Source organism: Anolis carolinensis, chromosome 4 (genome assembly GCF_035594765.1).
Source record: "Anolis carolinensis isolate JA03-04 chromosome 4, rAnoCar3.1.pri, whole genome shotgun sequence".
Classification (NCBI taxonomy): domain Eukaryota; kingdom Metazoa; phylum Chordata; class Lepidosauria; order Squamata; family Dactyloidae; genus Anolis; species Anolis carolinensis.
In genome coordinates this window covers 189,142,576-189,214,664 of record NC_085844.1, presented here as the reverse complement: position 1 = coordinate 189,214,664, position 72,089 = coordinate 189,142,576, and the positions used below count along the sequence as shown (strand labels likewise).

The 72,089-nt window shown below is 40.3% G+C and overlaps 2 protein-coding genes across 2 annotated transcripts in view; one reads left to right on the top strand and one right to left on the bottom strand.

Moving 5' to 3' along the window:
- The window catches only part of psma5 (proteasome 20S subunit alpha 5), a 23,068-nt gene extending 7,904 nt beyond the window's left edge, over positions 1-15,164 (bottom strand). Inside the window, exons 1-8 of the mRNA XM_062978408.1 lie at positions 14,953-15,164; positions 11,310-11,376; positions 7,983-8,109; positions 6,239-6,306; positions 4,522-4,629; positions 4,367-4,425; positions 2,508-2,610; positions 1,617-1,703 (exon numbers count right to left, since the gene is read on the bottom strand). Of these exons, the coding sequence (XP_062834478.1) occupies positions 1,617-1,703; positions 2,508-2,610; positions 4,367-4,425; positions 4,522-4,629; positions 6,239-6,306; positions 7,983-8,109; positions 11,310-11,376; positions 14,953-14,981 (648 nt within the window). The 5' untranslated portion in view covers positions 14,982-15,164. The remainder of the gene's footprint in view (positions 1-1,616; positions 1,704-2,507; positions 2,611-4,366; positions 4,426-4,521; positions 4,630-6,238; positions 6,307-7,982; positions 8,110-11,309; positions 11,377-14,952) is intronic.
- Positions 15,165-42,217: 27,053 nt separating this feature from the next.
- On the top strand, positions 42,218-71,414 carry sypl2 (synaptophysin like 2). The gene is made up of 6 exons (XM_003220227.4): positions 42,218-42,434; positions 42,554-42,625; positions 49,862-49,986; positions 60,521-60,725; positions 61,924-62,115; positions 63,286-71,414. Exons 1-6 carry the CDS (start codon positions 42,360-42,362, stop codon positions 63,412-63,414), a joined length of 798 nt encoding a protein of 265 aa, XP_003220275.1. The 5' UTR covers positions 42,218-42,359; the 3' UTR covers positions 63,415-71,414.
- The last annotated feature ends 675 nt before the right edge of the window (positions 71,415-72,089 follow it).

Here is a 72,089-nt window from a genome sequence, read left to right as displayed (position 1 = left end):
GCCCAATTGGCCGCTGGCCCGTCTAGAAGACTGTAAACCCACGCCACTTTGATGTCTTCTTGGGGAAACTCGGCATCTCGGGCCTCTAGATAAGCTTGACATTGGCGACGGAAAACATGAACCTTAGAAGCTTCTCCAGTAAACTTGGTGGGCAACGCCATGGCCGGGAGGCGGACTCCGCGCTCCCGCAAGCCCTTTATTTCTCCATCCTGGGCGTTGAGTCTGTCGCGGATGCGATCCACCTCTTCCTTGTCGATGGTGTAGGTAATCGGCTGGCCGCTCGGCCCAGGTACGTCTCCGGTGGACATTCTGGCCGAGGTTAATTGGTGCTTAGGGTGGCGGAGTCAAACTGTCACGACCCAGGCTGCAGAGCACCAATAACCATACACAGAGGCCAGAATCTAACTAATATCTTTATTGAAGGAATATATAAAGTTAATAAGAACAAGTGTAGAAAATAGTCCAGAAATAGACCTTTCAGGAAAGGTCAGAAATAGTCCAAAAAAGCAATGTCCAATAGGAAATATTAAGGTCCAAAGTTGTAATCCAATAACCGAAACACTCACTTGCCAAGCAAAGTGAGGGGAGATGACAAGGTCCTTTAGTCCATAAAACTTGAGCGTGGCTAGGAAATAACTTGATACTTGAAACAAGGCTTGAACGTGGAACAAGGTAACTAGGAACAAGAACAAGGTCCGTGGAATAACTTGGTAAAATCCGTGAAACAAGGCAAGGATTGATCCTGGGAAACAAGGCTAGGTCCGCAGATAAACAAAGGCTGGGAAGCAAGGCGAAGGCTGGATAGCTAGGCAAGGCTTGGGCAGGAGCGAGGCTTGAATCGGAGCGCGCTGTCCAGACACAACTCGCTCCGTAGGCTGACGAATTGACTCCGCGAAGTTACTACGCGGGCAAAACACCTATATAGAGTCTAACTTTCTCACCGAAGCCGTTCTCTGGGAAACAGAAACGAAAGCTAAACTCCGAGACCAGATGTTAAACTCCTTAAAGATTCTCACGAGAAACAGTCTTAATTGGCAACATTCTTAGCTGCTATCCTCGCACTCCTGCGCGAAGCTGATTCCAAACTTCTCTGTTGTTTACAAAACTCCCGGCGCAAGAACACGGGAGAAGTAGGCTCTGGGGTTGTTTGACATACTTCTGGGACACAACTTTCTTGCAGGTGCAAGGTTCCCAGATCTGCCTGGGGAAGATCTGGCTGAGAGGAATCCAGTTCAGACTGGGAAGGTAAAAAACCCAAGTTTTCATCTTCAACAGGGATTACAATGTCCTGAGCAGGACTACAAGGCCCATGGGTCATCACACATTCACTGTTTGCATATACCAGGGACTAGAGAACCTTATTTACTTTTAACAAGTTATGTGACTGAAATTGAGGCTGTTGCCATTTGTGTGACATGCCAGAACTTTTACTGCAAAGCTAGGGAACATCAAAGGCAGCAATGGTAAGTATGAAATCTTCAAATATGCCAGCTGCACACAAAGAGGTAAGAAGCATAATGACAAATATAAGCCACTCTGACAAATTATGCCAAAATTTATTTACTTGGGACATTGATAGAAAACACTTCCCTTTACCAGGAGAGTAAGATACATACCTCAATGTTAGTTGCATTTAGTTTTTCTTCCATAACTTGTTTCAGAATGACAAGGGATGACTTGATTGCTTCTTTCAGTGTCATTGACTGTTTAGAGAAATCACAGAAGTAAGGGTGGTATACACTGCCATAGGAAAGCTGCTTCGGTTCTATAGGATTCTTGGATTAAACAATTTCCTCTAGTACTATAAATGCTAGAAAGGATACAAGAAATAGCATATTCTATATGGTGAGCTACCATATAAGAAATAAATTCATAGATTGTTTGCCATGGTAGCTTGGAATGATATGAAGTAATTACATTATAAATCCTTTGCCTGAGAAATATTTTTAGAAATCCTACTGCATATTAGGAAACAACTCTGCCATAACTCCTGTGATTTTAGAAAAACTTATGCACAGCGGTTGGCACTGCAGTCATGAAGTCTGCTACTACTGTATGTTATTGAAGTGTTATGAAAACGGACATTCCCCATAACAAATTATTTCTTTAAAAATCTTGGTTTGGTGAAATATTGAGATCTAATTTAAATAAACCATACTACAGTGAAAGAATGCAAAGTGTTGACAATGAGTAAGTTATTTCACAAGCAGTTTGCAAGCCTAATCTATTGATCAATAATGAAACCTTCTTAACATCCTAGAGATCATTTACTCATATTTTATGGCATGTGTTCTCTAACCAGGTGACACACTTGCTCTTGTGAAGTTTTTAATTAAGATTTTTTTAAATTCCATGTCATAAAACAGTTCATACCATGAACAATACTAAAATAAATGCCACTGTGCTTCCTTTTACCTCCTAGTCTCTTACCAGATATCTGCAGTAAACAGTGTTTTATGAGGTTAACAAGCCAACCAAGATATGCTTTTAAGACTTCAATTTGTTACCTTGTGATAAACTTCTTGCAGGGAGCTTTGTGCACCTTCTGATGCTGATCCAATTGCTCTTGCATCACACTGTACAAACGTTCCAGAAGGGTCCATGTGAAACCTACAAAAGAGATGATGGCAATGAAATGAACAGAAGAATCAACAGAGTATTCAAATTGTGAGGAAATTCCCTAGGAAAGATACTGTACCATGTTGACATTGTTCCCTAGAATGCTGCCTTCAAATAACTACCTTGACATCAGGAAACACTTCAGAAATTTGTATCAATCGCAACCAGGTAAGTGAAATACCTTCTGTTCACTTTGGATCCAAAGTAGTATCTTTGTGGAAAATAATAAGTTAACCCACATTAATTCCATAATGCCAGGTGGGCAAATGTGGACCACATACAGCCTGGGACCCCTTTTTGTAACCACAAGGTTGTTTAAGTTGACTGACATTTGAAATTGAGAAATAATCACCATAAAATACAACAGATCCCCAGATTTTAAAAATGTAAATGTCATTTTTAATTCTTAAGAAAAAAATCATCAAGCTTTTCTGATGAATATTGAGGGGAGGGGGTTATGTCACTCTAAAACCTCACTCATGCCATTTCAAATGATCTGCTCTCCTACGAAACTCAGAAAGGCCTGTTTCTTTAAAGAGTGCCTGGAACCTTGAAGCGAACAGGGCATTTGGTTACCAGTGCTCCTAACCCACCGAAGGAATGCCATAGCAGACGACAGATATTATGTTACCAGTGCCTCTACAGCTCTTTTCAAAAAGACCAAAGAATATTTGTACCATCTTTAGTCTTTCTTTACAGCCACTCTGAAATGGTGCTTGTTCAAACATTCAAATGTATGTCAATGCAACTGTGCTGTATAGGATTGTGTTAACTGAAGAAGCTCTTTTGTATGGTATCTATGAAAAAAACTGTGTTCCTCAAATAACAATAATTTGATCAGTATAATTGCAAAATACTAAGCAGCTCATACCTGCCTAGCTATAGAGGCATCTATTAGTCAAATTCATTACACTATAATACTTATCAATAGCAATTTCCTCTTAGGTTATTGCCTGCATCAAGAGCTTTAGGCTGCATCAGCCTACACTGCTATACAATCCAGTTCAAAGCACATAATCTAGATTTTATATGGCAATGTAGAAGGGGCCTTACTCTAAAACATTCTGGCCTTGTAGATTTTTTTTGTACCACAACTCTTTATACCATTTTGCTCTCAAAATATTTGAAGGGCCAAAGGTTTACCATTCTACCATTCTACTTTATAAAACTTTGCACGTAAGGAGTTTCAACCACTGACTCTAGTGTACTATCTATGTTGGACAACAGCTTTAATATTTCGGTTTTAGTGATAGTTACATATTATGTCGGTCAGAGGTTGAAGGTAGCAATGGATCTCATAAGATCCTGGAAGGTTACACACATAATCAGCTTATCCTGAATCTCCAACAAACATCCAGTATCTCATTAATTATTTTTGCTCTCAAGTGATCAATAGCACCTGCCTGGGCCTCATGGGGATTACAGTGCTACTCTTAATTTTCAACCACCTCCCACTTCAGGCCTACACAGGCTCCTCCCCCCCCCCCCCAAAAAAAAACTTCATTTTTTTGAAGTCCCATGGAGGTCAAAACACTGTGGAGTCACAATTTGCCATTTAGAGGCAAAAATATATGCCATTCACCCAATGTATTTAGGTGGAGGAATATTTGTGGTTAACTTCTTAAAATTTGGCTCGCAGTTAACTTAAAAAAAAAATTCTAGGGAGTTCCACTTTTTTACCAAGCAATAACACATCAGCCAAACACTCTGCACTTGAAAACACACCAAATAGAGTGACCAAACTTACAACTGAGGTCCTTTTTCATCGACTCCTCCAAAGAGCAGTGCCACGCCAAACGGCCTTGACTGAAACAAACAGGCAGAATGAACAGCAGTTTAATGACTGAACAACTGGATACTGACATACATTCAAAATAAAATGGACAGAAAACATCTACTAACCATTGCACCTGGATCAGCATCTTCCTCTCCAAACTGTAATGCTAAGTTGGACACTGCCTGTGTCACACTCTCCACAGTCATGATTTCATTGTACGTAAACCAGTGATTCTAAGAAGAAAAAAATCCAAATCCATATAGGCATTTTCACTCAATGGCTTCTGATTATAGCATGTGCAGACACACATCTCAGCAGCACACATAAGCAAAAATGATGACAAAACAAATTTAAAAAATCTTATCTTATTCTTATGAGAAACAATTTCTGGCTTCTTCAGTTTGGATGCCTAGATTTCATCAGCTGTGACATTACTGGCTTACCATCAAAATGCTCCACAGCTGAAAAACTGTCCTCAGGCCTCTGCACACTGTTTTCTTACTGTGCTCTACCAGAAGTCTCTTGCATAGCACTTCACAAAACAGTTTCTGGCCTAGGTAGCACTTTGCTTCAAATATATGCCTCCTTTCACTTGTCATGAGCACCTCCAAAAAGCAAAATGATACTATCTCTATAGATATGGTGCACCTGCTACATAAGAAGAACCATACAAGAGATCTACATGCCAATTTAAATACTGTGTCAAAAAGGGATGCAGAAGAAATGAGGACAGGTGCTTTAATATCACCTATGGCCCATCCAATACAGGTCTTCCTCTTAAAACAGCTATGTGTCATAACAAAACAAGACAGACGACAGTAGTCTTTACCAACTGTGATCTACTTCTCTTGAGCATTTTAAATGCAAACTCAGTTAGGGTCATTTTACATATCTCGAACCATACAAGTGCTGCATCTTCTGTAGGAAATTCCTACTCAAACACTGGATACCCAGAACCTAAATGCGGAAATCAACATCCTGTAATGAGATCATTGAATGTCATCCTGGCTGTAAAGAAACAACTTAAAGAAAAGTGTAGTAAGGCTCATGTGTAGTAAGGTTGACTTTAAATGTCTTTTCAGTCCTTCCTGAAAATTCCTATGGAAGGCACATATAGTAGAAATATTGTTGGGGCAGACTATGTTAAAATTATCCCATCAGAAACTGAGATCTCAATATTATGATGGTTATTACACATAAGGATTATGCCTGCATCAAAAGATTTATGTTTATTTTTTGTTAAATTGAAGTGTCTTAAGCAGAGTATTTGACAGCGTTAGAGAACAACTTTTCTACACATTTGACATGGTTTCTATTCACCCAAAAGAGTCCTTCAAAATACTATTGTCTGTTTTGTAATGTGTGATATGTCTGATAATGGCATTGAATGCTGTTCTGTTCTGTCCTGTCTGTCCAAAAACAGCATTGAATGTTTGCCATGCATATGTACTGTCAGGCCTGTAGCGAGGGGGGGGGGGGGGGGGGGGTTAGGGGTTCAAACCCCCCCCCCCCGAAATTTTTCAAGTTATAAAAAAAATCTCGTTTACTCATGAATTTTAACTGGTTAACCAAATCCCCATGAGATGCAAAACATTAAGAGTCCCTCCAGGCACTATCTCAAGCAGATATTGACAGGTTTGTAGCGGGGAGGGATATGTGCTAGGGGTTCAACCCCCCCCCCCCCACCGAAATTTTCAAAACCCCTCCCGAAATTTTTTTCTGGCTACGGCCCTGTGTACTGTGATCCGCCCTAAGTCCCCTTGAGGAGATAAGGAGGAATATAAATAAAATGTTGTTGTTGTTGTTATTTCACATTTTGACTAGAGTGGTAGAAAATATTACCTGAGTCTCAACTCTTGCTTTGTCAATTAATGTCTTTGCATCAGCTATTAAACCACTCATTGCACAGCCTGGGAGAAATGAAAATAAGTAAGAATTAGACAACTCTAAACCTTCAGTGATGAAATTTCCCATCAGGCATACAGTTTCTATGTCATCCACATTATGTCCCAACAATTGTAAGACAAAAGAGAACAGAGTACAAGGCACAAATGTCATCACTGTTCCATCTTCAGTCAAGAAGCCCCAACTAATTTAATTTCTGACTTCTGAAATCTTGGCATGGGGCTATAGCCTCTAGGGCCCCTTCTAGACTGCCATATAAACCAGATTATCAATGCAGATAATCCACAATATCTGCTTTGAACTGGATTATGAGTCTACACTGCCATATAATCCAGTTCAAAGCAGGCAATCTGGGTTTTATATGGCAGTGTAGAAGGGGCCTAGATCTGTTGAGTAAAACATGCATATTCCTTTGCATGGAAATTACCTAGATTAGCTGGAAAAATACAGTGAAACTAAGTTGGCATGGGAAGATCTTCCAACTTTCCAAAAATACACCAGTTATGAAAACTCACTAGCATTTCAGGAGCATGAAGAAACCCTAACCTGCTCCATTTACACCATAATAAAAAGCATGTTAGAAGTGTCATGGGCACAACTAGAGATTCCATTTAAGATAATTTGTTTCTCAGTCATCTTTATGTACTAAGGATTATTAAAATATCAGTAATACACGCTTAGATCTTTATTTTAATTTTTTTTACAAAATGTAGATAGCCTCACAAATGTCTTCAGTCTAAGTCTTATGAAAAGTTAATATTGTCCTTGAGTACTGACAAGATCAGAATAATATTCAGTACAGAGAAAGGAAGATGACCAGAAAATAAATTCCTAAAGGAGCAGGTTCCAGGTTTCAAGAAGGGTGTGTGCGTGCCCTGTGCAAGAAAGTGTCTTGAGCACAGAGGACAGGCTAACATTAGTGGTCCAATCAGTGAGCTTCCAGCACAGACGCTGGCCAAGGATCAAGCGTTTACATTGCAATTCCCTACCCTCCAAGTTCTAAATTTGGGGACAAGCTTTCATTAGTGAGGTCAAACAGAAGTGAGTTACAGCTGCTGCTTCCTACTCCTGCAACTATGTCCTGCTGGCCCAGAGCCTGGAAAACCAGTGACCAGCACCATTAAATATTAATTCCCTACCAAATAAAGTCTGCACACAGCTCTGTCAGTTGTACTACAGGATATATGATGAGGAAGATTTTATTCATGCACATTGAGATGAAAAGCATATTTTACAGATTCTAAAATGCAGTTTTTACTCAAAACTGAGACACAAAAAAGTGTGTGTCTTAGAATTCATGGCATCCTCGAATTTTTATTTTAAAAAAAGGAACATGAGTGGCAGCAGCTGAGAGAGCAGGAGGTGAGCCAGTGGGGAGCAAGAGACAGCCATCAAGAATGGAGAAGACAGCGGTGAAGAATTGAGGAGATGAGAAGAAGCTGTGTGGACAGTCACTTTGCAACTGCCATAAAGAAGTAAAGTTGGGATGAGGACAGGAGCGCAGAGGGGAGCCAGAACAACCACCACTTCCTATGTTTCCTTGATCCCTCTCCTTAGCCAGCAGCACATCTTCTAAAAAAATATTCATCACAAATTGAGGCTCAAAATGGGGGGTGCATCTTAGAATTGATGGTGTCTTACCATCAATTAATTATGGTAAATAAGGTTTTTTTACTCTTACCTATGTGAGAATCTATTTCGACAATTTTCTCAATGCTGCTGGGTTCCATAAGTGGGGATGTGATCCTTTTTTCCACAGCCAGGCAAACCCCTTCTGATGTCTGAATTCCAATTGCTGTAGAACCAAGCTTTTTTTTAAAAAAAAAAAAAAAGAAAAGATCATAACTATCAAACTATTTCTGATATTTCACAGAGGTACTTACATCTTAACCTGGATTGCTGATTACTAGTTCCAAAATGCCAACATGCTTTAATCCAGTGATTCCCAAAGTGGGCGCTACCGCCCCCCGGTGGATGCTGCAGCAATTCAGGGGGGCGGTGATTGCACCTATTAGGACACAGGGGCAGGGCCAGGGGAGGGGCATGGCTTCTTCCCAAGAGCCCATGACAGGGCTGAGAATCTATACTTTTCCTGAGGTGCTTATTGGGACACAGAGGGCGGAGCTAGGGAAAGGGGTGGGGCCTCCTTCCAAGAGCCTGAGACAGAGCTGAGCCTCTATACCTCTCCTGAGAGGCCTTTTAAGACTAAAGGGTGGGGCTGGGGGCGGAGCCTCTTCCCAAGAGCCTCTGTATACCTCCCGAGAAGCTTGTTTGAGCACAGGGGCAAGGTATACAGGTTCAGCCCCGTCAGGCACTTGGGAAGAGGCCCCGCCCCCTCCTCTAGGACACCACAGAACAGGGATAGCTCAGCCCTGCCTCAGAGCTCGTAATTCCGCCCATCCCAGTCCTGGCCACCCATTTGTGGCCCCGCCCACCTATCCCTCCCAGCCCTGCATCTTGGACTAGGGGAGAGGCTCAGCCCCGCTCGCTTGAGCAGGAGCCCCGCCCACCCCTCTAAGCCATGCCCCCCCGACTGAGATATGCCTCTATTTGCAGCTCAAGTTGAACTCAGTGGCTATCAGTTCAAGGATGATTTATAAGAGATTAAAAATCAAAACATTGATCTTGGGTCTAGTTAAGATGCTGCTTTCCCCAGTTTTCTTTATGATGATATATGCATTTTAAACTAAACATTTTTAAAGAGACAAGTTTTAGTCTGAGGCAATATTGTATCATTGAGATGAAGTAATAAATATCATGGACATTAAATTCATATAACAGAGGAACTTTGTCATGCCAAAAACTACCCATTATTTCTATAAAATTTTAGGCATGTAATCTACAGAAGAAGTCCAGTTCTCTAATGTTTGTATGTAATATTCTCATATGTATATAAAATTAAATAGCATTTTTTCGTCACATATCCACAATTTGACCTTGGCAGTCAAACTAAAAAACATGTCATTCAACAAGAACTCATCCGCTCACCTTTCCAGCCAGGAGTTCAAGCAGGCAGCATACTATATTGGTTACTAATTTGGAGGAACACGCTGAATATGTCTATAAATTATGCTTTCCTTGACACCTGGAAACAGGTGTATCTCTTAGATAGACTTGTGAGAAGCTCTTAAGTGTTGGTTACTCAGAGGTTAGCTAGGAACAGTCAACTACTTCAGAAGTGTCAGATAATCACAGTCCATCTCTAGAGCTTCACAGCTATAAGGGAAGATGGACACCTGTCACATTTGCCTTACAGTGGTAGCGTGATCACCACAGCAAGCACAGTGACTGAAAATGTCAAAGCTTACACATTAGTTATCTACTCATACAACCAGCACAACAGGTGAGTCAGGATTTCAAAGACACTAGCTGTTCCTGTGTACCAATATCCAGTTCTCACAGCTTCACTTAGCTATTTTCTCATCTAACAAGAAGGGAAATTTTAAGCTTTTTAAGCTTTTGGCAAAATTCTTAAGATTTTGAACAAAGATTTTGGCAAAATGAAAAAAATAGTTCTGAAGAATGCCAATACAAATTCTGTAATCCCACTTTTAAAAATTGATTATTATAACCACAGGAGCAATTGACATATTCAATTCTGTATTTTTTATTGAGATAAGCTGTCCATTGATGCGACAAGTTATGTTTTTTCCCAAATGGAAAACAGTATACTAAGAAACAATCATGAAATACTTCAACACAGTACACAGAGATGACCAAGGAACAGTGCTTGTAGGAAAGCTAAATTGACTAAGGTTTGACTGAGCCACAGTACGCCTCTGTCATAGCCTTAAAGCAAAAGTGGGCAAAATCCAGCCCTCCACATGTTACTTGGTTGTCAGTAGCACTAGTTCGGGCTGTTGGGCATTGCAGTCCAACATAACCTGGAGGGCTGCGCTGTGTCCCTCCTTGCTCTATACATTTAAAATAATTATTTTTAAATCCTTCTTGGTCACATGGGTGTTATGACTTAAGATAAAAAGTGTATGACATAACTAAACATACACAAAACTATGGTGTTCCTATATGTTCTCACGAGACAGTAGTACACAATATGTATTGGCTCCACATCCCAAGCACAAATTTGTAGTCCTCTATAATGAAGACTAGTTGCTATCTTCTATGAAGTTACTATGCTAAGATCATTAAAAGGAATACTAATGAACTGTTAGGGCAAAAATGCTGCAAACCCATTTAAGACAGGTATATTGTAAAGAGGAAACATCAAAACCTAGTGTGAGCTAGGTGTGTAATTCTGATAAGAGGAGGAGAGAATTACATGGGGGGGGGAGAGAAGTGAGATTTATGACTGTATGCAGAAAGGTATAATGGGATGACATTAGATTTTGTTGGAAGTAATATATGAGGCGATATCTGACTTTCCTGATCAGTTCTAGGCCTCCTGTGAGCAATCTTCTTTCCCTCCCCTACTAAAGTTACTCTCAAGTAATTACTCAAATTAATACTCCAGAAATTCCAGATGTATGCAGCTGTATACAGTGTTCCCTCACTTATTGCGGGGGTTAAGTTCCAGGACCACCTGCAATAAATGAAAATCTGCGAAGTAGGGACACTATATTTATTTTAATATTTATACATTAACTTTAGAAATTATACACTATTTTAAGTCTTTATCAACCAATCGTGTGTTGATAAATCGCCTCCTTCTCCTCCCGTTGCCACTTGGGCTCCTTTTCTCTCCCTTCAGCTTCTCCTTCCTCCCTTCCTTAGGCTGTAAATTTTTATGATTTATAATATTCTTTTAGAGTTTATTGAAAAACCACAAAACAGCTAATCTGCGAAAAGTGAACCGCGAAGTAGTGAGGGAACACTGTATAGCAAAAGATCACATGGAAAAATAACATCTCTCAATTCAAAAAGTACACATTTAGGATAACACTGCTGAAATTCTGCAGTTCAATCTTTGAGATTTCCCATTCCTATTCAACCATCCTTGTGGGATGGCTGTGGAAAGATTTAAAGCAATTGTTTCAAATGTCAATTGTACCTTGATAGCTTCAATGGCATATTCCACCTGGAATAATCTTCCCTCTGGAGAAAAAGTGTTCACACCCCTATAATGGAAAGACAAAAGACAAACTTATAACCTAATTCTGTGCATGTTTACTCAGAATTTAATGTTCCTAGGACTTCAACAAATTAAACACATATGCCCGAAGATCACATATTCAATTGAAATAATGGTATTGACTGCACTAAAGCAAATGTATTCATGTATTCGTTTCATTTCTAATCAACAGAACATTCTAATCACAAAACATTAACAAAATAATAAAATTGTTCAGGATAAAACCAAAGTGAAAGAGATCAAAGTGTGATCAGATTATCCTCTCTCTAAGTTCCGAGTGTACTTGGCAATGTTTCTTTATTAAATTAATATGCAATCTTTCTGCAAAAACATGTAGCTTTTAATAATTTTAAAATTAAGTTTAAAATATTTTTAATGAAACTATAAAACAAATTAAATATTGCAAGAATTAAAGCAGTAACATTTAGATCTCCTCTCAAGGGTGAGAGGGCTTCAACATATAAAAAGGGGCCTTTCTCTTAGCAGGACAACACTCTAAGGTCCCTTGTACACTGCTATATAAAATCCAGATCATCTGCTTTGAACTGAATTATATGGCAGTATAGACTCATATAATCCAGATAAAAGCAAATAATGTGGATTATCTGCTTTGATAATCTGAGGACGGTTGACCAATGAGAAGACCCTTCCCTTAGTATTTGTTTATAAAATTAATGTTAGCAGAACTCTACAAATGCATTTGATACTCTATTCATAACTAATTTAATTTTTCTAGTTTTCTCTTTCTTTACAATACAAGTTACATAATACAATTTATTTCCTTAAGTGATATTTAGCTTTATCTCATGCAGAAGGATGAACGATTAATAAGTTTGGCCCAGCTCAGTGTAACTGAAAGCAAAAGCTTCTCACTATGACTAAGGAAATTGGTTGAGGCCTTTCCTACCCAGCAATTGAGACAGTACTTTATTGTTTCACAATGCAGTTAGCTCTGTCTGCTCTGAAAAGGAATATGTTAACTCACTGCCACCTTGGAATCTATGATAAATACATGGTACCCATTATTTATACATTTCTGATTAGCAGACAATTTGAAAAAGGTATATAAACCCCTCCAGCAGCAAATCACTTGTTCTTTTGCCTATTGGTGAGCATATTGGAAATGCAAATAAAAAAGAAGTAGGCTGCTGTGACTAATCTACATAAGATAAATAACATGCAGTTTTTACATGTTCACCTTTAAAAAGAACTCATTCCTCCTCAAACGGTATCTACAATTAGGACAGGAGAAATTACTTCTGTTGTTTAGCCCTCAAAAAACTTTGTATAACTCACTTGCTAGGACTTCAATGAGGTTCACATCAGTTTGATACCACTTTAGATGCTGCAGTTCAAAAATATTGAATCACAGGAGCTGTAGTTTGGTGAGGCATTATCACCCTTGAGCAGAAGAAGTGAATGACCTTATAAAAGTAGAACCCATGATTCCATAGAATTCAGACATGGCAGTTAAAGTGGTGTCAAACCTGCATTAATTCTAAAGTATACATGCACCCTCAGTTATAGCTACTGTTACAATAGATGTCTTTTAAACAGGCTATGTTTATCCCCACTATACCTACACACACATAGATAGGACTGATTTTGAAAGAACTTGTCCCAAAAAGTGTACGATTACACAGAAATCTTGAGAAGTACAGGTTGGGCATCCCTTATTCAAAATGCCTGGGACCAGAAATGTTTTGGCTTTCAGAGTTTAGAATATCTGCATATGTATAATGGACAAGATGCTCTTCATTGTCTCTTCCAATTCTTTGTTTCTATGATTCTGTAGTGAAATAGCTTGGAGGTGGAACTTGAGTTGAACAAGAAATTCATTTCTGGTTCATATACGTATAGCCAGAAGGTAATTTTATTAAACATATTTTAAAATAATTCATGTGCATGAAACAAAGTTTGTGTACACTGAACCATCAGAAAGCAAAGGTGTCACTACCTCAGTCACACTGGTGGACAAGTTTGGAACATTTCAGGTTTCTGGATAAAGGATACTCAACCTGTATAATGAATGACTGGTGTCTTTGTAACAGATATTAAGTACAGATGGCTCTACACCAGGTATAGGCAAATTTAACCCTGCCAGGTGTTTTGGACTCTAACTCTCACAATTCCCAGCAGTCAGTAGGGGTGAGGTTTGCCCATGACTGCTCTACACTGTAGAATTAATGCAGTTTGATACTTTAATGGCTGAGACTCAATACCATGGGAGTTTTGATTTTTGGTCTTGTGGGAGGGTAGTGCTGATGCTCCATCAAACTACAAATCCCATAATTCCATAGCATTAAACCATAGCAGTTGAAGTGTTATCAAACTGCATTAATTTGACAGTACAGATCAGACGTGGCCTTCCTGGTATTTGGGACTTCAACTCCCAGAAATCCTAGCCAGCTTTTCCAATGGTCAGGAATTCTGGGAGCGGAAGTTTACCAGCTTACCTGTCTGAACGCATCTCCCTTTATGAACCACTTAGAGCATTAAGATTGGCCGAAGAGGTCCTGCTCTCAGGCCCACTGCCTTCACAGGTGTAATTGGTGGGGACGAGAGGCAGGGCCTTCTCGGTGGTGGCCCCTCGGCTGTGGAACTCCCGCCCCAGTGAGATTAGATCAGCCTGCTGCCTTCTTACATTCCGGAAACAGCTTAAAACCTGGCTGTGCAAGCAGGCATTCAATGAATGATAGCAATACTCAAACAGCTACAAGAATCATGGGCTCGATGCAATGTTTTAAAAGCCTTAATGTTTAATGTTTATGGTATGTTTGATGATGTATATGGTTTACATGAGTTATTTTATGGTTATATGTGACTGCTTTTAGACTTTCTTTTATATGGATGTGTGGTACTGAATTTTTGACATTTACTATATAGTGAACCGCTTTGAGCGTCCCCCCCTCCACCAGGGATGAGAGAAGTGGTATATAAATGAAATAAATAAGTTCAAAACATTTGGCGGGCCACAGGTTCTGCAGGCCTGACATAGATGGAGCCGATGTTTCAGGCGTGCGTGTGGAGCAAGATGCCTTAGGACAGTGTTTCTCAACCTGATGTTTTGGCCTTCAACTCCCAGAAATCCAAACAGCTGGTGAATTGGCAGCTGGATCCACAGGTTGAGAATGAATGCAGTCTGGCACCACTTTAACTGCCATCGCTCAATGCTATGGAGGAAAAGGGATTGTAGTTTGTGGAGCCACCAACACTCTTTGGCACTGAAGGTTAAAACCTTGTAAAACTACAACTCCCAGTAGAAGTGGTATCAAAGTGCATTAATTCTGCAGTGTAGAAGAACCTTGACTATGCAGGAAGGAAGCTCGGGGGGGGGGGGGGTAAATAAGTGCATCCAGAAGGCCCCTCGTCCCGCAGAAGGCAATAAGCAGTGGGCTAAAGAAAATAGGGGGGGGGAGGGAGGGGGAAAGAAGAGGAAGTAGCCCTCCCCCACTTCCGCTGGCATGTAAACGGCGAGTGAGCGAGCGCACCAGGCCTGCCACAGTGACTCAGCCTCCAGCAGGACCAGGCCGCGCCGCCTCCTCCTCCTGGCCCAACTCACCTGTCGTACTCGGAGCGAGTGAGGAACATGTTGTTGGCGACGGTGGCAGGAGAGCAGAGGAAAAGGATGGGACGGATGGGAGGCCGCAAGTCTGACTGGAAGCCGCTACTTTAAGTCGAGGATGGCTGCGGCCCTGTCAGCGTAGCACCCGGTTTCACTAGCCACTGCGTTCCGCGCATGCGTGGTCCTGCGCGCCGTACGCCTCGCACGCTCCGCCGACCAATCGGACGCCAAAGCGGGATCTTACAAAGCCATCTTCTCATTGGTCCTGGCGGGGGAGCTTGTTTCAAGCGCTGATTGGCTCTCGGGTGCCATTCTCTGTGTTGGGCGGGACGGGCGGCAGGCGGAAGAACTGGATCATAAGGAGCGGCGTCATGGGAGGCAGTGGGTACATCTACACCGGGCATGGGCAAACTTCGGCTCTCCAGGTGTTTTGGACTTCACCTCCCACAATTCCTAAGCCAATGGGCTGCGAGTTTTCCGAGCTTTATGGCCATGTTCCAGAAGCATTCTCTCTGACGTTTCGCCCCATCTATGGCAGGCATCCTTAGAGGTTGTGAGATCTGTTGGAAACTAGGTGAGTGGGGTTTATATATCTGTGGAATGTCCAGGGTGGGAGAAAGAACTCTTGTCTGTTTGAGGTAGGTGTGAACGTTGCAATTGGCCAGCTTGATTAGCATTGAATGACCTGGCAGCTTCAACGCCTGGCTGTTTCCTGCCTCCCTTTGTCGGGAGGTGTTAGCTGGCCCTGATTGTTTTCTGTTCGGAATTCTCCTGTCTTCTATGTGTTGTTCTTCATTTACTGTCCTGATTTTAGAGCTTTTTTAATACTTGTAGCCAGATTTTGTTTATTTTCATGGTTTCTCCCTTTCTGTTGAAATTGTCCACATGCTTAAATAAACAACAACTCTCAGAAGACAGGAGAAATCCAGACAGGAAACAATCAGGACCAGTTAACACCTCCCAACAAAGAATTCCCCCAGGCAGGAAACAGCCAGGCTTTGAAGCTGCCAGGCTATTCAATGCAAATCAAGGTGGCCAATTGCTACATTCACACCTGCCTCAAACAGACAAGAGTTCTTTTTCCCACCCTGGACTTTCCACAGATATATAAATCCCACTTACCTAGTTTCCAACAAACCTTACAACCTCTGAGGATGCCTGTCATAGATGTGGGCGAAACATCAGGAGAAAATGCTTCTGGAATATGGCCATATAGCCTGGAAAAGCTAGAGCAGCTCAGCCGGTAGGCTGTTAGGAATTTTCGGAATTGAAGTCCAAAACAACTGGAGGGCCAAAGTTTGCCCATGCCTGGTGTAGATGCATCATTGAATAGAGAATGCATGAAGGGGGGGGGGGTTGAAAAATCACCACCACCACCCTCCCCTCCCACACACACACACACACACACACACACGTAGCAAAGTGGATTCAAACCTATACCAATATTGGAAAGAACTGGATTGATTACTAATTAGCATTGTAAAAAAGTCCTTTCAAGTAAATAAGAGGAACATAACTAATAATCCTACACACAGGTACACAAAGAGAGAACAAATAATAGGGACAATTTACAGCCACCCCTCCATATCCACGGATTCAACCATACACGGCTTGAAAATATTCGACCGTGAAATCAAAAATTAAACTGATTTAGCCAGTTTTTTTAAGTGGTACATATTTACTGTTCCATTAATATAATGAGATTTGGATATCCACGGATTTTGGAATCAATGGGGATCCAGAAACCAAACCCAGCAGATACAGAGAGCCAACTAGAGTGTGAATTTCCTAGGATTTCCATCCATGAATTTCCTAGGGTGCATCTACACCAGGCATGGGCAAACTTCGGCCCTCCAGGTGTTTTGGACTGCAACTCCCACAAATCGGAATTGTTCAAAACACCTGGAGAGCCGAAGTTTGCCCATGCCTGATCTACACTAGAATAAATGCAGTTTGACGCCACTTTAACTGCCATCGCTCAATACTATGGGATCCTTGGAGATGTCGTTTGACAAGGTCTGGAGCCGCCTCACCAAACTACAAATCCCAGCATTCAGAAGCATTGAACCGTGGTAATTAAAGCAGTACCAAACTGCATTAATTCTACATTGTGGAGCCAACCATTATTATCCAAAAGGGACAGAATCCCCGCCCGCGCTCTCCTCCTGAATCAGCCGCTTTCTTATTGACCTGTGCTCTTTCCTCGTCCACACGCACCCTCGCGTACTCACGCGCGCCCATCCCGCTTTAAGGCTCCCGCGGCTCTCTAGATAAAGGTGAGCAGTCCAAATCGCGGGAAGGAATGAAGGCTTTATATCAAACAAAGAGGCAAAGAGGTGATCCGTTCCGGAGCGTAGATGACGACCGAGAGGGAGGAAGGAGGCGAAGGGACGCAAGGCAGGCGGCCAGACAAGATGCTGGAGGGCAGTCCCAAAGGCAGGCCCAGCCTCACTCCTTGGAAGCCATACCGTAGGCTCTCCCGTAAGTTAACCGGCACCCAAGGAGGATTGTTGGTAGGTGCCGGATAAATGTAATTTCTGGTTGCTTGAGAGTTACAGTAGACTCTCACTTATCCAACACTCGCTTATCCAACGTTCTGGATTATCCAACGCATTTTTGTAGTCAATGTTTTCAATACATCGTGATATTTTGGCGCTAAATTCATAAATATAGTAATTACTACATAGCATTACTGCATATTGAACTACTTTTTCTGTCAAATTTGTTGTATAACATGATGTTTTGGTGCTTCATTTGTAAAATCATAACCTAATGTGTTATTTAATAGGCTTTTCCTTAATCCCTCCTTATTATCCAACATATTCGCTTATCCAACATTCGGCCGGCCCGTTTATGTTGGATAAGTGAGACTCTACTGTACTATTAAAGCAAGCCTAACTACGGTCATACTCTACCATATCATAAACTCTTTATTGACTTGATATTTATACAGTATTGAAATACAATAATTAAAAGCAAATTAAGACAAATAAACTTAACTTGATGTAACATAGTTTAGCTGTATCATAAAAACAGCATTGTAATTATTAATTCTTTGATTGATTTTATTTTGTGAGATGCTAGAGAGTTCCAGTTAACTGACAGTGTGCTGTATTAGGTTTGGTAAAGCAAACAAGGTAAAGGTAAAGGTTTCCCCTGACATTAAGTCCAGTTGTGACCAACTCTGGGGGTTGGTGCTCACCTCCATTTCTAAGCCTAAGAGCCAGCGTTGTCCATAGACACCTCCAAGGTCATGTGGCCGGCATGACTGCATGGAGCGCCGTTACCTTCCCGCCGGAGTGGTATCTATTGATCTACTCACATTTGCATGTTTTCGAACTGCTAGGTTGGCAGAAGCTGGAGCTAACAGCGGGCGCTCACTCTGCTCCCGGGATTTGAACCTGCGACCTTTCGGTCTGCAAGTTCAGCAGCTCAGTGCTTTAACACACTTCGCCACCGGGGCTCCAAAGCAAACAAAGGCAATCATAAAACAACTACCATGTCAGAGAAGCCATTGAAATCCACAAGCATGTGAACAATTTCAACAAAAAGGAGGAAACCATGAAAACGAACAAAATCTGCCTAACAGTATTTTAATAACTCTAAAATAGGACAGTAAGTAAAGAACAACACTCTGAAAACAGGGGAATTCCAGACATGAATCAGTCAGGACCAGCTAACACCTACCAACCAAGGATTCCCCCAGGCAGGAATCAGCCAGACCTTGAAACTGAAAGGCTATTCAATGCCAATCAAGGGGTCCAATTGCAACTTTCACACCTGCCTCCAACAGACAAGAGTTCTTTCCCCCACCCTGGACATTCCACAGATATATAAACCCCACTTGACTCGTTTCTAGCATGCCTCACAACTTTTGAGAACGCCTGCCATAGATACAGGCCAAATGTCAGGAAAGAATGCTTCTGGAACATGGCCATACAACTTGGAAAACTCACAGCAACCCTATCTTAAAATAAGTGGTTGGCATAACATCTTGCCTCTCCCATTGGATCACAATATGCTGCTCTTGAACCATTTCACCCTCACTTCAGCCTCTGCACTACAGCAGATGGCTCTCAATTCAGTGTCTGCTATTGATCACTTTCCAGAATCATCCACTCCACCGAAGCACAGGCTGAACCAGGAATGGGAAAGATGCAGCTTGTTAACTGTTGTTATACCATAGCTCCCAACATCCCTCACCATTGCGTGTCCTGGCTGTGGCTGTTGGAAATTCTAGTTCAGTAACATCTGGGGTCCAGAACAATAACTCCTGATAGAAGAATTCCCATAATTCAAGTTTCTTTGGGTGTATCTTTACTGCAGAATAAATGCTGTGTCATGGCATTTTGACTGCCATGGCTCAATGCTCTGGAATCGTGGGAGTTGTGGTTTTAGAAGGCCTTGTCTGCCTTAGAGTTCTGATGCCTCCTCAAACTACAACTCCCAGGACCCCACATCTTTGAACCTGGCAGTTAAAGTGCTGTCAGGCTGTATTAATTCAACAGCGTAGATGTTGCCTTTACCTTCTGGCATCAGCAAAATGCAAACTCACATGCTTTGGCATCTGTATGTTTAAATGGGAAAGAGGGGACTGGTAATGAGGTATAAAGCAGCGGTTAGACTTAGTGATGTATGGACAGGAGGAGCATGGGCTGGGGTGGGGTGGGGTGGGCTCTGCCAAAACCTTGGCTGCATCGTCACTGTAGAAATATGCATTTTGACACCACTTTAACTGCCATGACTCAATGCTATGGAATACTGGAAGTTGTACTTTGGTTAGGCAGCAGTACTTTTTAGCAGAGAAGGAGAAAAACTTGTAAAACTACAATTTCCCTAATTCCATAGCAATTAACTGCATTAATTCTACAGTGTGGATTGGGCATGGGCAAACTTTGGCCCTCCAGGTGTTTTGGACTTCAACTCCCACAATTCCTAACAGTCGGCTTTTCCATTTCTCCTTTTTTAATGAGGTTTGTGGTTTCCAAATAAATGGAGAAATCAGTGAGAAGATGTCACCTCTCCATCTGTGGAGAATACATTGCACAATAAAGCATCCTCTGGAAGCATCTTATGGCTCAGCAGAGTGACACTAAAATATTCACTGCAGCTTGATCAAAATAGAGAGGTCCAGAGAGTTGTATATGAAGGAGAGCAATGTCATTTGAACCCATGAGTGATCTGACTCAGCTAATCCGCTTCTCAGTCTCTAGATACAGCCTTTTGTGAAAGTAAACTACTTGCATTTCCCTTCAGTTGCCATGGTGGCACAGCAATGAGGGAATTGATGCCTGTGATCCCCATTTCGAAATGTATTGTGCCTGCCCACTAGTAGTAAATTGCCATGCCCTATTGGTAGTTTACTTCCTATACTATAATAATAATAATAATAATAATAATAATAATAATAATAATAATAATTTTATTCTTGTACCCCGCCCCATCTCCCCGAAGGGACTCGGGGCAGCTCACATGGGGCCTTGCCCAACATCACAATATAAAATCAAAACAAAAACACAAATTTACAACAATAAATCAACAATATCGGTAAAACAATCGAAAAGGACAATCTTACAAGATAAAATGTTAAAACAGGTATATCAAACACAAGTCTGGGCCAAAAGGTGAATGTGTCAAGTCGGGGGGAGATAGTTACATAATTGACATAGTCAATGAAGTACTATAAATGACAATAGTGACAATAAGAGGGCAGATCAGTGGGTCTATTATTATACTATACTATTCCCTTTATACAATTTCTTCCCATATCTGAATAATACATACATCAACTAAAGCTGTTGGCCTTTTATCTATGAATTGTTATTAAAATATTTTTATCCTGATCTTTTAACATGAAACCTCAGAATGGCAAACAAATCAAGCAATATGAACAATTGAAACTTATCCAGAAGTAGGTTCTAATGAAGTTGGACTCATATCTTAGGAACTATGGAAGAGTACTGGGAAAATAAGCTAATAGTGCACTCCAACATCCCATAACTGATGCTTTCTGAGATCACATAAATTTAGAATCATGATTATCCTAAATTTACATTCTGCTATGTGTAATCTGTATTGCACATTGTCCTACTGGTGATAACTCACAAATTGCTCTTGTTTGGTGTCCATCTATTCAGTCTCATTATAATGTGAATTGTAGGACCTTCTGTCTCTTGTAATATGTTGTTATAACTCTTACTCCAGATAACTTCAGTAGTGAATGATCTGCCATCAACCCATTACGAGGATCCCATTTAGAAATGACTGTTTGGTAGCCTGAAATCCGAGCTTCAATGCGTCAACAACTGGTAGTGCAAACATATCAAAAATATTTAGTTTACACTAGCCATTAATATTAAAGGTAAAGGTACAGGTTTTCCCTTGACATTAAGTCTAGTCATGTCCGACTCTGGGGGTTGGTGCTCATCTCCATTTCTAAGCCGAAGAGCCAGGGTTGCCCGTAGATATCTCCAAGGTCATGTGGCCAGCATGACTGCATGGAGCACTGTTAGTTTCTGCCAAAGTAGTATGTATTGATCTATTCACATTTGCATGTTTTCAAACTGCTAGGTTGGCAGAAGCTGGGGCTAACAGCCCCACTCCCTGGATTTGAACCTCCGACCTTTCAGTCAGCAAATTCAGCAACTTAGTGGTTTAACCTACTGCTCTACCGGGGGCTCCAGCCATTAATATTAATTTGTGTTAATTCATACAATAGATTTTAGAATGGCAAAAATGTACAGACTGTCCCCCCAGTATTTCCCCAAAATAGCAAATTAAAATAACATTAATTGTAAATCATTACTCCCAAAATTGACAGCTATGATAAGAGGGAGAAATCAAGTGACCTTTGAGATACTATTTGCCATTCCCAACACTACTCATCATTGGGAACATTGGCTAGATCTGCTGATGGGTACGATCCAAGAGCATCTGGAGGGCTACACATTTCCCATCATTGTAATAAGAAACCCCTGGAAAGCTGAGCATGTGTCCCAGAACAAGACACATGGCACCATTTCACATCAGCAAAGTGGGTCAGTTTTTTCTTTGTCTTTTTTGCATTGCCATCTTTCTAAAAGGACTGCATTTTCACAAGCGTAGATCATTTCTAAAAAGTTAAAATGGACTATTTTTATGCCAAGCATTCATTTCATGGCCCAGGTTCCCTAAATATAGGAGGAATGCTGAGCTAGCCATAAGAGGAGCAGGGAAGGAGTAGTCTCTTCTATCACATAAGGAAATATGCTGGAGGTGTAAAGTCCAAGGCTTAAATAGCTATTCAAGAGAAGGAGGCACACATGTGGGTTTCAGGTTACATTACAGACAAGCCTATAATAAAACCCTATGCCATGCATTTGATCTGCCACACATTGAATTTACTGTATATAGCATATACCAACAACTGTTGCTGTTTTTACAGAAAGAGGTGAAGTCTTGGGAAAGGTATGGGAGCAATGATTATATGTAAACAATAATTGGTGTCCTATAGTAATTTTCCTTGGACGAAGTAACATTAGGGTTAACAGATGTTATGGAAATTAACAAACATGCAAGCATGCAACCCAGTTTTGAATCAGTATAACAACCGTTGGCGTACTCCTTTAAACAGAATCTTTGAGAACATGGGAGTGTAATTTTGAATCATACATCTTCATTATTGTTCATTTAAAAAAAATAGAGAGGCAAACACCCCAAATGAGAACATGATAGCCAGAACTTCCTAGAAAGCACCTGCTTAAATTGTTCAATAATAATGACAAGCACAATATCATTTACTTTCTCCTTGAGTTCTTCTTGGCAAGCGGTTATCTTTAGTGTCCCAGATTCTTCAAGGAGGTGGAAATGTTCAGTTCTGGGCACTGAGCAACTTGAAGGATTTTAAATGGTGTGGTTTTGATAGTTATTATATCTATCTTATTAAAAAAAAACCAGCCAAACTACACCTTATCCCATTATAAATTAGTTGGCTGCTTGAAAGGTAACATAAGTAAAGGTTTTCCCCTGACGTTAAGTCTAGTTGTGTCCGACTCTGGAGGTTGGTGTTCATCTCCATTTCTGAACCGAAGAGCCAGCGTTGTCCGTAGACGCCTCCAGCATGACTGTATGGAGTACCGTTGCCTTCCTGCCGGAGCGGTACCTTTTAATCTACTCACATTTGCATCTTTTCGAACTGCTAGGTTGACAGAAGCTGGGGCTAATAGGGAGAGCTCACCCCACTCCCCGGATTTGAACTGCCTACCTTTCAGTCAGCAATTTCAACAGCTCAGTGGTTTAACCCACTGTGCCACCGGGGGCTCCTGAAAGGTAACATAGGACATTGATTTTCTGCTGCAACAAATCTAACATAACTCCTCTTCTGCAAAGCTTCCTCCATTCTCGTTATTCTTTTAAAATTAAATTATATATATGTTGCACAGCCAAACCCGGAACATTTATTTTTCATGAGTATTACTTAACACACTGTACTCTAGAATATTTATTCAAGTCAAAAAGACTCTAGCTGACATCTGCGGGTTCACTCTTTCTGACCTTTTGCTATGCATTAAATTGCATTTGAGAATTTACACCCAGAGCGCAAAATTACAGTTTGCTTTGTGCCTTTGCTCTGACTATCTGGATCGTTTGATTCTTAGCATATCATTTAGAAGACACATTCAAGTTATTCAGCTTAAGGGCTCAGGGTTCACAGGCATGCTAAGAAAATGCTGGTCTGAGTCACCGCTGTTTCAATTGCATATTTGCTGGTTTTGTAAGAAAAAAACATATGAAACAGGTCATCTAATATATTTAGTCCAATCTAAACTTAATTTTGTCAAAAACATTTCCTAAGCAGTGAGAAATTTCCATGCATGAACACTTCAGCGATTAGTTATCTTTTGGAGAAGTGATCAACAGGACAGTTTTGCAACATCCTGCCAGAGCTGGTGTCAGAGGTCAACATCATCAGGCAAGGATCAAACCCCAGCTGGAAGCTCACTGGCCCGTTTTCTTGACATCTTTGCCTGTTCACCTGTTCCCTCATGAGCAATAAGAACAAGAAAAGGTAGGAGAACCCTTGTACATATCCACTGTATTTTTTTATTTATTTATTTCCAATATTTCTACCCCGCCCTTCTCCCCGAGGGGACTCAGGGCGGCTTACACAACTGGTAGGATCACTACCAGTACATCATAATACAATAAAATAAGAATAAAACAGTTAAAATAATTAAATAACATAATAAAATACAATATATAAAAATTTAAAACAATGCAACACCAAATATATATACCAATCATCCATCAGACCTTGTGCAAAAGCCTTAATCCGATCCATGTCAATGCTAACTGAGTTCATTCAGTTAGCATTGACATGGATCGGATTGAGGCTTTAGATGCATCTTCATGCAATTTTCTTAGTTGATGGTGCAATATAAACTCAAAGGTGACACTGGCAAAGAGCAAGGCACAGAAAGCATTTTCCCTAAGGCATCACAAAATGTGGAACCGGGATACTGCAGTCAGTTTTTGTGATTAGGGAGCAAGAAGGAAAAAATGTAAAGCCCAACAGCATTACTTTTTTATTCTAGTTGTACAATAATAATTTGTAATCCACTGTTCTTTGTCACATGTGGATCAAAAGCAGCTTATCAATGGCAGTAGAGACTAGAACCCCGTTGGATCAATAGATGTGCAGGCAGTTCTAGAAGATTACACAATTGTGAGGTTCCTAATGCAGACACTTTGTTTGCAGGCGCACAGCCCTCTATCTCTTGACTTGGTGAGTTGGAGTAAAATTATTATTGCATTGCAGGTGAACTCAAGGCTATAGGACCCCCTAAATTTAAATAAAAATGGTATAAAAAAATAGAGGATCTTTTAAATTTGGATGGAACAACAAAAGACTGGGAGAAGTTAAGAGACAAATGTGTATCAAGCAATTGGTTCTTATGGCATGGAATGTTGCAAAAGATCACAGGGTGGAAGAAGAAAGAAGGTCCTGAAGCAGATTTAGATCAAATATTACAATGGAAAACTGAGAAAGGGAAAAGAATTATGGGATTCATATATGACAAACTAATACAGAACCAATATAATTTGAAACCCACCCTGCTAGAAGTCTGGAAAGAGGAAATAAACTATAATCAGAAGGACTTTGAACTGTGGATAAAATTATTCAAAAAATTCTAAACATTTAAAAATCAAAGAACTACAACATAAAATATTGACAAAATGATATAGGACCACCAGCAAATAGCCCATATTACAAAAAGAACATCGAAAAGCTATTGGCACAAATGCGGGGAAACTGAAACATTTATCCATATGTGGTGGGACTGTGCCAAGGTACAAGAGTTCTGTAGAAAAATAAAGGGGAAAATGGAGGAATTAGAGAAAAAAAATGAGTTGGATAAGAAACAGTTTTTTTATCCTGAAACTGGAAGGTGAAAGCGGCAATAAAGATTGGGGCGAGATGACTATATGTTAGCTTCAGCACAAACTACAATCACTCTGGGATGGAAAGAACATAAAAAATGGTAAGTACAAAAATGGTATGAATATTTAGCAGACTATATTCTTCAAGATTACATCCATGATAGGAAAAATAAATACAGTAGAGTCTGGCTTATCTAACATAAACGGGCTGGCAGAACATTGGATAATGAGGGATTAAGGAAAAGCCTATTAAACATCAAATTACGTTATGATTTTACAAATTAAGCATCAAAACATCATGTTTTACAACAAGTCTGCCACTTGTTTGGGAGCATGGCTGCACTTGTGTTGTTGTTGGGCGTGTTGGCCTGCTGCGCGTTGCTGTCTAGAGAAACAGCTGTGGATTCGGGTGGGAGGCCGACTGCGTTGGATAATACAGAACGTTGGATAAGCAAAGGTAGGATAAGTGAGACTCTACTGTATACCAATGGATAACACGGGGGGAATGGGAAGGGAAATGGGGAAAACTGATAGCCAAGGTAAAGGGCAACAGAAAATATAAGGAATTGAACCAGACTATCCTTACAATCCAACAAACAGAATGAATTATAAAGGAAATGTATGACTGTTCCTGGAGGGAGGGGGGTGAATGGGAGAGTGGGGAGGGGGGAAAGAGTGGAAAAGGGATAGATACAAATAGGGGACAAGGACGATTATATATGGAATTTTAATCTCTTTTTTGTTAAATTGTTAAAATATATGTTTCTGTCTATCTTCGTGAATGCATCTTCCCCTATGAACCCACACAGGCTCTAAGATCTGCTGGGTAGGCCCTCCTCTCGATCCCACCTCCGTCTCAAGCGAGGTTGGTGGGGACGAGAGAGAGGGCCTTCTCAATGGTGGCCCCCAGGCTCTGGAACTCCCTCCCAAAGGAGATTAGATTAGCTCCCACTCTGGATTCCTTCCAGAAGAATCTGAAGACATGGATGCCTTCTCCTATCTGATAATGAACTGTCCATACGCTTTACCTAGGCCTTGGCCATTCCATGCACTTTATTACCTTTAGTCACTCCCATCCCAAGTCATCAAAGAATATGCACTTTCAGGTTTCCATGTCCCCTTAAAATGGCCCATGTCCTATGATGCTTGACTACTGATTGGGATTATTGTCTATGTTTTAAGTTATTAACTTTTGTAAGATGTGTTATTATACTGTGATTTTATTATGTTACTGTTTTTATTGATGTAATACTGTTTTGGGCTTGTCCCAGTGTAAGCCACCCCTAGTCCTTTGGGAGATAGAGTGGGGTATAAATGAAGTTTTATTATTATTATTATTACCATATAAATTGCCTAGGAGCCCCCGGTGGCCCAGCGGGTTAAACCACTGAGCTGCTGAACTTGTGGACTGAAAGGTCAGAGGTTTGAATCCAGGGAGCAGGGTAAGCTCCTGCTGTTAGCCCCAGCTTCTGCCAACCTAGCAGTTTGAAAACATGCAAATGGAAGTAGATCAATAGGTACCACTCTGGCGGGAAGGTAACGGCACTTCATGCAGTCATGCTGGCCACATGACCTTGGAGGCGTCTACGGACAACACCAGCTCTTTGGCTTAGAAATGGAGATGAGCACCAACCCCCAGAGTCAGACACGACTAGACTTAATGTCAGGGGAAAACCTTTACCTTAACCTTTACCCTATAAGTAGCCTATGTTATGTTTTAAACTCCCTCATGAAGAAAAGTGGTTATGTTATACTTGTCTTGAATAAAACAATTAAAGGCTATAGGACCCATTGTGTTATTACTTCTGCATTTGTGGGATTGACTATAAGGATGTATGTTAATAGTATGCTAAAAGAGTTATAGACAACAAAGCAGTATCCACTGAGAGTCCTTAAGAATATGTATCGCAACTGTATTCAAGCTATTTGTCTCTCATTCTCTGTCCCCAAAGAGCATTTCTTTCACATACATCATTCAGAACGCTAATCTCAGACTCACTCCAGTAAAGCCCGAACAAGGGATGATGATCACAGTGTGGTTCATGGACCTGTGGAATTTTCTCTCCCTAGGATCCTATGGGTGCTGCCTTATTGAGAGAACAAATAAGCAAGAATGAATAGATGGGATTTTTCTTTTGTTTTTTAAAGCATAATTTTTATGTTAAATAATTTAAGAATTTTGTAACTCATTTAAAAACATACCCATACTTTGGGAAGAAATGTTGCAATATGAGAAAAGCCACAAGAAAACACTTTCCCCAGTTCTCACCAAATAGGCCTCTGATGTTGGTGGGGCAGAGAGAAAGCCCTGTCCAAAGATTAAAATTTGTGCCAGCTTATATTGCAGATACAGTCCTTTAAATGTTCAGGAACAGCCTTTAGGGAGCCACATGAGGACTAGGGCTGTGCTTTGCTTATTCTTTCCATATAGGGATAGATGTTCTGTGACTGACAGAGATGCAATCATTAGGTAAAGGTAAAGGTTTTCCCCTGAGATTAATTCTAGTTGTGTCCAACTCTGGGGGTTGGTGCTCATCTCCATTTCTAAGCCAAAGAGCCAGCATTGTCCGTAGACGCCTCCAAGGTCATGTGGCCAGCATGACTGCATGGAGCGCCATTACCTTCCCGCCGGAGCGGTACCTATTGCTCTACTCACATTTGCATGTTTTTGAACTGCTAGGTTGGCAGAAGGTGGGGCTAACAGCAGGAACTCACCTAACTCCCCAGATGCAAACCTCCGACCTTTCAGTCAGCAAGTTCTGCAGCTCAGTGGTTTAACCCACTGCATCATCAAGGGCTCCTACAATCTTAGGAGCTATTAAAGAAATATCTTCTAGCCAATAGTATCTACTAAATGAGCACCAAGGAATCATTACTGGCTATTAGAAAGTCATCACAAGTTCGAAGTGGCTATATAAGAGTTTTCCCACTATACATCATATTAATCACAGCAGTAATGCGGTATATTTGCTTTTGATTACTAGTTACCCAGGTCTATAGAACCATGCCAATCCCTTTTTTAAAAACTCAAATAAGTTTCTAATTATCATAGTTTGTGGTGCACTTTAGAAGAGTTCCCTTCAAATGAAGAAATCAAAACTTCTTACGTAGTGTGTGAAAATATTAGCTGTTATACAGCTGTTTTGCTGGAATTTATTATGTATATCTGTATGAGCAGACTACATAAAATACTGCAATTAACAGAAATCTGGAAATGAGTTGTCTTCTTGCTATAGTTTCATCTTAGCTGGGGATGGAAATAAGAGGAAAGGATAGAGTCTTCTGGCTCTAATGTCAATAAAGTGATGAACCTGCTCCAGTTTTGAATCTGAGCTTCGAAGGAGCTTTCCAAGGTCCTGATCCTATTTGAGGAGTGGGGTTTGGCCCCATGCAAAGTTCCTTTAATGTTTCCAGGGAGGATTTACCCTAATGACACTGGAGACTCAGCCTTGACTGAGAGGACACAAATATACTTTGGCCTGCTTTTACATTTCGGCAAGGTTTAACAGTAGTTATTTTAGCTCTCTGCTGCTGCTCAGTCAGGTAAGCAGCAATGAATACATAGAAAGCTTAACATATTATAAGAACAGCAATCAGGATGTGTTGTGCTTTATTTGAGCATTTATTAATATGTTTTAAATGTGTGATTTAAATTGTGTGCTTTTAATAGAATTCCTTTGTGTTTGTTTACTTTTGGATAAGATTTCAGCTGTCCTTACTTTGAATTTGTAAACCACTAAGAGAAAGGTGGGATATAAAACAAATAAATAAGAAAATAAATATATGGAAGAGATTATTATTCTTGGTTGGAGTGGTTTTTGTTTTGTTTCTTGTCTTTCTAGAGCAGGGGTCCTCAAACTTTTAAAGAAAAGGGCCGGTCCACAATCGTTCAAACTGTTGAGAGGCCGAATTATCATTTGAACAAAAATACGAACAAATTCCTATGCACACTGCATATGTCTTATTTGTAGTGCAATACAACAATAACAATTAAAGAACAATACAATATTTAAAAATGTAAACAATTTTAACCAACATAAACCTATCAGGATTTCAATGGAAAGTGTGGGCCTGCTACTGGCCAATGAGATAGTCAAGTTAATTATGATTGTTGTTGTTGTTGTTGTTGTTGTTTGCCTCCAAGTCATTTCAGACTTTGGCCGAGCCTAAGTCTAAAATTAATTATTTATTTATTACCTTTATTTACTACATTTATATCCCACCCTTCTCACCCCAAAGTGGACTCAGAGCAGCTGTATGTACATACAATATATTATATTATTAACAGAGCACAATATTAGCATTATATATTACTATATTGAACTATACCACTATACTGTAATATTATATGTAATATAGAACATATAATTAATATTATTATATGATATTATTATTAGTATTATATTGTATAACATTATAATATTTTATCAATATTATATGTATATACAATATATTATATTATTAAGACATATAAAAATATTATATTATAAAACTGAGGGCGGGGGCCAGGTAAATGACCTTGGAGGGCCGCATCCGGCCCCCGGGCCTTAGTTTGGGGACCCCTGTTCTAGAGGAAAGAAATATAATAGGAGGTGGCAATTCTGTTTTCCATGAGATCCTACTATAGATTCTGGCAAGACCTAACACAAAATTGTTATGTGTAACACATACACACACACTGGAGTGGGAGCACGCTTTGCCAGTGGCAGATAAAAAGGTACTGAAGCAGACTGTAATTGTATATCAGTACATCATCGTACATCAATAACTGGAAGGTAGATCCTGTTGGTTTCTGCACATAATGCCACTGTTATAGGCACAGGGCCTCTCTCCAGGAACAAAGTAACAAATCATTATTTTTACATTTTGTAAGTAACCTTGGGAAGTGCACAGCCAGTTGTCATTTTGATGTATCAAGAGATGCACCTCTGAATGCAATTGGACTGTAGTGAAAAATCTTTTGCCCCTTAGTAATAGTCGGATCTCTAAATGCATGGATTCTGTATCCATGGCTTGAATTATTTTTGGAAAAAAAATTCCAAAAAGCTAAATTTGCTCTTGCCATTTATATAAGGATCATCATTTTACTATGTGATTGTATGCAGTCTGACCTGACGTAAAGGTAAAGGTTTTCCCCTGACATGAAGTCTAGTCGTGTCCTACTCTGGTGGTTGGTGCTCATCTCCATTTCTAAGCCAAAAAGCTGCCGTTGTCCGGAGACACCCCCAAGGTCATGTAGCTGGCATCATTGCATGGAGCACCATTACCTTCCCACCAGAGCGGTACCTATTGATCTACAGTGTTCCCTCACTTATCACGGGGGTTACGTTCCAGGGCCACCCGCAAAAAGTGAAAATCCGCCAAGTAGGGACGCTATATTTGTGTTGTTTACAAGTAGCATCTCTGTCCCCTCCTCGCCTCTCAAGCATGCACATGCATGCTCCCGCCGCTGCCTCTGCCTTGTCAGGCGAAAAGAAAGCTGCTTCAGCCTCCTTTACTCTCCCTTCCTTAGGCTTTTCCTTTACACTATTATTTTAGTATTTATTAAAAACCCACAAAACAGGAAGGGTGCAAAAAGTGAATCGCGAAGTAATGAGGGAACACTGTACTCACATTTGCATGTTTTCAAACTGCTAGGTTGGCAAAATCTGGGGCTAACAGTGGGATTCAAACCATCAGCCTTTTGGTCAGCAAGTTCAGCAGCTCAGCGGTTTAACCCTCTGTGCCACCTGAGCATCCACATATTTTGGTGTCCATGGGGAGTCCTAGAACTAAGCGGGAGGAAAATAGAAGATAAGGATTTTATTAAAACTGGACCAAATGTCCTAGAACTATCAATTGCAATTGTTTGAGCCTTCTCTGAGACTTGGGGAAGGCATTCACACTATCCAGTTATCACACTATGATTCCACTTTAACTGCCATGGAAGCCTATGGCTGTAGTTTGGTGAGACACTGAAGCATTCTCTCTGAGAATAATTAATGTCCCTCCCTACACTGCCAATCACATAGGCCATGTTCATGGCAGTTAAAGTGGAATGATAGTGCTATAATTTTGTAGTGTGGATGGGTCCCTGGGAAATTATAGAACTACATTATGGCAAGAAGCTTTCTCCAAGGAAGCTTCAGGCTCTGTTTGTGGTAGGGAAGGGTGGTATACAGTCAATTCTTTCCAAGATTGTGGCATCTTAGTGTGAGTTTAAAACCCTGAATAGTCTTATCTTGTAGATGTTAGAATGGTCCTGTGAACTGGTGGTTTGGATGGATGGTGCCCTTGCTCATCTATGAAGATGGATTATCGACAGCAATGAAAAATCTGGGTTTTCTACAAGGGGTTTGCCATGCCTTCATAGCAGAAAGGACAGAGCTTATTCCATGCATCTTTCAGAATGAGCATCTTAACACAGAGGAAAGCAAATGTTAATCCCAAAGGGTGGCAAGAGAATCTATAAAAGTGCAACATTGGAGATAAAATAAGCAGGGGGTTGAAAATGAAAAGTGTATTTCAGTATTGCACAGAACAGGAAGTAGCTTCAGGGAATCAAACTGATTCCTATCATAGGGTGCACATACACTGAAGAGTTAATGCAGTTTGTCACCACTTTAACTGTCATGGCTCAATGCAATGGAATCTTGGGTGTTATAGTTTGGAAGGCACCAGCACATTTTGGCAGAGAAGGCTAAAGACCTTGTGAAACTATAATTCCCATTATCCCATAGCACTGAGCCACAGAAGTTGAAGTGGTGTAAACTTTCATTACTTCTGCAGTGTAGATGCAGCCTTAAAATTTTGTCATGGGGCTTGCTCTTTCTATTCATCAGCTATCAACTTGCTTGTATAAGTAACTTGTGATATAAACATTAGCCTGTTCATATAACCACTCGGAAACATAGCAGTAGATGGTGATTATGATGATAATTGTCCTGTGGATAGGAAAATATGTAGCACTCCAGATATGACTGGATTATAGTTCCTTCTTCCCATTCTATTAGTTGGTACTGATAGTAGCTGGTCTGTGAAATATTTGCAGGACCCTGGTTTCCCTCCAGACTCTGTTCTATCTAGGAGATAAAGCTCACTAATGAACAACACTCTGTTTCCTTGATTAGTACAGCCAGTTCAGAAGAGGCAATTACGCTAAAAATCTACAGACTGGTATTTCAAACTTCTCTAAAGTTTGGAAAGCAAAAAAGTTGAATGATCCTGATGTGGGAGGAAAAATAGAAGATAAAGATTTTATTAAAACTGGACCAAATGTCCTAGAAAAGAACGTTGTTAGATTGATGGTGCAGTGAGGAGACATGGAGCAGCAGAGTAAAAGAAGGACACTATAGAGATCTGGGTTTGAAAAATATTTTCAGCAGTTTGCCTTAGCCACTTTTTCATTTTTCAGTTCCAGGATCTTTTGTGTTGGTGCTAGTGTTTTACATGACTGACTGCACTTACATAGTAGAATTTGTACTATATTTGCTTGTGCAAAATAACTAGCTTCCACCCTTTACAGAAACTCTGGAATGTCTTTATTGATCTTCCTTTGTATTGTCTTTGTATTGCACTTATATTTTGTCCTTCCTCCAAGTGTCACAAAGTATACATGAGGTTTTGTCCCATTTCATTTCCCCAAGAACCACATAAAATGTTAGGATATGAGATGGTGTCCATGCATAGGTCACACACTGAACTTCATAGATGAGTAGAAACCTAAAGTTTGCAGCCTCTTTGTTGTAGCCCAGCCTCCATCTGAGCTGTCAGGTGAGCCTGTGGTTGGCCCCATTCATCCTGTAATTGTCCCTGCACCTGCCTTGTCAGAGGATTCTAGGTTTGGGCCTGAGATGTAGCCAGAGTTTATCCCAGTGGATTCTGGGACCAGAGACAGAATGGTTCAAAGTAGGAAGTTTGAACCACATTCCTCAAAGCAGTCAAGGTCGGATCTCCTGGTGGCAGGTAGACATTCTAGTCCAGATGCTGGAAGGGATAAGGCAGAGAGGGATAATGAGCTTGACAGGAGGAGAGTGATAACTCAGTTGAGAAAAAAGGGAGTATGTTAGGAGGAGTAGACGTTTGCTTTTGAAACAAAATAGTGAGCAACCTTCTCACAGAAAGGGACCTTGAATTTCCCTTAAGAAGGATTGCTTTCTCTGACACAGTCAGAGGTGGTGACTTTGCTAATCCAAGAGAGGAAGATCTTTGCTTCATGTTCCTGTGTATTTCTGAAGCCTTGTATCTTGATTCAAGTTCCAGGCTTGCTTGTTCCTGTGCTTCCAGTTGAATGTTCCAGTACTTTTGCAGTACTTTTGGATTTCTGTTCCAGCCAAGACTCTTGCTTGTGTGCTAGCCAAGACCCTTGCTTTGAGTTTCAGCATTGACTCTGTACCTTGGACTAACTTGGAGTTTGTTCCTGTATTCCAGTTTTGCTTCTTGTGTTTCCAGCTTGACTCATGCCTTGGATTAATCCTTGAAATCTTTTTCAGACTATTCGTGACACTTTTCTTGGGACCGACTTTGATATCCGGTTTGGATTATGTTCTTTGAGTGATTTTTATAGACTCTTGCTTCAGGATTTTCAAGTACTTTGTTCTTGAGGAATCAAACCCATTTTATTGACTTGGTCAAAAAAATGTCAAAAGGTCCCTGGTTAAAAAAAAAAGGTTGGGAACCACCAATATATTGTAATGTCCTTAGAAAAAAATAAAAAAGAACAGAGTGAATATTGGAGCATTTAAAGCTCAGCAAAGGAAGACCATTTTATGGTAGACCTTTTATCAGAGATCATGCCTGTGATAATGCTGGACTCTGATAATGCTCAGAGTTTGCAGCTGCAGGGCTTTCACCCATTATAATAATAAACACACATATTACAAAGTTGGAAGTGCATAGTTAATTTTTAAAAAGCATGAAGATGGATGATGCCCAGGAAATTGGAAAGTATAGTATAGTTATTTGTCAACATTTATATATAAAAATAGATGTATGGAATATTCAGATTTCACATGGTATTAGATTTGAGATGTCAGGTATGTGGATATCAGTGGAATGTGAAGGCAATTGTTTCTTGGCAAACACGGAGTTGCTTCTATTTTTTTTGGGGGGGGGGGGAAGCTGGGTAGTTGCTGCATGTTCATGCATCTTGGTCTGAAGTTTCAATTAAAACAGCTTCATCTTTAGTGATAGTTCAAGAGAACCAAACAGGATAGTGTTTTTTTTTCTCAAATGCAAGGGTGAGAATCATGTAATCCTCCAGATGCCAAGAGACTTCAGATGCCACCTTCCAGAAATCTGGAATAATAACCAAAATTAAGAATGCTAAGAGTTGCCATTCAGCAACATCTGGAAACTGCATAATTCCCACTCCTGTTCAAATGCACCTCTACTTTAACCCTGTACCTGTTTACTCAAAAGTAAGTCCCACTGATTTCAGCAAACCTTTCCCCAAGATATATGAGTATAGAATTGCATACTAACAGTGGTTTTTAATGGAAGCCTGCAAAGAAATAACGTGTGCAGTTAATATATTATATAAATTTGGATGGGGCTATTATATTTTAGTTCTCTAGGCAAAGCAAGCTTTTTGTATGTAATCTTGGAAATGAAATGTTTGGTACTCCAGATGCTTTAGACTAAAATGTTTACAACCTCCTATCATTAATTGTCCTTCTGAGATCTGACATTAAAAATCACTGGAAAATAGAAGGTTCCCACCCCAGTGATGTGCTACCCCTGTGTTACCCCTCAACCCTAATTTGATAAAGATATGTGTGAATTCCAGAACATTTGATGTAAACAATATAATGACCATGGCTTAAGCTACACTGTCAATTACATGTATCAGGGAGTGAAGAGCTGTTTACAATTGCAAAGAATTGTGCTGAAAACCCTGCCCTGTTCATTAGCAACTAGTGTCCTTTTTCTCCAGACAGCTACCAAGAAATCAAACAGCAATTTGCTGTTTTGTGACTTTGTTTCAGATCGCTACATTTTCTGTGCCTGTTTTACCTTTTCCATTTGCTGGACATGCTGCTAGGGATGATGGAAGTTGTAGTCCAATGTACAGTATCTGCAACGCAACTGGGCTTGGGAAGTCTGCCCTAATAATAGTTACTTTCACAAAATGAGATTACAGTTTTCTAAATATGATTAATATCAGTAAATGAATCTTGGGTTCTTCATTTTAAAAAATAAAGACATTAAAAACTGTAGATTGGGAGAACACAATCCTGTTTGTAAAAGATGACAGGAGAGATTTCCCTTTATAAGAGGGCAGAGAGCAATCCATTGTTAATACTAGCATCAACTTGGTACCTTTGAGAAAAGGCTCTAGATTAACAGACCAATCAAAACCCTGGCTCTAAGTTCCTATTTTATTAATAGAATGACATGAGCTGGTACCGGGGAGAAAATAATTAACTCTACTTGGAGACAGACCAGATTGGCAGCCAGGCTGGCTCCTGCTAAATGACAAGATGGGCCTGGTAGCTTCATTCTTCTGGATTATAGCCTGAACATGCTGTCGTACTGTATGGTTTGGCAAAATCTAGCAAGTTCTGTAAGCAGGAGGAATATTGCTCTATATCTGAGTTTTGGATTTGGATATAATTTTTGTTTAATGTATTTTAGGATCTCCTAAAAAAGAGGAGAGATTAGGTTTATTCGGTTTTTTAAATGAATAGGGATTCACAGCCCTGTTCGTTTAAAAAATATTATGGGAGCATTAGTCCTAATATGCTTGAAAGTAATCCTTTCACATAGAGCTCCGATGGCACAATGGGTTAAAACTTTGTGCTGGCTGAACTGCTGACCAAAAGGTCTGTGGTTCGAATCTGGGGAGTGGGGTGAGCTCCCATATGTCAGCTCCAGCTTCCGGTGCGGGGACATGAGAAACACCTCCCACAGGATGGTAAAACATCAAACATCTGGGCGTCCCCTGGGCAATGTCCTTGCAGATGACCAATTCTCTCACACCAAAAGCGACTTTCAGGTTCTTAAGTCACTCCTGACACACACACAAAAAATCCTTTCACATTTAGGTGCCACAAATTATACATTTCAATAGTTATGAAACATCTCACTCTCCACCTATTATCAGAATTTCATTTAGCAAAATAGTAACCAGCAGTTCTAATGCAAAAGAGGCACAATAGTGCTAATGTACAAAATATCTGCCATAAAAGAGGTGGCAATCAAGCACAGACTGATGATATCATGTCAGCAACAGGGCAATGGGAACAGGCTTACTCCACATCAGGAATCTGCACATGTAAAAATTCTGTTTTTATTTAAATTGTTCTCTCTGTGCACTATGCTACCCGAGTATTCTCATCCCATCATCGTGACAGCAGACACTTGCAGTGCATCACAGCTCCTTATTCAGTGATGAGGGGCTGCTAGTTAAAAGGAAAGGAACCACAGTTGTAGAATGTTTGTTCATTTTTATCAAGCAAAGGAGACCTGTGCATGGGAGTTCTCTTTTCATGCAGTGATTCCTGGCTTAGAATCTATATAAGGAGCAGGTTGCTATATCTCTGCATCACCTAGCTGAAATCCCAGACCTAACCAACTGGAGATGTGTGTGCGGTTCTTGATGCTGGGTTAGAAGCCAGATGTGTTGTGTAAAACACATAGATGCAGATGTGTATCCAGATGTGATTCAATAGACAAGGCCTTCACCAATATGGTGTGGGTGGAACACATCCCCCCGCTATCATAACATATTTTACATTCATACTGCTCATGCCTTAATCAGAGTGATAAATATGTGTTAGCTCCCCATCTGTTGTGCAAAGCCTTGGGTCTGTCTTCCAAGTTGTTTTGTTTATTTTTTATTTATTTAGAATGCTCTTAACCTCATTCTACAGAGGAAAAGCCTCCCAGAACAGTTAGCAGCAGCTTTAAAACCACAGAAATAATAAATATGATGAAGCATTTCCAACAATAAAAAGTAGAAAAAACTCAACAAAGAAAATAATTAAAACATGATTGAACTCAGGATATAGGTATACATCAGTTAATAAAATATGGTAGGTATTTCCATATCCATCACATTTTAAAAAAAAAAATTGTACCCAAGGCAGACAGAATAGAGATGGGTTTCTACAATACAAAAAAGAAGAGAATTTTGAATGCTTCTAATCCAGCATCACTGTTTCAGCAAACCTTTTATTTAAAACTAATAATATGTACATCTGGAAAATGAAACAACCAGGTTAGGTAAGCCATTCATATGTACACAAAAACATTTTGGACCTTTTGGAAACTACCTAAAGATTTATCCCAAAGTGTATAAAAAGTTGATATAGTATTTTCCCCATTTTTGTTAATGATTTCTAATTTGGTTGTCAAACATATTGGAGTAACTGATGAAGCGGGTTTTCTTTCTCTTCCTCTCGGATTTGCTGTTAATGCATGCTCCATAAGATATTCTGTAACCAAGCTTCTTTTTACCTTGCAGGCACACACGATGGGATCAGCTAGAGAATAATCCCATTATTTCCCAGCTCAAAGCTTTATTTTCATTCACTGCAGACACTGATGCAGTGTAACATGGAAAATGTCTGCTTCTCCAACCCTTCTCCATGATTCTCACAATACTTAAAAGACCTTCCAGATAAGTAGAGGATGAGGAAAAAGTGAGGACTGGGCAAGCCTAAAAAGACTTCATAAAAATACTTCTTTGTCAAAGGCTTAGATTTACATCACACCAATCAATAGTCATATGGCAATCATATTGTTTCAGCAAACAAAAACATGCAATTATTGGAACAATCACTTTCCAACCTATGCTGTTGCTTTGGTGATGGAAATACCCATGATTAGTCTTTTGCACACCCTAGCTTCTTACCCATGTTCTCCCTACCCAGTACATGGGCACTGTGGGTTTTAAAAAAATATTATACTGTAAATCTAGTCATGCAGTTTCAGTGTTCCTGGCGGAGCCCCCAATGGTGCAGTGGGTTAAACTCTTGCGCTGGCAAGACTGATGACTTGAAGGTTGGGTTGCTGACCTGAAAGTTGCCGGTTTGAATCCAACCTGGGAAGAGCACAGATGAGCTCCCTCTATCAGCTCCAGCTCCATGTGAGGACGTGAGAGAAGCCTCCTACAAGGATGGTAAAAACATCAAAACATCCAGGCATCCCCTGGGCAACGTCCTTGCAGATAGCCAATTCTCTCACACGAGAAGCGACTTGCAGTTTCTCAAGTTACTGCAAACACTGGAAAAAAGTGTTCTTGCAAGACCTTCCTCTCTCTGCAATATTGAGACAGCAATGAAAGGAATAGGGGTGAAACAACAGCAATACTGGACTGATGAATTTTTCCTGTCAATGAAGAGATGGTCCAATCATGATTCAATTGCTATGCAAGTATGGGGCTGACACAGCATCATACAATAAGCCCCTGGAAGTCAAGATGACTAAGTTCTCTGATCACATCATGAGAAGAGATGATTCACTAGAAAAGATTATAATGCTTAGCAAAGTGCAGAGCAGGAAGAAAAAAGGGAAGACAACATTCCTGATGGATAAACTCAACCAGAAAAGTCAAAGCCTGGAGTCTACAAGACCTGAGAAGGGCTATGACAGGGTGACTTGGAGGTCTCTCGTTCATAGGGTCATGATAGGTTGAAGCTGACGTGAAGGCAGTTGACACACAAAAATAGTTGGAAGGGAAGATGTTAGTTTGTAAACTTCTTCAGTAAAGGTTGTTTTGTTGTTTTGTATTGTAATGTTGCAATGTATCTTGTATACATAAATAATAGTGAGTGTGTGGAATCAGCTAGCAACTGAGAAAAATAATAGTGTGAGTCTATTCTAGTAAAGAAGAAGGCCATAATGTAAAATATGCAAACTTCTTTCAGTTGTATCAAATTGGAGTTGTTGTATGTTTTCCGGGCTGTATGGCCATGTTCTAGAAGTATTCTCTCCTGACGTTTCGCCCACATCTATGGGCGAAACATCTATGGGCCATACCTCACAACCTCTGAGGATGCCTGCGATAGATGTGGGCGAAACGTCAGGAGAGGATGCTTCAGGAATATGGCCATACAGCCCGGAAAACATACAACAACCCTGTGATCCCGGCCATGAAAGCCTTCGACAACACATGGATCAAATTGGTTCTGAAAGTCATAGGGCTATATTACAATGGGGTTACATTCCTGTATCGTGGCTCAAATACTTGATATTTAATGGAGCACCTTTCCTTATATGTGCTTTCCAAAAGATTGTGGTCTGCTACTGGGGTCTTCTTCTGTGTCCCAATAGTGAGGTTTTATTTATTTATTATTATTTATTGTGTCAGAAGCGAATTGAGAATACAGTTATAATGTACAGAAAATCCACAAACAAAGTTAAAAACCTGGCATTATACTAAATTTACTTTGACCAGATGCTGACCATTTCAAGTGCTTCTGATGTCATTGTGAGAAGGCCCTCAGCCTGTAAGTGGTCTGTAGTTTGTTCTTCTTCACACTCGCATGTCATGGACTCCACTTTGTAGCCCCATTTCTTAAGGTTAGCTCGGCATCTTGTGGTCTATTCAGTGCCTTTCAAGTTGCCCTGTCCTCTGTGTGCCCAGGAGGGAGTCTCTCATCTGGTGTCAGCCACTGATTGAGGTTCTGGGTTTTAGCCTGCCACTTTGGGACTCTTGCTTGCTGAGGTGTTCCTGTGAGTATCTCTGTAGATCTTAGGAAGCTATTTCTTGATTTAAGGCATTGGCTTGCTGGCTGATATCTGAACAGAGGATGGGCTGGAGATGTCACTGCCTTGGTCCTTTCATTACAGGCTGCAACTTCTCAATGGATGTCAGGTGATGCAATACCAGTTTAACAGTATAATTTCTTCAATGGTATAGGACATAGACATCCTGTGATAATGCAGCATGTCTCATTAAGAGCCACATTCACTGTTTAATGTGGTGTGATGTGTTCCACACTGGGCATGCATATTCAGCAGCAGAGTAGCAAAGCCCAGTCTTCACATTGTCTGGTTGTGATCCCAGGTTGTGCCAGTCAGCTTTCACATGATATTATTTCTAGAACCCACTTTCTGCTTGACAGTCAAGCAGTGCTTCTTATAAGTAAGAGCATAGTCCAGATTAGCTCTCAGGTATTTTGTTGAATTGGTTGAAACTCTGATGAGATATTTGCTGAAAAAAAACTATAGTAAAAATGTGCTGCAGGATGTCCTGCAAAAACAACGTTTTTGCAATGTGTTGTCAAAGGCTTTCATGGCCGGAATCACTGAGTTGCTGTGAGTTTTCCAGGATGTATGGCCATGTCCCAGAAGCATTCTCTCCTGACATTTCACCCACATTTATGGCAGGCATCCTCAGAGGTTATGAGGTTTGTCGGAAACTAGGCAAGTGGGGTTTATATATCTGTGGAAGGTCCAGGGTGGGAGAAAGAACACTTGTCTGCCTGAGGCAAGTGTGAATGTTGCAATTGATCACCTTGATTAGTATTCAATAGCCTTGCAGCTTCAAAGCTTGACTGCTTCCTGCTTGGGAGAATCCTTTGTTGGAAGGTGATTGTTTCCTGTCTGAAAATCATACAGCCTGATTGATTCTTGTCTGTAATAATCCAGTTTTCTGAATGTTGTTCTTTATTGCCGTTTTCTCCAGGCAGGAAGCAGCCAAACTTTGAAGTTGCAAGGCTATTCAATGATTACCAAAGTGGCCAATTGCAACATTCACACATTCACATCTGCCTCAAACACACAAGAGTTTTTTTTTCTCCCACCCTGGACCTTCCACAGATATATAAACCCCACCTGCCTAGTTTCCAACAGACCTCACAACCTCTGAGGATACCTGCCATAGATGTGGGCAAAACGCCAGGAGAGAATGCTTCTGGAACATGGCCACAAAGCCTGGAAAACTCATAGCTAGGGCTGTAGCTGAGGGGGGGGGTAGGGGTTCACCCCCCCCCCCCGAAATTCTTATGAGTGTCCATTGAAGTTTGTCTGTCTTGAGTGTCCACTAAAGATTATCATTGGCGCCCGATTGCTAAATTATTTTGCGTTATTTATTTATTTATTTCCATCATTTCTGTTCCGCCCTTCTCACCCGAAGGGACTCAGGGCGGCTTACAAAACTGGCAGAATTTGATGCTAATATACAACAATACAAAAGAATAAAACATAAGCAATTAAATACAGATTTAAAATAATACAAAATACTTGAGCCATTCATCCACAAAACATTGTACATAAACCTTAGTCCAGACTGAGTCGAAGCCAATGAAACTTATTCTTTGAACGCTTGCTCGCATAGCCAGGTCTTCACTTTCTTTCTAAAACTCAAAAGGGATGGAGCCTGCCGGATGTCACTAGGGAGGGAGTTCCACAGCCGAGGAGCCACCACTGAGAAGGCCCTGTCTCTCGTCCCCGCCAGCCGCACCTGTGAGGCTGGCAGTACCGAGAGCAGGGCCACCCCTGAAGACCTTAAATTACGTGGTAGGTCATAGCGGGAGACACGTTCGGATAAGTAAGCTGGGCCGGAACCGTTAGAGCTTTATGATTATGGAACTACTCTTCATGATTCGCTAAAAAAAAAGGTTCACCCCCCCTGAATTTTTTTCTGTCTATGGTCCTGCCCACAGCAACCCACTATAGCAAAAATGTACTGCAGGATGTCCCTTAGAAACAAAGTTTTCGTAGTTTAGGCAACTTTCCCCATGTTTTTATGATAGAACCAATTAGGAAAGGACCTTTATGAGGCAGGTTAGAAAGTGCTGCCTGGCTGTAGGCATGTGTGCCTCCGGGTCCGCCCCTTCGAACCGTGGGCGTGGCCACCCCTCGTAGGCCCCGCCCCCTGCTCCGCGCGGGCCCCCATGTGCTCCGTGGGCCACGTGACCCGCCCTTGCTCTCCCTGGCGAGTTTGACAGGAGGTCCGACGGGGCTTTTTTCCGCGCAGCTCCGCCGAGGAAGGAGCAGGACCGCCGCCTTCTCTTCCTCCTCCGCTGCTCTCGAAGGCCAGAAGCCCCTCTGCGGACATGTCGGAGCCCAGTTCCCGAGGAGGAGGAGGGGGAGGCGGGGGAGGAGGGGACAAGGACCCCCGGGCCGCCGTGGTAGGGCCCCTTCCCTCCCCTGCCCTTCTCTCCCCTGCCTTGCTCCCCTTCCTTGTTCTGCTTTGGGTCTGAGCTGACCCCCGCCCTTGTCTCTTCTCTCTCTCTCTCCCCTCGGCCAGGCTCAGCTGCTTTCGGGGCTGCGCTGGGCCCGCCTGGAGGAGCCCCTGGGGTTCATTAAGGTGCTCGAGTGGGTAAGTCGGAACCCTTTTCGGGCTCTTTGGGGGGAAAGAAGCGAGGTGGGGGTGGGGGGGGATGATGACGTTTGGGGCCAGCAATGCCCCAAAGGAGGAGGGAGGAGGAGGAGTGCCCTCTAAGGCAGCAGCCCTTCTATGTGCAAGGAGCCCGGAGTCCGGGGCATGTGCGTTTCACGTTTCACTCGGACGGGTTTAACCTTTCGGAGCTCTGATCCGGCACATACCGCGCCCGGACGGGTCCCTCGGCTCTTCCCAGGGCGGAGCAGAGACCCGGGACTGAAGGAGCGCGCCCCCGGCAGAAGGATCAAGCGCTCTCTCTCTCCCGGCACTTGGTCTCCCAAGGAAGCGCCCCCCGATTTCCGCCCGTCAGCTTGGGAAAGTTCCTCTACTTCCCTCGCTCCCTCCACGCCTCGCCAATGGCTAAGGCTGGGTCTACACTGCTCTCCATCCCAGGATCTGATCCTGGATTACACAAGCCAACTAAATCCAACTTTTTGCAATCATCATAAATGAGAGTAGGTAGGTAAAGGTGAAGTTTTCCCCTGACATTAAATCCAGTCATGTCCGACTCTGGGGGTTGGTGCTCATCTCTATTTCTAAGCCAAAGAGCCGGCGTTGTACATAGACACCTCCAAGGTCATGTGGCCGGCAGGATTGCGTGCAGCGCCGTTACCGGTACCTGTTGATCTACTCACATTTGCATGTTTTTAAATTACCAGGTTGGCAGAAGCTGGGGCTAACTGCAGGAACTCACCTCGCTCCCCGGATTCAAACTGCTGACCTTTCAGTCCACAAGTTCAGCAGCTCAGTGCTTTAACACGCTGCGCCATCAGGGTAGAAATGAGAGTAACACTGTTTGAATACATTTTTCTGGTGATTTTAAATACAGTAGAGTCTCACTTATCCAAGCCTCGCTTATCCAAGTTTCTGGATTATCCAAGCCATTTTTGTAGTCAATGTTTTCAATATATCGTGATATTTTGATGCTAAATTTGTAAATACAATAATTACAACATAACATTACTGTGTATTGAACTGCTTTTTCTGTCAAATTTGTTGTAAAACATGATGTTTTGGTGCTTAATTTGTAAAATCACAACCTAATTTGATGTTTAATAGGCTTTTCCTTAATCCCTCCTTATTATCCAAGATATTCGCTTATCCAAGCTTCCACCGGCCCATTTAGCTTGGATAAGTGAGACTCTACTGTATATCTTTATTTTTTTCCCCATCACATCAACTTTTAAAAATATGATGAATGGTACATTACAGTGGTCTACTGTAAAGTCTGCACATTTCACATCATATTTGTGTAACACAAGCCAAAAAGTATTTTTCATCAGATAGAATTTGAGCCCCCATATACATATACATAGGAGCCCCCGGTGGCACAGCGTGTTAAAGTGCTAAGCTGCTGAACCTGCAGGCCGAAAGGTCACAGGTTAGAATCCAGGGAGCAGAGTTAGCTCCCGCTGTTAGCCCCAGCTTCTGCCAACCTAGCAGTTTGAAAACATGCAAATGTGAGTAGAGCAATAGGTACCGCTCCGGCGGGAAGGTAACAGTGCTCCATGCAGTCATGCCGGCCACATGACCTTGGAGGTGTCTACGGACAACACTGGCTCTTTGGCTTAGAAATGGAGATGAGCACTAACCCCCAGAGTCAGACATGACTGGATTTAATGTCAGGGGAAAACCTTCACCTTTACTGTACATATACATACACACACACACACACATACACACACACACACACACACAAGCCTTGGATAACATAGGGAAGGGTTATCACCCCTGTGGTGTTTCTTTTGCTCTCTGAGGGCCCTTCCACACAGCCCTATATCCCAGAATATCAAGGTAGAAAATCCTACATTATTTGAGTGTGAACTCAAATAACCCAGTTCAAAGCAGATATTGTGGGATTTTCTGCCTTGATATTCTGGGATATAGGGCTGTGTGGAAGGGCCCTGGGTCTCTGTTCAGAAGATTTCACTGCACTGTGACAATTGGATTTCGAAAAATTTGAAATTGGTTGTACAGGCAGTCCCCAACTTATGAACAAGATAGGATCTGTAGGTTTGTTCTTAAGGCGAATGTGTGTGTAAGTTGCACTTTAAAATGTACCTGGTCCAACTTACATACACATTCATCTTAAGAACAATCTTATTCATGACTTGTGGGCTTCCTGTACAACCAAAGCCATTTTGAAGCCACCTTAACTACCACGGTTCAATGCTATGGAATCTTGAGAGCTGTAGTTTGGTGAGGCAGCAACACTCTTGGGCAAAGAAGGCTAGATCTGTAAAACTGCAATTCCCAGTATGCCCTAGCATTGAGCCATGTCAGTTAAAGTTATGTTGAAGTGCATTCATTCACTTTCCCATCTTGTTGTAGTGCATCTACACTGTGGTTCAATGCTATGGAATCCTAGGAGTTGTTAACCTTCACTGCCAAAGAGTGCTGGTATCTCACTAAGGCCCCTTCTACACTGCCATATAAAATCCAGATTATCTGCTTTGAACCAGATTATATGGCAGTGTAGACTAATATAATCCAGTTCAAAGCAGAAACTGTGCATCATCTGCTTTGATAATCTGGATTATATGGCAGTGTAGAAGGGGTCTAAATTACAACTCCCAGGATTCCATAGCATTGAGCTGTGGCACTTAAAATGGTGACAAACTGCATTTATTATACAGTGTAGATACACCACTGGTATCCCAAGAAGGGGCAATGAATTAGTCTTATTGGGGCCAGGGTGCATCTACACTGTAGAATGAATACTGTTTGACACCACTTTTACTGCCATGGTTGTGGAATCCCGAGATTTGCAGTTTGCTGAGATGCCAGTACTCTTTGGCAGAGAAGGTGAGGGAACTTGTAAAACTGAAACTCCCAGGATTCAAGAGGTATGGCACTCAAAGTGGTATCAAATTGCATTAATTCCACAGTGTAGATGCCCTCCTGGATGTTCCTGAAGATTCTTAGAAGAGAGCAAACCACTGCCCACTCAGCACACTAGAATCTATTCTAAAGATATTAATCATACAGTATTCTGGTGACACATTGTACAGCAATCATTTATTTTGTCTCTAGCTGATGTTGGCACAAAGTGACAACTCTTTAGTGATAAAAATGTTTTGCCAAAATCAGAGGGCATCTCTCAAGGCACATACAGCTGGTGACTTGGGTTGTGCGGCTTGTTCAAAGTAGTAACAGTACTTCCTAAAACTTTGAAAAGAGTCCGGATGTGATTGAAGACAAATAGGAGACCAGGGCAGAGCCGACTTCCACTTCTTGTAACTGTGTGACAGTCATTGCTGGCTTCCGTGTGAGAAGCCACAAACACTCAACCGCAGAAGATAATGCAAGGGGAACCCTGGATCATTCTTACAGATTTATTTCTGCATGTTGCATCACTTTAAGGCAGTGCTCTGTATAGATGCATGAAAACCCACTTAGGTCATTGGGGCTTTGTAACTCGATATGGAAACCTGCAACATCAAAGACTCATGACAGGTTAATAACATTAGTGTAAGTGCATCATTGAACTATGGGTTTTCTTTAGTGCAATGTTATTTTTTCTCTATATAGCATTTTCCTTTACTTACCGGTATCTCAAATTTTATGCATTTACTTCTTTCCCTACCTATAAGCAATATTACTATGTTATGCTCTATTATCTTGCTTTTTGGCTTTCTCCAGTTTTTTATGCTTGTGTTGTTGTTGTTGTTGTTGTTTTGTGCCTCCAGGCTGACCTTTACTTATAGCGACCCTCTAAATAAATCTTGACCTTTCTTGGAAGCGTGCCATTATTTTTCTCTAAGGCTGAGAGGGTGTGACTTGTCTAAGGTCACCCAGTGAGCTCAGTAATATGGAATCACAGGAGTTGTAGTTTTCTAAGGTCTTCAGCCTTCTCTGCCAAATAATGTTGCTCCCTCACCAAAGTAAAAGTCCCAGGATTTCATAGCATTGAGCCATGACAAGTAGTGTCAAACTACATCAATTCTACAGTGTAGATGCAACCTTAGTACAAACAACACACGAAGGGACATACATTTCCCAGCTCTGTCCTATGCCATGTTGGGTTTTCCTGTTTGCATGTTTCTTTTCTGTGAGTTTAAGGAAGCGGTTTTCATTGTGCATGGCATGCCCAAGCTATCTGCAATGGTGATGGTGCTCTGCTGGTTGTATGTTGCTCTAAACAGTGGTTCTTAGCCTGGGGTCACCAGATGTTTTTGGCCTTCAACTCCCAGAAATCCTAACAGCTGGTAAACTGGCTGGGATTTCTGAGAGTTGTAGGCCAAAAACATCTGGGGACCCCAGGCTGAGAACCACTAACACATATATTTTTCCTTGCTGCATAAAATATTTTCTCTCCTGCATTTGGGGCTTTATAGACTTAGATCAAGAGTTGGAATCTCTGTGCTCTGGCCTTTCTTTCAGATTCCTCTTTACTTTCACATTTCTTCTATAGATGTGGTCCTAGTTGTATATTGTTCCATTGCATAGCCTCACTTTTTGGAAGTTGTTAGTAATACTGTACTTTCAGTAAGATCCTGTAATCTCCCCTTCTCCCGAGAAACTGAATACTTTGGGAGCAATGGTGATATCATTGACTACTAAATGAACACAGCCAGCGTGAAATTTAGGCAGGATAATATGTTCCGTGTGGGATAATCTAGGTGCAATGATTGGACACATTTTAAGAAGAAGTTAGTGACTTGATTTCTCTTTCTTATGGAAATGTACATGGCAGGTTGAAAGGTTAGTTGCTTGTCAACGTCTCTGGTTAAGCATCGTTAGATCATGGCTTTTGCCTTCTCTATGACTAGGAGGAAGTGAGATATTCCCAAAAGCCAAGTTATGATTCTGAAAAAATAGCCTTTCTTTTTTAAACTATTTGCATGTATTTGCACTTTGTCTGGACTTTAGTTTTCATTTATTTTTAATCCAACCTGTTATGAGCAGCTGCAGCTGTGGCTCGTTCCTCATTTGTAGACGATATATCCATATATACTCATGTATAAGTCTTGTTGTCTGCTGTTGCTATGTAAGTATTGCGATGTAACTGGTGTAAATCAAAATGCTTGGTTTGGGACTGGCTCCTCCTTTTGCTTTGTTGTACATAATAGTGAACCAATTTAGGACACCTGTTTTTCATCCTTCTGGCACCTGTGTTGGTATGTGTACAAATCTGAGTTGGGCCAAATGGGAATACTGATCTCTGTTAGCCTGGGATACCCCTGTTCCCTCTGGTTTTTAAAAAAAGATATTCACTGATCCTATCATGGTGCAAAGGATAATTGTCTTTATAAAGCTTGTAGGAAACTTGCGGTGTGTGATGCCTATTTGAAGTGGAACAGCTTAATGACAAAACATTTTCTGTTCTTTCTTACATTTCTCATCAACTATTTGATTCATGAACCCATTCCTGTGTTTTGACTCAGATAACCCAAGCAATATTTATAGAGCAGCAGTGAAACATATTCTTTGACTCATTGTGGTTTTTGTTGGATCTTTCTGATTATGAGCACATTCACAATAGTTGGTTGGAATGGTATTCTAAAGCTGATTGACCCTAAGTTAGGGAACCAACTGAGTTTCAGGTATTTGTGATATAGTGGCATTTACCATTTGATCAACTCTATTTACTTTCGAGGTAATTGGATCAAAGATTAAAACCCTGCAAGATAGATATAATATCTACTTTTGACCTATAGGTAGTGAAGATCTTTGTTCAAATCTCTTTTTGTGTTGTGTCCTCCTTCAGTTTCTGAATCAAAGCACTTAATAAACTCCTGACAAGCATGTATTTTCACCTAGGAATTGTTATATATATCTAAGGGTCTTGACAGTGCCTGGTTTTCTCTAGCTTGTTTCTTTTGATTGATGTGTTTTCTCACATAACAGTGGAAATGTTGTCTGGAGTTTCCTTTGAAAATGTTGCTTTAGCCATCTATGTCAGCGTCTCTCAACTTGGGGGTCGGGACCTCTGGGGGGGGGGGGGTTGTGAGGGGGTTTCAGAGACTATTAGAAAATACATATTTCTGATGGTCTTAGGAACCCAAATCCCTCCAGTATTTTCTGTTGGTCATGGGGGTTCTGTGTGGGAAGTTTGGCTGAATTCTATTGTTGGTGGGGTTCAAGGGGCTTCTTGATTCTAGGTGAACTATAAATCCCAGCAACTACAACTCCCAAATGTCAAGGTCTATTTTCGCCAAACTCCATCAGTGTTCAAATTTGGGCATATTGAGTATTCATGTCAAGTTTAGTCCAGATCCATCATTGTTTGGAGTCCACAGTGCTCTCTGGATGTAGGTGAACTACACTACGACTCCAAAACTCAAGGTCCCACCAAACCCTTCCAGTGTTTTCTGCTGGTCATGAGAGTTCTGTGTGCCAAGTTTGGTTCAGTTTCATCATTGGTGGAGTTCAGGATGTCCTTTGATTGTAGGTGAATTATAAATCCCAGCAACTACAAGTCCCAAATGACAACATCAATCCCCCCCCCCCCCCCCCAATCTCACCAGTATTCAAATTTGGGCGAATTGGGTATTTGTGCCAAATTTGGTCCAGGGAATGTAAATACATTTTGCATATCAGATATTTACATTACAATTCATAACAGTAGCAAAATGACAATTCTGAAGTAGCAATGAAAATAATTTTATGTTTGGGGGTCACCACAATATGAAGAACTCTGTTAAGGGGTCGCAGCATTAGGAAGGTTGAGAACCATTGATCTAGGTGTTTCTTGATAGCTAGAGCTCTCTTTTTTATGATTTGGGAAGTAGTATAATAAAATAGAGAGTGTAAACAAATAGTTCCTTATTCTTTTTATTGAATTGATCTGCTAAATCAGTGGTTCTCAACCTGTGAGTCCTCAGGTGTTTTGGCCTACAACTCCCAGAAATCCCAGCCAGTTTACCAGCTGTTAGGATTTCTGGGAGTTGAAGGCCAAAACATCTGGGGACCCACAGGTTGAGAACCACTGTGCTAGATCTTTATGTCAATTTACATGAATGTGCATTGTGATACTGGTATAATGGCTGCATGTGAGCTGATTTTAAAGGCCGTTATGAGTTCCAAGATGAGCCTATATGTGTCATTTCTGAGGCCTTTAGGCCATAGTGGTTGGTGAAGTTTGCTTTGCGTCTTGCATGGAGTGTCTGTGCCATTGCTTGCTATCCTCCGGGACACATTTGGTTCTAAACTCCTTTGTTTTTTCTCCAGCTCTTTGCCATTTTTGCCTTTGGAGCCTGTGGTTCCTTCAGTGCAGAAACAGGGGCAACTGTGAAATGCACAGAGGATCCTCAAGAGACGACCGCTATTACTGTGCAGTTTGGATATCCCTTCAGGTAAAGGGGAATTGTGCTGAGAGCTAATTTAGGAGAAACTAGGCGATATTGTCATAGGTCTTTATTAGTGTGGGGGGGTATAATTTTATTTCTAGCTTTGTGTAATGTACTTTTCTTGAAAAAGTTTCCTTAATATATCTTCAAATGAAAATATTTAGCCTTTGTGCTACTTTACTTTGGGGTGCTCATTACTCCAGGTTATTTTGGGGGCTTTTCTATAGAATTGCTCTGGAGGTTTTAACTCAAGAGAGATTAGATTTGTGAGTGGAAGAACTGCTCTATCTATCAGAGTGAGTGCTAGAATTTTCCTTGTATTGTATGTCAGAGGACTTAGATGTGCTTTATCAGAATATACTTCCTTCTTCTAAATAGCAGATCCTGAAGGTACATCTCAGAATGCTTTCAGAATCTTTTCGGTTTCAGAACTGGTCTACCATGAAGTATGGAGAGCTGTTGACCAAGAAACAGGAGTTCAAGGGCCTTTGGGTTCATGAAACTAGTGGTATGGCTTTTGGGAAGCTTCACCTGTCCCATAGTGCAAACCAACTTTAGGAATGTTATCACACAGCAGGACAAGTAAGGGATTTGCCTTAATATGAATTATCCATATTTAATTGAGTTTAATGCGCTACCGAGTCTAATGCACTCCTCGATTTTCAAAACTCTGAAACCAAAAAAAACCTCACTAATATAATGCACAGCAGCAAAAGGTGCACTCTTTGTAATATGGCTATTGCAGTGGCTACCTGCTTTGCATTCCTGCTTTAAAAACAAAAGTGTTGGAGCACTAAAGCTTTCAGTAATGGAAAAGAAAACCTTGGAGTGCATTTGTGGCCCCTTCCACGCAGCTGTATAAAATCCCACATTTTCTGCTTTGAAGTGGAATATATGGCAGTGTGGACTCAAAAAACCCAGTTCAAAGCAGATATTGTGGGGTTTTCTGCCTTAATACTCTGGGTTATATGGCTGTGTGGAAGTGGCGTATGTTGTAGAATGAATCCACTTTAACTGCCTGAGTGCGGATGCCTCGCCAGACTACTCGTACATATCCCAGGATTACATAGCATTGAGCTATGACAAATTAGAGATGTCATAGTAATAATAACTATTTCTTACCCACCGCTCTTCATGGCTCAAGGTGGGTTACAAAACAATTAACATAAATAAGTACAGCAAAAACACTACAAATACACATACTAAAACATACCTCCATAAAAGTTACACACCAAAATGTACTCGTATTTCTATAAAATACACACTAAAACATACAAAACAGATCAAACAAAGGACACTTAAAATTCATGTATAAAGACTGTCAGGGTAGGCCTGCCGAAGAGATAGGTCTCCCTCAAATATGAGCTCCAGGTGCTCCTAAAGCAGTTTCCTCTATTGCTTTGGCTCAGCACTAAGATTACCATATTATGTGAATCTAATGCGTACTCTAATTTTGGCAAGATGATTTAGCCCAAAAAGGTGAGCATTAGCTTTGGGTAAATACAGTATATCTGAGCCTGAGAGAAAGAAATTGATAGCTAACAGTGCATCTACTCTGTAGAATTAATGCAGTTTGACACCCCTTCACTGCCATGTCTCAAAGCTATGGAATCGTGGAAGTTGTAGCTTTGCAAGGTCTTTAGTCTTCTCTGTCAAAGAGGGCTGGTGGCTCACAAACTACAACTCCCATGATTCCATAGCATTGAACCATGGCAGTTAAAGTGGTGTCAGACTATTTTAATTCTATGGTGCAGATGCACCCTTGATCTACAAAAGCTTATGCTATCAACTTATTTTTATCATTTGGTCTGTAAGGTGCTACGAGATTCTTTTGGTTACTGATATTGCTGATTAACACCGTGATGTTTTTGAATTCTATATTTGGCCCATTATTCAAAAGTTGCTGCTTCACTTCCGCTGGTGGTGGTAATAATAATAATAATAATAATAATAATAATAATAATAATAATAATAATAATAAACAACTTTATTCTTGTATCCCGCCCCATCTCCCTAAAGGGACTCGGGGCAGCTCACATGTGGACCAAGCCCAAAATACACCACAAAATACAACAACAAGATACATTTAAAACATATAAACATATAAAATCAAAGGCATATAAAACACAATAAAAACATTTTGGTAGATATAGAAGTGACCAGTAATTCTCTGATGGGTAGAAAAGCAATTTTTGACAAATATATACAGAATGCATGCAGTTGTGGCCCACATTGGATCATTTCCTGTAAGTTCAAAAGTTTAAAAACAGGTAATTGTGCTGTTTGCTGTTCTATCATGATGTCGGTGCAAGGCCAGATAATCTGCCATCAAGATCCTGAAAATGGACATACTAGTTACAATAATATATTAAGGAAAATTCATTCTCATAAACATATAGGACTCAGTTGCTATCTGCATTTTACATTTTAGCTGGTACTACACATATGCTTGTGTGGTTGACTTTTTTTCCTCTGAATACAGTCAACCCTCCATATTCCCTGAGGTTAAGAGCTAGAAACCCCCAATGATATTGAAAAATGCAAATAAAGAAATTGCTATATTTTTGCCTGAAAGAACATCTCTAGGAATAGCCCCTTCCACACAGCTGAATAAAATCCCAAATTATCTGCTTTGAACCGGAGTGGCAGGGTGGATCCAGATAAGTAGATACTGTGGAATCTTCTGCCTTGATAGATGGCTGTGTGGAAGGGCCTAGAGTCACATTGGAGGACCTAGAGATTCCTAGAGAGAACATTTTTAAATCAAATCTGTAAATAATCAAATCTGAAAAAGTCAAGACTGCAGATGTGGATGGACGGTATATGCCTTTTAAAAAATCTGTTCTCAACTGTGTTCATGAAGATAAATGCTTCAAAGTTTTAGAAGATATGAGAGAATGCTTGTAACACTGTGTGATGGGTTGGTATGCTGATCTGGAGTTTTCTGAGATCTAAAGAGAGCCCATGGGTGAACAGTGCTAACAAAAAACTTTATCTTCTGAATGATGCATTTGTAGAAAGTAACATCTGTTCAAGCTTCTTCTGATTTCCTTTTGGGAAGATTTTTTTCTGTTTCACTTGGGCACTTGGCATCCATCCTTCCCAGGCGCCTGGACACCAGAATCTCCATCTGCCCAGATATTTTCTCCATCATCCAGGAATCTTTCAAGGGAAGCATCTCTCTTTCCAGCTGGCCCAAGGATGCCTATTTAAAATGGATAATAGCCTGGAACTCCTTGGTTGTAGGCATCATAATCTCCAGACCAATCTGAGGAAATGAGATTTGTTGTCAGTAAAAGAACCCACCCTTCTCGATGCCACTGTACCCTTTAGGGGTTTCCATATGCTTTGGAATTCTGTTTTGCTGGCATATGTTTTGTGGATGTTTGAACTGAGTTAAATTTCCCTCCTCCCACTTCTTTTTAATTTAAATGCATTACATTGAGATTCAAATGATGGCCAAGATTTTGCATCAGGAGACATATATCTATCAAGCTGTTACATTTTCACAGCTTCATCTACCATATATACTTGAGTATAAGCTGAGTTTTTCAGCCATTTTTAGAGCTGAAAAGCCCCCCTCAGCTTATACTTGAGTGAGGGTCCTGGCCTGCTTATATTCAAGTATGTAGGTAATCAGAGTTGGACAGTCTTATCTTAAATTACAGTTTTATGTAAATATTCAAAAACATTTAACCTACTGATGTCTCAATTAATGTAATTTTATTCATATCTTTTTATTTTGAAATTTACCAGTAACTGCTGCATTCCCTACCCTCATCTTATACTCAAGTCAATAAGTTTTCCTAGTTTTTGTGGTAAAATTAGGTGCCTTGGCTTATTCTCAAGTATATATAGTACTTATGCTACCCAACTCACCTTGTAAGCAGTAGTGTTTCTTCATTGTTGGAAAAACAGGGGGATCTCCAGGGATGTATCCAGCTATATTCCTGTAGTGAGGTGCTTCTGACAGGTATCTGCAGTGGTTTTCTGCGGGACGACAGAAGTTCCTTTTGGATGCATGTCATAGTGTATTCAGCTGCAGTAAAATAGCTGGATGCATCCCTGCTGATTCTCCGTTTCTCTCGTAACACAGACATGGTCACGTTTGTGATTGCACTGTTTGGGAGGATTCCAGTTGTTGCATGGACAAAATGTTATCCGATGCTCCACAGTGACCAACAAAGGTGGATTGGAAGGACATAAGTCTGACATATGGAACTGGAATTCAAAAACAAGATGCTGGGTCATATTTGAGGTTCTTGTTGTATGCTTTCAAGTAGTTTCTGACATTTAGCAACTAGACCAATCATAGGGCTTTCTTGGCAAAATGTATTGGAGAGGTGCCTTTGCTTTCCTTTGAGGCTGATAGAGTGAAACTTACCCAAGGTCACAGAGTGGGTTTCTACATTTGAGCAGAGATTTGAATTTTTGTATCTAGGATCAAAGCTCAATGCTCAAACCACTGTACTACACCGACTCTTATTTAGGGTTGAGTTGTTCATTTAGAGCTGAAACGCAAGATACAATTGAAATAAACATGGTGTTGTAAAAACTAACAGCAGAACTTTCTAATGGCAGTTCCAATGGACCTTGTAGTACAGTAGAATCTCGCTTATCCAACATAAACAGGTCAACAGAATGTTGGATAAGCAAAATGTTGGATAATAAGGAGGGATTGGGGAAAATCCTATTAAACATCAAATTACATTATGATTTTACAAAGCACCAAAATATCATGTTTTTACAACAAATTGAGAGAAAAAGCAATTCAAACATCACACCAAAATATCGCAATGTATTGAAAACATTGACTACAAAAACATAGGTTACTGACCAGTTGACTACAAATAAAGATAAAATTGCATAAAATGAACTTACAGTAACAACATTGTTGGAAATTAAATCCGTAAAAAGTTCAGGCCTTGCTGCCTAGAGAAACAGCTGTGGATCCGAGCGGGAGGCAGACTGCGTTGGATAATCCAGAATGTTGGATAAGCAAATGTTGGATAATTGAGACTTTACTGTAGATGTCAGTTGGACTGATGTACCCAACAGACAGGGTAATTCCTGTACCAGTCACTGCCAGACAAAATAATAGACCAGAGGTTTGCAGGAAGGTGCCATCAAAACTGTTCCACAGCAGTGATTAAAACACAAAACTCATGCATTAGTTGTCACCTCCAATCGCCTCCTTACCCACTTCCAAAGTGGAAATGTAGTGCCTGGGCAGTAGTGCACCTGCTACTTCTGATTGCTGTCAGACTTGTCGGAATGTCCTTCTCTGCAAACTTAAAAGTAGCAGCTGACCTGACACATCTGTCATCTGTTGAGAGGCATAAAAACAGGTATACAATGTTATAAATTCTTTTTCCTTGTGTGCTCTCCGTCTCTCTTTAAGCAATAGTCACCAGATTATGGCAGGGCTTACTGATCAATGAATTACAGACAAGTGTTTGCAGCACTTACAACTGCCAAAAATGAGAGGGTGGATTAGATTGAGAGTGGTGTTCCCAGGCTCTTTATAGGGTGCCCGATTAGGAGATTACCTTTACTAGGATCAGGAAAAACAGCAGCAAAGGCTTTCATGTTAGGGATTTACCACAAGTCTTGCTGGATGAGTAGAAGCAAGACCAAAGTTAGAAGGAAATCAATCCTATGCTCAGTGTGTGAAAGATGTGAACGCAGTTATATCTCCATGCATCTTTGCCTTCCTGCCAACATCTGATAGCTATAAATAGAGACATGTCTGTGAAGTCTATTGAAATGCCTTTGACAAGAAGGAGAACAAATTGGAATCAGTGGTTATGGTTCTGGCAGCGGCAGCACAGAACAAAATATCTGGCTAATATTCATTTGAAATAATTAATTGCTTATTGATTGAGAAGTACCTAAGATGGTTGAGGTCTTGGCTTCCATCCTTTGAGCCCCTCTTGCTGCTTGGCTTCCAAATTAGGTAACAGCAGGGACAGAGAATATTTCTTTCTGATGAATCAGTAACCCTGCAATCTTTTGATTGGAGGGGAGGTAGTATGGTTCCTTCCCGGTCATGTCTTTGTTGTAGGGACCCTTATTTCACATGGTTGTTGAGTTCCTCTTTGGCAAAGTCCTTAGATTTTTGTGTTCCTTATACCTTTACCAAAATTTTAGTTCTGAATAGAAATTATATAAAAATAACATGGAAATAGGAAAATAAACATTTAAACTAGTTTCAAATAAATAATAATAATCCAGCATATTATCTTGTTTGCTGTGTCATAAAATAATAATAATAATAATAATAATAATAATAATAATAATAATAATAATAATAATAATAATATAACCAACTGCAAAAGGCCACCCTGCTGGGATCTGCGCGCATCATCCGAAAATACATCACACAGTCCTAGACACTTGGGAAGTGTTCGACTTGTGATTTTGTGATATGAAATCCAGCATATCTATCTTGTTTGCTGTGTCATAATAAAATATAACTTTATTTTTGTATCCCGTCTCCATCTCCCCAAAGGGACTTGGGGTAGCGCACATGGGGACAAGCCTGATCAATACAGTTAAAATATAGCATAATGAAATTGATAAAACAACATCATAATAGGACAAAATAAAACAGCAGATAACATAAGCTTTTCCCCTGACATTAAGTCCAGTCGTGACCAACTCTGGGGGTTGGTGCTCATCTCCATTTCTAAGCCGAAGAGCCGGCGTTGTCCGTAGACACCTCCAAGGTCATGTGGTCGGCATGACTGCATGGAACACCATTACCTTCCCGCCTGGAGCGGTACCTATTGTTCTACTCACATTTGCATGTTTTTGAACTGCTAGGCTGGCAGGAGCTGGGGCTAACAGCAGGCGCTCATTCCGCTCCTGGGATTTGAACCTGGTTCCTTTTGGTCCGCAAGTTCAGCAGCTCAGCGCTTTAACACACTGTGCCACCAGGGGCCCCTGTTACAGATAACATAAAGCAGTATAAAACACCATTGAACAAACCACCAATGGCCTGAGTAGTAAACAGTTTCTGAGGGGTGGGCAGGGCTAGTGCAAATCAGTTACAAGGACAGGGCTGATGGATAAAGTGCAGAAGCCAGATGACGAAATTAGGAATGAAGGGCAATGTAAGAAGAGCACTTTATCTCTGGGTAAGAAGCAGTAGTAAAGTGCAAGTACTAGACTTGGACCATAGCTGAGGCCAAAATTATCTAGGGAACTGCCTAATCAAAACCACAGTGGCATATCCTTGTGCTTAGATCTTTACGGAAAGTGGACAGGGTGGATGCCAGTCTAATCTCCCTGAGGAGAGAGTTTCAGAGCCTGGGGGCCACCACTGAGAAGGCCCTCTCTCTCATCCCCACTAACCACACTTGTGACAGGGGTGGGAGAGAGAGGAGAACCTCCCCAGACAATTTTAGAGGTTGTGCAAGTTTCTAGGGGGAGATGCAATCGCAAAGATAGGCAGGTCCCAAACCATTTAGGGCTTTATAAGTGATAACCTGCACCTTGAATTGAGACCAGAAACTTATCGGCAGCCAGTGGAACTGTTTAAAAACATATTTACATTTTACAGTGAAAGTTCAGCTGACTTTTAAAAAGATCTCACTGAATTCTTAGGTGACTTCTGTGGAGTCAATTTTATGACCATTGGTGCAATAATTTCACATAATAAGGATTTGATTGGCACATCTATGGAGGTTGGCTTTGTAGTTCTTGGAGAAAAATAGAAGAAAACTATTTGGTTTTAATGTTAGTAAATGCTTAGTTTGACATTGGAAGCCTTTCCTGGGGGCTCACACTACAGAATCTCTGACTGCAATAACAGGCCTGGTTCAAATGGCATTGGTGGGAAGAGGTTGGAGGCTATTTATATGTTGACAACCACTGACATTATACAACCTGGTAACAGCTGAGTGGAGAGCTATGATATCTCTTCTTAGTGACATAAACTATAGCCATAGAGTTCCATTTTTCCAATTTTTATAATCTACTTGATATCTGTGGTGTGTTTGCAAAGTGATAGATATCCTCTTGAAGAGGAGTTTAGCTTTTTATTGGAGGGAAATGGCTTGGTTGGATTTTGGCAAAATAGAAGTGTACCTTCAATATATATTACATATATGCATATACGTATACATGCATATATATGTATATATGTATATGTATCGATGCTATATATATGTGTGTGTATATATAAATATCATATATATTGTTGTATATTGATGGTACACTTCTATTTTGCCAAAATCCAACCAAGCCATTTCTCTCCAATACAATACATTTATCTTCAAGAGGATAGTATTTATCTGAGGAGGTGGCAATATAGGATGAAAAAACATGATCCTGCTAGATATAAAAACAGCCATATTGAATCTAACCAATGGTGTATCCAATTCAACATTTTACACATACAGTGGCCAACCAGATGTCTGTGGAAAGCTCACCAGTGGAATAGGAATATACCGTGCAAATTTCATTCCCCATAACTGATATACAGAAGTTTCCTGCATCTGATACTGGAGATATTATGTAGCCATCCTCCTCTGAATAAGGAGGAGGATGGCTACATGCTGAGTGGTGGGTGTCAGTGGTTACCAAGCAGCCCTCCATTTAGCCCAACTGCTACTGTCCTTGCCACAAAGGGAGAGAAGAAACTGGCAGGGTCCATTATGCCTCTGTCCTAACTGCTGCTGGCCTGGCCTTAGTGGAAGATAAGAAGGCCACATCTATACTCCCTTATAATGTAGTTTGAAACTGCATTTTATCATCAGTGTCGACTCATAGTGCAGATTGAACTGCATTGAACTGGATTATATGAATCTACGCTACCATATAATCCAGTTTAGTACAGTTAATCTGCATTCTGAAATGGCATTATATGGCAGTGCAGATGGGGCCAAAGAAGAAGTAGGCACAGCTTCATCATGCCAAGGCCCAGAATCAGATGAAAGGCCAGAAGTTTGCTGCATCTGATACTGGATCCTCTTCTGAACAAAGAATATTTATGCTGAGTGGCAATGGTTACCATGCAGACATCCATCCATCTATCCCAATTGTCACTTCCCCAGCCTCAGAGGAAGACAAAAGGCAGGAACAACTTTATCATCGAGAAGTAAATGAAAATACCTCCCTCCATCCCAGCTGCTACTTCTGTGGCCTTGGAGACATCCGCTGAACTTAGTCCCATCCTACACTGCCATTGCTTCTTCCTTTTGTGTCATGTCTTAATTAGATTGTAAGCCCGAGGGCAGGGAACAATTTTGTTATTCTTTTACTTTTAAAGCACCATGTACAGTGATGGTGTTGTATAGATGATAGTGATGATAATGTAGCATAGGGTATGTATGATTAAGGAAAAACACCTTTCCATTTTTTATGTGTAGTTATTTTCTGCATATTATTGATTACTATAACAGATATTTTACATGTATTTCCTCCCTCACTAACTTGAGAGCACTTTCTCTGACTCCTTTAGTAATTAACAGTGTTTGGCTTAGTTATTTCCTTTTCCATTAACCCTTCTTCCTGGTGAAATTGGCCTATATATTACATGTGTGCACACACATATGTATGTATGCTACAATTTGAAATGGAAATTGGAAATCACATGTGCAGGTGACTAGTGTCCTAAGATAATCCTAAGTACAACAAAAGGTGATCATTAAAATCAAAAACTCATAGCTGTAAATTTGGCTATTTTACATACACCTGTGAAATACATGTGCTAAGACATAGGTGGTAAGTAGACATTGGGTCAAATAGCAGCCAATCCAAGGATTTTAAAACAGATATAATAATAATAATGTTTATCCTTATACCCCGCCACCATCTCCCCGAAGGGACTCGGGGCGGCTTACATGGGTCAGAAGCCCATATCACATTCTCTGTCCTTGCTCTTCTTAATCACTATCTAGGCAGCAAGCCTGTGCATTAGCAACAAAGTCTATGTTACCTACTGGCAATTGTGGTAGAAAGCTAATCAAATACTGGATCAATATGTTGTTTAAAAAAAAAACAGTTGTCTGTATTGTAGAGCTGGTGAATCTCCCAGAAGAAAGGAGACATCTCAATCTTGTAAAGATGCAAACCAACACATAAAAGCATTTGTCCCAAATATGCAGCTGTTGAAAGCAATATCAGTGCCAAAGAGGGTGGTTCCTTCATAAGGAGCCATTGTGTACTTATCATAGTAGCTGGATAGGGAACACACAGCCTGTCACCATAGTTAGAAATGGATATTGCTGAGGATAAGCGGAGTCCCACATAGGCTCTTCTTAGGTGGGAATAATGACATAAGCTCATCTAATAAAAGAGCCAAAAACTTACTGTTATTGCTCAGAATCCCTCCTCACCTAGAGAATTAGGACAGTTTGAAAATGGGAAGCAATGCACTGCTCGTATATGCACACACTTTCCTATCTGATAAACAGGTTTAAAACCTGCAAAAATCTGTTTGACCAGATGCTAGAAGGGTACAGAAAAGGGCCTCTGTGCCTTCTTATTTAAACTATACTATTGTCTCTGTTCCTCTCACTTTCATTTTGACCAGGTTGTACAAAGTTCCATTTGAGATGCCAGACTGTATTCGTGGATCTACTGCTAAACGGGTGCTACACCTCATGGGAGACTTTTCAGCACCTGCGGAGTTTTTTGTGACCTTGGGCGTTTTTGCCTTCCTGTACACCATGGCAGCTCTTGCAGTCTATCTGCGGTTCCACTCCCTCTACAAAGAGAATAAAAAACTACCTTTTGCGGTAAGATCTTAGTTTAGGTTTTTGTTATTTGTTTTTAAGACTTGTAACACATAAACCGTGCCTGAAGCAGCAATCCTTTATGCACTTAGTTTGGGATTAAGCTATGCTGAAAACAATTAGAATAGCTTTAAAAATGAAATTATTTTATAAGTGCCTCAGGGATTAAAAGCAATTCTTTATCCACATGGGAAATGTTGCCATTGAAATTCCACATTCATTTTTTTCCTTGGGCTACTTTCACACTGAGGACCAATTCACACAACCAGAGTCTGTATTGGATGGATCTTGGCTTTGCTTGGCACCTCTTTGACGTGACAAGCTGTGCTTGCTGAAATGCTTGGGACCAGAAATAGTTTTGATTTTGGTATTTGCATAATAAGATAGGGCCCCTGGTGGCACAGTGCGTTAAAGCGCTGAGCTGCTGAACTTGCGGACCAAAAGGTGCCAAGTTCAAATCCCGGGAACGGAATGAGCGCCCGCTGTTAGCCCCAGCTCCTGCCAACCTAGCAGTTCGAAAACATGCAAAATGTGAGTAGATCAATAGGTACCGCTCCGGCGGGAAGGTAACGGTGCTCCATGCAGTCATGCCGGCCACATGACCTTGGAGGTGTCTATGGACAACGCCGGCTCTTCGGCTTAGAAATGGAGATGAGCACCAACCTCCAGAGTCGGTCACGACTGGACTTAACGTCAGGGAAAAACCTTTACCTTTTACTATAATAAGATAATGAGACACTTGGAGATGAGACTCAAATTAAAATATGAGATTCATTTATGTTTCATATACACCTTATTCTCATAGCATGAAAGAAATTTTATACACAATATTCTAATAGATTGCGAATGAACCAAAGCTTGTGTACATTAAGCCATCAGAAAAGGTGTCTCTGTCTCAGCTACCAGTTTTGGAATTTTGAATAAGGGATGCTTAACCATTATACATTTTCCCTTTAGGACTGTGTGAAGGGTTTTGGATTGTGGGCGGCTCATATCACTTTTAAATTTCTTCAGCATATATTGAGTATCTCTGTAAATTAGGCATGTTTTGGAATACATAAATCACCATGTAAAGAGCCTGAGAGGTGATATGGGAGGAGGACAGTCCAGCAGCCCCCAGGCCTCCCTACTTTGGGTAGAATTAGGGAAATAGCTTTACTTGGAGTTGGTGCTATTGTGATGTTGTCTTTTTTTCTTGCAGGATTTCTGTGTCACTGTCTCATTTACCTTTTTCTGGCTAGTAGCGTTTTCAGCTTGGGGCAAGGGCCTGTCAGATGTGAAAGGAGCTACACGACCTTCTAGTCTCATTGCTGCCATGTCAGTGTGTCAACTCAAGTCTGCTGTTTGTAATGCTGGGGCTACTCCTTCTATGGGCCTGGCCAACATCTCTGTGGTAAGAATTGTTTGTGGAACAGGGCTGTGTATTTTGAGGGAGCAGATGGCAGGCTTTCACTTGCATTGCATCAGATGTAGTATAGTGACATTGATTGATATCTGATTTCAGCGCTTCCAATATTCTTCAGAAGAGTGCTAAACCAGATCTTGGGAAAGTTTTTCTTTTGCACTACAACTCCCAGAATCCTTCTAGTTGGCATGCCTACCTTTCCAAGTTCCGATTTAAAGTAACAGCTAAATTAAAGATAGTGAATGTAGACACTGCCATCTCTTCAAACAATTTTGTTTGTCTCGTCAAATAGCTGCTAGCAGAAAAATGTCTGAATATGCAGTTTATACATGTATTTCCTAAATGCATCTCTCAGAGGCTTTTTTCACCTGCTCGCTAGAGAAGAATGGTCTGCTCATTTGTACTTAGTGGAGACAACCTTACTCTTTTTCTGTTTTCCAGTTTTCTAGAAAATTGAAGTATGGCAAATCTGTAAGAAATATTTGTTTTTCAATATTTATACACTGCTGCTCTGAAAAAACTCACCTTAGGCAATGAACACCAAAACAGAATTTCTAATATGATAATGAAATGTTATAGTTAAACTGTTAAAATGATCAGATTGATTTTCAATATTAAAAAAGAGAAACAACAATAAAATATAGCTTAGCCAGTACATTCAGGACCACGCTTTGACAACTTCTGCTAATAAGCTGAGTCCCCAAGGTTATTCTGAAGATATAGTTGGATCCACACAGATAAAGACAGTCCTTTAGGGGAAAACGTTTAGGAATGGGCAGCATGTAGCTCACAGTGGGGTCAGAGTGGCATCTGGTGGGATCCTGGGGATGAAATTACCCCACTGGCTGAGCTGAGTTTCCCAACCCTGTGTTTTTACTTGGTACAGTAATTGCTGAGTTAAACAGCATGCAGGAACAAAGTATAACAGTTCTTCTGATGTTTTTAGTGTTAGTGATGATCTAACTACTGGTACATATTTGAGCAGCTGGGCAACAGACAAGCGCACTGGGCATTTTATGCCATATTCTTTTAGTATGGATCCAGTGATTTTAAAATAATTGTCAACCCAACTTTTGGGGTCAGTGTTTTGTCTAAAATGTTTAGACCTATGCATGAGTATTTTTGCAATAACTGTGCACATTTCTCTTTCTTCCTTAGCTGTTTGGCTTTGTCAACTTTATACTGTGGGCTGGAAACTGCTGGTTTGTTTTTAAAGAAACCCCTTGGCACGCACAGACCACCAACAAGGAAAGTTCTGCTGAACAAGGTGCTGTTGATAAGCAATAAGGACCCTTCCCCCTCAATCCTGAAGCCTCCTGTTTCCCCACCAAGAACAAACCGACAGTGCCTTGTGTCTCCTACATGCTCATCTCATTTCACAGCAGGGCAGGAAACAATTCCTTTTCCGCCAACTTCGCTGCTGTCCAACAGTTATATTGGCTCCCCTCTGTGACTATTACAGGAGGCCTCCCTCCATCTGAAATCAGAGGTCCTGGTGCGGTCCTAGACTGTTCAGTTTCAACAAAACGTTTCTTCATTTTGATTATATAATTATAAATGTATGGGACTGTACATAGAGATTTTGGCCACCAGTCCTAGGGTATGTGATGTTGTTTCCTCCATAATTGCTTTTTAATTAATTTATGAAGGGTTGGGGGTGGGGGAGCAGGTAGCCAGATAAGAACACTAGGAAGAACTATGATATTTGTGCCATAGAAAATGAGATTCTGGGTATCTTTGAGACAAAGTACATGTACATTGCCACCCTAATAAAGGCAGAAACAGAAACATGCCAACTGGTTTTAGCAGCAAAGGAGGAAAACCAGTATTTTTACTTTTGTTACAAAGAAGGAAAGTATGTTGCATTTTTTCATGTTTCATTATATTCAGAATGAGCTAAACATTTCAGCTTCACTTGCATTCAATTCAACTCAATCTTAAGACACTATTTACCTGAAGGTGGCTAGTTCACTGTTGCACAGCAAATAGCTGGTGTTTCTTTTCTTTTATCTTTGGTTATACATGGATGTATACTGTGTCCACATTGAACCAGAAGTGCTCCTACCAGTGTGCAATGAGTATCAGCTGCTGGTTTTTGTGTTTGATGCAAATAACAAAAAGGTAATGTCAGGCAAGTATTTTTATCACTTTCTAGGCAAAAACCCTGTTTCAATGTTTTCCCGAGTTTTTGTTTTCTTTTAAATACAGCTGTTCAGCTTCCCTGAGTACAAAAAACTAAAGAAATTTTATTTAGTTTCTAGAATGACTAGTTATAAAACTTGGGCCCAAGAAGCTTAGGGCATTCATTTCAAGATTGAAAAGTATGCAGAGATAATGTGTAATTCTGCACTTATCACACTAGGGGGGAATCTCAGTGGTTTGTAATTTTAATACTGGCTCTTAGTACTAGAATTAATAACACCTGTGGATCCCTAAATTTTGTGGTGTGGATAGATTGTCCCAGACTCACATGTGCTTGCCCACATACCCTTTAACTCCATTGTGGCAGGAGACAGCTGGCAGTAGAACTTAAAAAAAAAAACATTTGGTGGAGATCTGAGGCATCTCAAGACTCGCAAATGAACACAGGAGTTTTAAAGGAAGTTGCCAAACTACTTGGATGTCCCTCAATCAGAAATCACAATTACCAGAACACAAATTTAGGACAATATATATCTTCTCTCCCTGCATCTTTTAAGTTGTAGTTATAACTTATTGTGTTACTGTGACATATTTCCTTTTCTTGATCCTGCCATTGTTGCATGCAGGAGACTGGAGCCTGACACTCAGCTTGCTCTAAACAATTATTCGTGCCCCTTTTCTCAAATGTGTGTGAGTAAATAGAGAAGGTCTCCAAATCCTTAAACCCCATTGCTTCCCATATGCTTAATCTCAGATGGGGAAAATAATTTTTGAGAGTGGAGAAATAACAGCAGGAAGGTGAGTCTGAAGTCTTTCTCTGCTGAATTAAATCTTTCACCCGAGACCTTCTTTGGTCATGGTCTCTCTCATATTTCCTTTTCTCTTTTTCTTCCTTCCATGCTGCGAGAGAGGAATTCTCTCTTGTAATAGGAGACGTATTCTTGGTGCTTTATTAGATGTGGGACCTCAATGGTGAGCAAGACTACCTTTGTACATTTTGTAAACTTCCTTCTTCTTTTGATTATTGATTCTGCATCATAGAAATGTACCCTTTAGGGAATGCTGTCTGCCTCTATCTGCTATGGAACTACAAAGACTCTCTAGTTAGTATTGTTAGAATGATGTTTCATGGTATTGTTTAAAAAAAGAAAGAAAACTCTTTCTGGTCATAAACAATACCACAATATACTGTGGAGATCTAGTGATGCATCTTTGTCCAGAGTAGTGTTTTCCTTGTTTGCCCATTATAGGACATCGCCCCTACAATCTCTCTCTGAAACAGTTGGTAGTATATTAGGGAAATCAGAGGAAGGGGATCAGTCTTCCATGTCTTCCCTAGTTGGATGCATTAACCTTACATACTTATCTGAGTCCTTCCTCTGTGTGTGTGTGTGTGTGTGTGTGTGTGTGTGTATTAATTCTTAAAAGATTTGTGCAAGATCTCCAGCAAGTATAAGTTAATGTCACAGTAATGAGTGCTGCTATTTCATATGAGCTGAGGATTTGACCTTTACACATAAGCCATGGAGAAAGACTGAATGCTACTTCAAACATTGGAAATGCGCTGTGTAAATGGCTGCTAGAAGTAGAAATAAATGACCAGGAAGGAAAGCATCCAAATTGGTAGTGATAGTTACCAAAACAGGAAATTGTATAATTATGTATGATTGATCATGCTACAGGTTCTACAAATCATTTCCCACATGGCCCAAGTTCCTGAGAGTTACCTTGTGTCTTTATATTTATTTGAAATAAGGGTAATATATAGTGTGGAATAGCAGCATTGCATTTGTTACATTCTTTGTGCCCAACATAAGAGAAAGAGCAGTTGAACAGGCAGCAGGTGCAGGATGTTTCACATCCTTGTGGATTTTCTACATTTTGGGATAGACCCATTGCACTGAAACCACAGTTGTACTGAATCACTACCCTATTAGTGTCAAGCTACATATTGAGACCTGACACAACCCTCCTCTTTAGTGGAGGCCAGAAGACAAATATCTAAAAGATGTTTCCCAACAAAGCAGCAGAATTTAAAATAGAAGAGGGAAGGGCCAACCTTGATTTGTACTAGCATTACAATTTGTGGCCCAAGGATTTTGAAAAATGTTTTTCTTCTAAATGGGGAAAGAGTAGGGTCCAGGTCTAGCATCTATACAAATGCTCAAGTTGGGAAACATTATTAAGGATGCATAAAGAGGCTAAATTATCTGAAAACCCACCTGCTCTGTAATGTCCTAAAAAGACTACAATTTCTACTGAATTTGGCACTGAAACTAGAACCTATACTGAATCCTCCTCAGCCTGGTCTGTCAGTCCTTGTTTTACTTCTCATGTAGAAGAAGACGACAGTATAAAGCATGTCTTCCTCACTCCTGCTGATTGTCAGTATGGCTTTAACAACATATTTTGAGACTGCACTCTAAGGGATTTGAACTTTATGTTAGTTCACAGTTTCCATCTTGAGCTTTGCCCAATCCATGTTAACAAAATACAGTTATTGTTTCAAGGATTGCACTGTCAAAAGGGTCTATCCTTAACATAGCATCAGGGGACAAGATATACATTTGAATGTTGTAATGACATGTTTACATTTGATATTTTGATTAGAATGATTTCTGCCTTTTGGCTGCGTAAAATCAGCTAATTTTGCCAAAAACGTGAAAGTGATACTATAGATCTTCAATTTCTGAGAAAAATGTTCACATTTTTGTCTTTTCATGATTTTTGGACAAACTAGTAGGTTTCTGACTGTAAAATGTTCTTAGAAATGTGAAAGGAAGGCTGCTTTGTCTATGGAGGGCAGAGATTTGAGGTCTTCTAGAGCCCTGGCCATTAGCCCCACCTGCTGCAATTACGGAAGAGATACAGTTGAGCTTCTGTGTCCACACCTTGAAAATGTTCAACAAATTTAAAAATTCCAAAAAGCAAATTATTTTACTACACAATTGTGTGATATGTGACTTGAGCATCCACAGACATTTGTACCCACTGTGGTTCCTGGAACAAAGCTCCAACAGCTACCAAAGAACCACTTTTTATGTATTTTGATGTGATGGGCAGGGATGCTTATTGAGTAATGCCAGTCATAATGAGCATAGAGTTGGGTCATGTAGGCCACCTAGCCTACCTTCAATCTGGATGAAATCTAGACAGTGTCAGTAATATAATGCTGTCCAGCCTCTTTGACCTCCTTGGTTTTTGAGAAGGAGAAGTTTCTACGCCAGTTAATTGGTTCCATTGGTGAGTGCTCTTAGTGTTGAGAGGTTTTCCAGGTGTTCAACCAATATTGATACAAGTGTACCTCTTTAGCCAGTTAGATATAGTTGCCCTCTGGAACAGTAGAGAGCAATCTTCTGTCTTGTAGACATCAGATCTTCAAGTATTTTGAGATAAACATTTACTTCTGCACACTCTCTTAAAAAGGCTAAAAATACCTCCACCCATCTTTGGAGCACTTGTAGAACTTCAAGAAATGGTTCATGGACTTCTTGTGTGAGAGAAAGGCTGTATCCACTTCAGGAAGGATAAAAGTGTGGATAATGTCATTATATAGTTTAGTCACTCGATGGCATTGACCTTAATTGTATTTGTGTAGAGTCAATTGTTGTGATATGCCCTATTTTTGTTTTTAAAAGGATATAACTGGTGTTTGGTGTGCTCTCTCAGCCTTCCATAAAAGATAGTAATGTTGGACTAGTACAAGTACTGTAGTAATAGTGAAAGGGAATGTCTCTTATTGCTACTGATAAATAATTGTACATGGCCTTGGGCTTACTGTTTCTTTTCTCTTTTTTCACACTGGTAATCTTATTAGAGTGATTGCAGCATGAATCCACAAATTTTGTACAGAAATCACTTCAAGCAATGAATATGTGGCTAAGGGATTCATTACATATAGCTTCATGATACAAAAACATTGTGCAGTGGTAAGAAAAGGGATAGAAACAATGTTACGAAAGACCTAATAAGGTTTGTGAATGAGTAGGGAATTTTAACCCAAGTCATTATCCTCCACAGTACCCTATGCTGTTTTGTCACTGAAAAAATCAGTCTGAATAAAAATAAAATAAATTATACCACTTTTTCTTTCTTTTTTTTAAAAAAAAAACAATTTCTCCCTGCTTATGTATAGAACATAATAAGAGTAATAGGGGTTCAGACCTATTGGAGATTAATACAGCTGCCCACCAAAACTGACAAGTAAAGTTGCATTCTGCATAATGAGAAAAAATTTGCTTATCTTTCAACAATTTGACATTAAGACAGTACAACAGAAACCAAATTCTGCTACTTATGGCATAAATAAATGCCCCATCAATATCAGTTGTGAGGATCCTTAGACAAGAGAGGTATCCTAATATTGACCATTACTAGTTGTGAGGCAAGGGTGAGATGGGGATAATGTCATTTTTGATTCAATATCGTTCACCGATCTGGTGTTCATTTTCCTGGTGAAGTCTCTCCTTTTAACAAATTACACTGCTTCAAAGCAGCATTGTTGTTTGATGGAAAAACATAAAATATTCTCACAAAAAGATCAGCTGATAATTGACACAATTTTTCTACTCATTTTTAAATTTAAAAACTATATAAAAAGATCCAGTGTTTATCATAGTTACTTGAGAAGCCCTATCAAGTTAATGAAAAACAGTCAATAGAATTATTGAACTAATAATTCACAAATCAAACAATTTCAAATTCAGAAGTCAACTTGGTTCAATAAGGCCAGCATAAAATATTGTGTCTCATCAGTAGCTACTGTATAGAATAAAAGACTTGATCAATTTCAATGTATAATAATTAAAGATCATTCATTTTTCACCTACAAAAAGATTTCCCCCCAGTTCCTATTATGTTTTAACCATTTGTCATTTCTGAATACTGGAATCATCAGGGTAAATTGTAAGAGCTATTATAAACAAATCAAGAGAATATGCATTTTTAATTTTTCATGGGTGTGATAGAGCAATCTAGTTTTATATCTATGAAGGTATATGGATCTTATATGAAGGATAGCTGATTAGACTAAACATACACAGTAGAGTCTCACTTATCCAATGTAAACGGGCCAGCAGAACGTTGGATAAGTGAATATGTTGGATAATAAGGAGAGATTAAGGAAAAGCCTATTAAACATTAAATTAGGTTATGATTTCACAAATTAAGCACCAAAACATCATGTTATGCAACAAATTTGACAGAAAAAGTAGTTCAATACACAGTAATGCTATGTAGTAATTACTGTATTTACGAATTTAGCCCCAAAATATCATGATGTATTGAAAACATTGACTACAAAAATGTGTTGGATAATCCAGAACATTGGATAAGCGAGTGTTGGATAAGTGAGACTCTACTGTATATCTTCAGGTCACTATTTTATAAATAAATAGTGTATAGAGCCAGGAGGCTATTTTTTGTTTGTTTTTTAGGATCTTGACTAACAATTTGTCCTGTTACCTTGATTGCAAAAATTATTGATGTTAGTAATCACTCATGTTAGTCATTTGTCACAGATAACACAAAAATCTGAACTTTTGGAATTCTTCTGCTTAGCATAATGTGGTGTAATGAATAAAAGAAAAAAGAGTATAGCTGCCACATGCAGAAGCAAACAGGATAAATGAACAGGTTATTCAGTGCCATCTTGAACATTGTAAACTATTAAAGGGTTAAACATATTTAGTGGCACAATAGTTGTTGCTTATACATCTCCAAGAATCAGTGGGAGAAGATGCTTTTCTCCAACGTAGTATCTGTGCCTAAGAAGTGAATATGTTGACATGTTCTTGCTGTACCAGAATATTGGGAATCTATTGCCAACTTAAACCTGGTGGAGGATTAATGCACAGATGGGAAACTCACGGCCCTCCAGATGTCATTGGGCTATAACTCCTAGCAGCCAGCTTCACCAGTGGTGAGGAATGCTATGAGTTTCACTCCAAAAACATCTGGGAGGCCACATGATTCCCATACTTGGATTGCTGCATGCAGTAATATCCCCATAATAGTGGAACCCATATCTGTGGTTTCACTTGTTGTTGTTATTCATTCAGTCGTTTCCGACTCTTCGTGACCTCATGGACCAGTCCACGCCAGAGCTTCCTGTCGGCCATTGCTGCCCCCAGTTCCTTCAAGGTCAAGCCAGTCACTTCAAGGATACCATCCATCCATTTTGTCCTTGGTCGGCCCCTCTTCCTTCTTCCTTCCATTTTCCCCAGCATCATGATCCATTTAGTTTTCATGGCAAGAATACTGGGGTGGGTTGCCATTACCTTCCCCAGGGATCGTATTTAGTCTGACCTCTCTGCATGACCTTCCTGTCTTGGGTGCCCCTTCACGGTTTAGCTCATGGCATCATGGCGCAAGCCCCAGCACTGTGTCAAGGTAACGATCCTTCGCATGGGGTGGTTTCACTTCAAACCACGAATTCCTAGAAAGAACACATCTATAAGAATTTCTAGGTCCTCTCGATCACTGCTTCTTTAACTGTGGGTCCTGATCCTAAGTGGGGTCAGTGTTGAGGTCCACAAAATTTGGCAACAGGAAAGGTTTTCTGAAAATCACATAATGGCAGTTTTAGACATTTACACAAACCCGTTCAGTGTTTGAAATGGATTCTGCAGAAGATGCTTCAGCTGTAGTTCATAAAAAGGAACATCTGCCTGTTTAATGAGCCTTACAAATGCTGATTTATTATCAGTAAATATCTGAATTTTATACCTGTTTTATATACCTATATACCTAGAGTCAAATATACATTTCTCAGGTCGAAAGAGGGTGCAAATGGAAAAGTTTAAGAAGCCCTGCTCTAGGTAACCCTGTGGTATGTTGGAACCAGAAAACAGGCAATTTAATGGTGTTCAGTTGTATCTATGGTTTCAGAATATCATAGTCTCGCTAGAAATATATCTGTCGCAAATACAGGGGTCTTACTGTATAAACATTTGAATCATGGAGATAAACCTCCATAACCTCACTTGATTCTAGAGTGTTATTAATTGTGAAAAGCACTCTATGTTCATATTGATTTCTTTTCCATTCTAGTTTGTAGTGGTTTTGCAACAATTTCATATCACTGTTCTACAAGAGACTGAAGGAAGGAAAGTTAGAAGGGAGTCAAATAAACAAAATTAAAACTATTACGGTATTTTTATTGTATTGGAGGGCATTAAGGTGTTCTCATTTTCCAAAGAAAGTTATGGTCACTTTTCTTAATTGGTTTGCACCATCATGTATGCCAGAGTTGGGCAAATTCCACAATTCCAAGGGACATTTTCCTCAGGGAACTTTTGGGAACTTTACAGATTGCCAAAAAAAAAAATCTACAAAAAAAAACAACAACAAAAGTTTACTGCTGCTTAAAAATGTCATGAGTTTTGAGGTAACTGCACTAAGAGCTTGCAGTCTATTTAAAAAGCGAGTCACTGTTTCCTGGAGTAGATTAAAATCACCTTCTTTGAAAAGGTATGATTTAGGGTACTTTCTGCACTCCAAAGTATAATGAAAATTATCATGGTCCTAGTTTCCTTAGATCTGGAAGAAACTGCAAAATACAGTGTTTCTGAACAGTATATACCAGTTAATCCAGCTGAGCTGTGTACATTTTTTTCTTCCTTTGTCTCATAAGCTTGTAAGATGTAAAGTAAAAAAAAAAAAGAATGAAATAAAAACTACAGGAAATCAAAAACTAAAGCAACGACACAAAGGGGAGTGTCTCTCTGTTGTTTTCATGTGTCTGAGAAACCTCAGGCCAATGCCTACATGGGACAATAGAGGATAGGTGAACTTTATCCTAAATTTACAGGCTTCCTAAA

Excerpts from the sequence above, each read along its gene's own strand:
- sypl2 (XM_003220227.4), top strand. The coding sequence starts at position 42,360 with ATGTCGGAGCCCAGTTCCCGAGGAGGAGGAGGGGGAGGCGGGGGAGGA. Across the intron at positions 42,626-49,861 it reads TCATTAAGGTGCTCGAGTGG|CTCTTTGCCATTTTTGCCTT; the intron begins GTAAGTCGGAAC and ends TTTTTTCTCCAG. Across the intron at positions 62,116-63,285 it reads GCCTGGCCAACATCTCTGTG|CTGTTTGGCTTTGTCAACTT; the intron begins GTAAGAATTGTT and ends TTTCTTCCTTAG.